Raw genomic sequence first — 58,095 nt, forward strand, 5'->3', positions numbered from 1 at the left:
CTATGCTTTCTAATGAAATGTGCTTGTCAAATAGGTTACGGCATTAGGGTATCACAAGAAGTGACAAAAGGGCACATGTTTTTGAAAGTTTGGTGACTCACGGTTTTATATATATTAATGGAGAAGGCAAAGCTAAAGATAAAGAAAACGATGAAATTAGTATTTGGTCAATTTCTAGGGGGTAGGGTGTCTAGGGGGACTCACATGGTGACTCGGTGAGTTTAATTGCGGTTCAAGAGTTTGAGAAAAAAAAAATTAATCAGAAACTAGATATCAATTGAAAAGATGATAAATTTGATGTACAAATAATGAATTTTTCCAGTGTGAAAATGTTCTAATATTTTGTACATTTAATTTGTTTTGGTAAATAAATTGACATAAATAATCCTTTTTATTCAATACTTGGCTAATAAAATTTTAAATTTTAATAGTATAAAAATAAGATGATAATATCCAAAATGGTGGGTATTTAATTATTTATTGATTGCCCAATTTACTAGAAGATCTTCTTGCCAGGTGTTTTTCTTTGGACATGTTTCGGTGCTTGAAACGTATGTGTGGTGGTCATTTTCAATTTCAATTTCCAAGCATTGTCAGTTTGTCACTCGTGACTTGTGCATCAGTGGTGCATATCTATGTTTTTTATTCTTTCTGGTATCTTCTACTTGTGTTTAATTTTACACAAATGCTTCCTTAAATATATAAAGTAGAGAAAGCGATTTTCCTTTCTTGATTTATTGATTTATATAGTTAAACATTGATATATAATTAACAAAATGAGGTTAACACATTCACTAGTAATCTTAAACCATTTTATTATCATTCAATTAATTGTATGTAGTAGTATATGAAACTTTTAATACTGTAATAGGTGTCATCATTAATCTCTTATATTTATATTTGTAATGTGAAAAATGTAATAAAATATGAAATTTCTTATAGTCTAATTGAAACAAATGTACAATAGCGAAAACTAAACCTTGTTAACATAGACTTGTGATGGAAATTCTGCTTAATTACTTCTGATTTTAATGGTTTGGAAAAATATAGGTTAATATGTGTAGGGATATATAACGAAAAAAAAAGGATAGGAAAATTATATGAAAACTTAATTTATTGGATTTAAATTCAAACTTTTTTAAGTTTTATATAATATCATTATGATATTGCTTCATAAATGCCAACCTTTTTTTAAAGAAAATAAAATGTAATACCATTACTTTCATTCATGTTCAATATATTGATCTAGCATGCATTTTGGCTAGATTCATATGGTTGGTCTAGATGCATTGCATCAAAAGTCAAAACATTATCAAGGCCGAAAAAAAATCAATAAATAAAAAAAAATTATGACAGAAAGAAAGGGTATGTAGAGTGCCATATCTCATACATATATAGACACATTGATAATGAACAATATTTCTTTGTTTTTTTTTTTAACTCCAATTTTGCTTCTTGGTAGATAGAGAAACTTGTTAGCAAATAAAGAATGATATAGAGTCCACAAATGATGTAGTTTTTCCATTAATGGACATATATGAATATCATAAATCTCTTGTGATTTAAATGTCTTTTTCTTCTTTGCTTTACGTAATTACGTCCATGATATATACATGTATATGTGGACAACTATATTGAAAAAGGACCCTTAGCTTTAATTTTAATCCGTTTTTTTGGAGTGTAATTCACTGCTTGCTCTCTGTTTGTGGTGTGCATAATGTATGCCACACGGAAATTAAAGTGGAAAAAAAATAAATAAAAATCCTAATTCATGCAATTAAATTTAACAACCTACCTACATACCTACATATCAACACATAACCTATTATTAATTTATAAAAAGATTAGAGGATCAACAATTTTAGTTTATATTATTAGTTAATATTTTTAGTCAACAATTTAATAATTTTAGTATAATAAATCAATATTATATTTTTTATCTAATATTTTAAATATTATTAATTAATTATTAATTAAAAATAATAAATTAGGTTAATTCTATAGTATTCTTCTTCATTTATTATACGAGCGCAACTAATATAATAGATAAGATTTTGCTAGATAGACAATAGTTTTTATGAATAATGTGAACAATAAATTCTAAAATTTGCCTAATAAAATAAAAAGATACTAAATTTTTAAATTATTTACCTAAATCTTAATATTAAAATAACTATCTACACATCTACTAAATTAAACATCTAATATATTTATTATTCACATTATTTAATATTTTTATTCTTTACCCATACTTTTCCTAATAGATATCTAACCTTTATTTATTGGGGAGGGGGGAGATAAGGAATAAACCCTACTTTAATTATTTGTAGTGTGAGAATTACTTATTAATCAATGAAATCGTATCATAAAAGTTGTTGGATACAATTGGTTAAGGTTGACTATGATGCTGAATAGTAATAATGTTACATCAAACTAAAGAATATACTTATACACATGAGAAGAGTTTTATATTATTATTTAATAAATTTAATTTCTATATTAATAAAAATAATTAATTTTTAAATTATTACCTAAAAACTATTAAAATATATAAATCTAATTAGATAATCATATAATATTTTTTATATTATCAATATATTAAAATTAAACTAATTTTTAATAATACAGAATAAACATATCTATTATATATGTTTATCCTATATGTTTTATCCTAACATCGTTAATACATAGAAACAGTATAAAGAATTAATTTTAAGTTAGTCAATATTAAATAATTTTAGTGTTTAGAATTATAGTTTAAAATTAAAAGTGAAAGTTTTTAATGACCTAAGAAAAGAAAAGATTGAATTTACAACATCTTTTTAAAATTTAAAATTTGATCACCAATAGAGATATGAAATAGTGATTCTATAATATCTGTAATAGTGATTATGCAGAGGATAAAATAATTTTATCTCTTAATGAACAGATTAAAACAGAGCAAAGAGAAAAAGTTTATCCTATCATGTATGTTAGTTCGATATTCTTGAATAATGAAATCTCCTATATTTAATTTTTACTATAATAATAATAGAATTTTTACTATATTTTTTAAAAATTACAAATATTAATTTTTTAGAATTTTTTCTAATTCTATCAAATAACTCACAAATTTTAAATTAAGTTTATTTCGACTAAATTCTCCGATCTAAACTTTTAACATTAAGTACTAACCCAACTTAATAAAAAAAAATTCTTAAGAGCATGATACAAAACAAAAAATATATTAAAAGGTATTAACTGTTGTAAAATAAAAAATATATATAAAATAAAGATGTATAAATAGAATATTCTAGTATTAAAATAATTAGCTCAATAATAATTTATATATATATAATATTATATGTTGTAATGTGTATATATATACAAAGATAGAAAAAAGTATTAAAAATAAAGAGAGAGAGAATCGCATATGTTTATTGTTACTATCTCAATATAATAAAGATGATTAATATTGCTATTAATATAATATGTAAAGAGTAATAGAAAAGAGAATTTAGAATACTAATAAAATAAAAGAAGAGAAAGAATTGTAGAAGAAATATAAAGATAAGAGTATTTGATTGCAACATAAAGAGAGAGTATTTGTTTATTATTGTGTGTGTTAACAACGGAGGTTAACCTCCTATTTATAAGCATATGGGAGGAATGTTTTCAACCCATATTAATTTCATTCTCTATTGGTAACATAAAAACTGAGTCACTTGCATGGGCATCCATATCTTTTGTGTTTATCATAACACTCCCCCTTGGATGACCATTCAGGATTATTGCCTCGTTAAAACCTTACTAAAGAAAAACCCAATGGGAAAAAATTTGAGTGAAGGAAAAAGAGTACAATATCCTTTGTAACGGAGACCGCCTCATTAAAAACCTTGTCAAGAAAAATCCAATGGAAAAAAAAACCTGACCAAGGGAAAAAGAGTACAGTCTCCCCCTCATGCCGACATCATTTAATGTCTCGAAATCGGCGCATCCCAATCTCATGTACCAATATTTCAAAGGAGGATTTTGGGAGCGACTTTGTAAATAAATCTGCCAGATTATCACTTGAGCAGATCTGTTGGATATCAATTGTCCCTTGATTTTGAAGATCATGAGTGAAGAAGAATTTGGGAGAAATATGCTTTGTTCTATCACCTTTGATGTAGCCGCCTTTAAGTTGAGCAATGCATGCTGTATTATCTTCAAACAGGACAGTTGGAGCTATCTTATGATCAATCAGTCCACATGATGACAGAATATATTGAATCAGACTCCTCAGCCAAAAACACTCGCGACTAGCTTCATGAATCGCCAGTATTTCAGCATGATTAGAAGAGGTTGCTGCTATCGTCTATTTCGTGGACCTCCATGATATAGCTGTACCACCATATGTGAACAGGTATCCTGTTTGAGATCTCCCTTTATGTGGATCAGACAGGTATCCGGCATCTGCATAGCCAACCAGTTGTGACTTGGATCCATAGGGATAAAACAATCCCATATCAACCGTTCCATGAAGATATCGATAAATTTGTTTGATTCCACTCCAATGTCTTCTGATTGGAGAGGAACTATACCTTGCTAGTAAATTCACTGCGAATGATATGTCAGGTCGCGTATTATTAGCAAGATACATTAGCGCTCCAATGGCACTAAGATATGGTACTTCAGGACCAATGATATCTTTATTTTCTTCTTTAGGACGGAATTGATCCTTTTTCACATCCAAAGATCTTACGATCATTGGTGTACTTAATGGATGTAACTTGTCCATATAAAATCTTTTCAAGATCCTTTCTGTGTATGTTGTTTGATGAATAAAGATCCCACCTTTTATATGCTCGATCTGCAGGCCGAGACAAAACTTAGTCTTTTCAAGATCTTTCATCTCAAACTCTTCTTTTAGAGTTTTTATAATTGTTGGAATCTCTTCAGGAGTCCCAATGATATTTAAATCATCAACGTACACAGCAATTATAATGAACCCAGATGTAGTTTTCTTTATGAAAACACATGGGCAGATATCATCATTCTTGAATTCGTTTTTGGTCAGATACTCAGTAAGACGATTATACCACATTCGTCCAGATTGCTTTAGACCATATAAAGATCTTTGCAATTTGATTGAGTATAACCCTTGCGAATATTCATTGGATGGTTTAGATATTTTTAGTCCTTCAGGGACTTTCATATAGATATCACGATCTAATGAGCCGTATAAATAGGCTGTTACCACATCCATTAAATGCATATGCAGATAAACTGATCAAATAACGCAATGTTATCGCATCCACTACAGGGGAATACGTTTCTTCATAATCTATACCGGGCCTTTGTGAAAAACCTTGTGCCACAAGTCGGGCTTTATAGCGCACAACTTCATTTTTCTCATTTCGTTTTCTCACAAATACCCACTTATATCCAACAGGTTTTACATCTTCTGGTGTACGGACTACAGGTCCAAAGACTTCACGTTTTGCAAGTGAGTCTAATTCAGCCTTCATGGCTGCTTCCTATTTTGGCCAATCATTTCTTTGTTGACATTCTTCAACTGATCTTGGCTCAAGATCCTTACTTTCATGCATGATATCTAATGCCACATTATATGCAAATATTTCATTGACAATTGTCTTATTTCGGTCCCATTTCTCTCCTATAAAGACATAATTTATCGAGATCTCGTCATTTTCACAATTTTCAGGTACCTGAACGTCTTCTGGCGTTATATCAGAATTTTAGACAACTGCAGGTGTCTCTACTATGTCTTTTTCAACAGGAATATTATTTACCTCTTTTCTCTTTCGAGGATTTTTATCTTTGGAACCGACAGGCCTGCCACGCTTCTGGCGTGTATTTGCTTCCGTGGCAATTTGTCCTACTGGGACATCAATTCGAATTGGGGCATTTTCCGCCCTGCCACGCTTCTGGCGTGAATTTGCTTCAGTGGCTATTTGTCCTACTGGGACATCAATTCGAATTGAGGCATTTTCCGCTGGTATATAAGATTTGGTTATCCTCTTTGTATCGGAAAATGCATCAGGCAATTCATTTGCTATTCTTTGCAAATGTATAATCTTTTAAACTTCCAGTTCACATTGCCCTGATCGAGGATCTAAATGCATCAACGATGATGCATTCCAGTTAAGTTCCTTTTCAGGAAGCTTATTCTCTCCCCCTAATGTTGGAAATTTTGATTCATCAAAATGACAATCCGCAAACCGGGCTTTAAATACATCTCCAGTTTGTATCTCAAGATACCTCACTATAGAGGGAGAATCATATCCAACATATATTCCCAATTTTCTTTGGGACCCCATTTTGGTGCGATTAGGTGGTGCAATGGGAACATATATCGCACACCCAAATATTCTTAAATGGGAGACATTTGGCTGCTGGCCAAAAGCTAATTGCATAGGAGAGAACCGATGGTAACTCGTTGGCCTCAAACGAATAAGTGTTGCGGCATGTAAAATAGCATGCCCCCAAACCGAGGTTGGGAGATTTGTTCTCATAAGCAAAGGTCTAACAATCAATTGGAGGCGTTTAATAAGTGATTCTGCTAACCCATTTTGTGTGTGAACATAAGCCACTGGATGTTCAACACTTATTCTATTAGCCGTACAATAAGCATCAAAAGTTTGGGAAGTAAATTCACCAGCATTATCAAGACGAATTGCTTTAATTGGATTTTCTGAAAATTGTGATTTTAATCGAATAATTTGAGCCAGTAATCTCGCAAACGCCAGGTTGGGAGAAGATAATAAGCACACATGTGACCATCTCGAAGATGCGTCTATCAGGACCATAAAATATCTAAAAGATCCACATGGTGGATGAATAGGTCCACATATATCACCTTGAATCATTTCTAGGAATTCAGGAGACTCAAATCCAATCTTTACTGGTGATGGCTTTAAAATTAACTTCCCTTGAGAACATGCAGCACAACAAAATTCACTAGTTTTAAGAATCTTCTGGTTCTTTAGTGAATGTCCATGAGAGTTTTCAATAATTCTTCTCATCATGGTTGTTCCCGGATGACCCAAACGGTCGTGCCAAGTTATGAATTCATTTGGGCTAGTAGACTTCTGATTTACAATGGCATGTGATTCAATTGCACTAATCTTGGTATAATACAACCCAGATGAAAGTGAGGGTAATTTTTCTAATATAACTTTCTTATTTGAATCATGAGTTGTGATACATAAATACTCATGATTTCCCTCATTCATAGTCTCAATATGATATCCATTTCGGCGAATATCTTTAAAGCTCAACAAGTTTCTTCGAGACTTGGTAGATAACAGTGCATTATTTATTATAAATTTTGTTCCTCCAGGAAACAAAATTATAGCTCTTCTGGAGCCCTCAATCACATTGCCTGAGCCAATAATAGTATTAACATATTCTTCTTTTGGCACAAGATGTGTAAAATATATATCACTTTTGAGAATAGTGTGCAAACTTGCACTATCCGCAAGGCATACATCTTTATTACATATCCTTGCCATTCTCTTCAAAAACAAATAATAATAAAATGAGTAGTATGCACAGTTAAATTGAATACTTGATCAAAATTTATTTACCTAAGAAACACTGTACATCAAATAATGTCATATACTGAAATTTTATTTTAAAATTTGACACATTTAATAATTTCAAAATTCATTAATATTTCATTATTTATGTACATCACATTTGAAACTTAAATACATAGAAAATAAAGCTTAACAATAAGTTCTTTACATTATTTATTTACATATATACATCACAATCTTACATATTAAACTATTCCATCATTGATCAAATGACCAATATTTTCTTCAGGATCCTCAAAGAAATCAGATACATCATAATGAGTGGTGGAGTTCTCAGCATCATTTGAAACAAAATTTGTTTCCTTTCCTTTGTCGTTCTTTTTCAAAGATGCATGGTAAAGATCAACTAGGTGCCTTGGGGTACGACAGGTACGTGACCAATGGCCCTTTCCACCACAGCGGAAACACTTCTCCTCGGTTGATTTATTCTGCCCGATATTCCTTTCTTTATCCCACTTCTGATGAGATCCTCTCTTTTGAACATAATTCTTTTTCCTTCCATAATTTTTATTATTATTAAAACCTTGCCATTTACCTCTTCTGGGGTAATTTGCCACATTTACTTCAGGAAATGGGGCAGCGCCAGCTGGGCGCGCTTCATGATTTTTTAATAACAACTCATTGTTGCGTTCAGCAACAAGAAGGCAAGAAATTAACTCAGAATATTTTTAAACCCTTTCTCTCGATACTGCTGCTGCAGGAGCACATTCGAGGCATGGAAGGTTGAGAAAGTTTTCTCCAACATATCATGATCAGTTATTTTTCCCCCACACAATTTCATTCGTGAGGTGATTCGAAACATTGCAGAATTATATTCATTTATAGATTTAAAATCTTGTAAACGCAAATGCGTCCATTCATATCGGGCTTGAGAAAGTATCACCGTTTTCTGATGATTATACCTTTCTTCAAGGTCTTTCCAAAGATCTGCAGAATCTTTTAATGTAAGATATTCATTTTTCAATCCTTCGTCAAGATGACGACGAAGGAAAATCATGGCTTTAGCTTTATCCTTCTGGGATGCATTATTTTCAGCCTTAATTGTATCTCCAAGATCCATTGAATCAATATGGATTTCAGCATCTAGTATCCATGATAAATAATTGTTTCCAGATATATCAAGAGCATTGAATTCAAGATGAGAGAGTTTCGACATAATAAAAATTTGTTACCTGAGTCTTTCTAGGAATTTGATCAGAGTCTCGTGCTGATAACGTGTTGTAAAATAAAAGATATATATAAAATAAAGATGTATAAATAGAAGACTCTAGTATTAAAATAATTATCTCAATAATAATTTATATATATATAATAATATTATATGTTGTAATGTGTATATATATACAAAGATAGAAAGAAGTATTAAAAATAAAGAGAGAGAGAATCGCATATGTTTATTGTTACTATCTCAATATAATAAAGATGATTAATATTGCTATTAATATAACATGTAAAGAGTAATAGAAAAGAGAATTTAGAATACTAATAAAATAAAAGAAGAGAAAGAATTGTAGAAGAAATATAAAAATAAGAGTATTTGATTGCAACATAAAGAGAGAGTATTTGTTTATTATTGTGTGTGTTAATAACGGAGGTTAACCTCCTATTTATAAGCACATGGGAGGAATGTTTTCAACCCATATTAATTTCATTCTCTATTGGTAACATAAAAACTGAGTCACTTGTATGGGCATCCATATCCTTTGTGTTTATCACAATATTAACATATTTAATGACGACTTTTTTTCCAAATTCAACTCTATTTGTCTTTTCTTTCATATGACATTTTTAAATACCTCACTTAATACCTTGTACCATGACAAATAAAGAAAGATACAATAAAAAAAAATTCAATGTAACAACATTAAGAAGAAGATGAAGGTAACTTGAAAACTATGAAAAATTATGAATTCTAATTCTCATTCCTTAGCTTCAACTTTTGGCCAATTATTCTCTTTTGTATAAGGATAATGGTTCCAAAATTTGAAATGGTCCTTGGGACAAGATTTGAGTATAAAAACAACATTGAGTTTATCTTCTTCTCCTAAAATCAGATAAAAAAAGTCGAAATAATAGAGGCACGAGCATTTAGATAGACAATGTTGCAGCAATAAGATCATGGTTGCTTGAGTTGTTCTTGCTGGTCTTGCTAATGATTTTTTGCAATTGATGATGTCTTCTAAGTACTTGTAAGATTAGTACTCTTGATCTTAAATTTTGACTCCAAATTTCTTTCTTTATCATTTATTTTCATTTGAAAAAAGAGATTTTTTTTTTATTGTTTTTCAAATTGTTGCAGCAGCTCAAAGTAGTTTCAGAGAGCTATTTGTTTTTACATTTTGGTCATTATAATTACAACAGTTTTCTTCTAAACCAAATTAACATTTTGATTTTGTCTTTTGACTTTATTATTTAATTTTTTTCTCTAATACTCATTTGATAAAAAATTTTAGTACCAACAAAAAATGAACCACTTTTTCTTTGATTTGCTTTACCTGAATTTGTAAAGCTTCATTAACAGCAGCAAAGATTCTCAAAGCTTTGTCCACATGCTAAACCAAGACTTAGTTGTTGAGACTTGTTTGTATTAATAGCTATGAAGTACGGATATTTTATTGAGTTGCCGTGTTTACGTGTCAGACATATTTTATACATGACATTTATCGACATTTGTCCGACATGAGTATTTGCTGTGTCCAAACTGTGTTTCAATAAAAAATAAATTTTTTTTCTCAGAATACACTTGAACACACCTAAATATCATCACGTGTCAGCGTGTCCAGTTTTATTCTTAATATGTATTTTTAAAATAAATTTAGATATTGTATATATTATTATTTATTAAAACAAAAAATATTTTAAATACTTGATATAATTAAAATAAGACATTAAAAATAATTTAAAAAAATAATTTATATTTTAATATCAATAAAATAATAAAATATCATTACGGTTTATCTAAAAAATACTTTATATTTTATATGTATGTGTGTCCCCATGTCATGTAAGATTTTAAAATTCGCGTGTTGGCGTATCCTGTGTCGTATCGTATCCCGTATTGCATTATAGATTAATAGTCTATGTATCGGTCTTAATTCTTTTTTTGTCTAATTTCAAAAGCATAGGCAAGATATTTTTCTCATTGGATTGCTCAACCAAAAATTAATTTGGGCCTGCACTTTGAACACATAAATCAAACAATTCTTTGGATTTTCAAACCCAATTAAATGATATTTGTCATCATACAAAATAAAATTTTAAAAAAAATTATTATTTTCTAAATTCGATAAAAGTTTATAATTTAGAATTTAAAATTAATATAAATAAAATAATTTAAAAAATTGGCTAATTTTGATAAAAAAAATTATATATATAGATAGTTTTTTGTTGAGGGAATAATGTTATCTCAAATTTGATAATGCACTCTAATTTAATAAAATTTTGTTATAGAGCAAATAAAATAGCCTTTCCCTTGTCCGATTACACATCAAATGAGCAAATACTACTTTATATAACATCATTGCTTCATTAATTTACCATCTAACTTAGAAAACTGAGTGTAGAACAATCTATATGTTCATGAAGCTCCTAACAAAGCAATCCACTATCACTAATAAGTAATAACCAAGAATACTTCTATCAAATGCATTCATACTTTCGGTGTTTATATATGGCCATGATAAATACTGGCAATCACGAGTTTGAAGCTTTTAGAATCATATGAAATCTTGAGCAAGCGTTGTGGATACCCTAACTCCTTCACCGATTGGTCTAGCAACTCCACAATCCTTGGATGGTGGATCAATTTGATGGGCACCAAAATCTTCTCAAATGCTCCATCTTTTCCCACTAACACTGGCACACAATCCCTGCAAAGTTTTCCTCCCATTATTTTCATTTAATCTATATGCAATTCATTTTCACAAACCTAAAGATTTGTGCATATATACACATATATATATACAAGTGATAATTTGTTAAGTGTTTTTCATGTTAGTCGAATGGTATATATGTAAAGCAAGAAACAAAAACAAGTCGTTTTAAATTTGAAGCATATGCAGATAATGTATATATGCTGTTATGGAATTAGATTCATGAGGGCACGCCACTACAAAGACAGCATAAACGCAATTAAATTCATTTCGTACTCATGAAGATGGAATGGAAATCCATATCAAGCAAACTCTTGACTTTATTAGGAATGCCAGATCATATAATGGAAAATGACATATTGATATATTGATCATTACATTGTGGTCTCTATATACTCTCATGTTCATGGTCCTTCTACTTTATCATCACAAAAGAATTCGTTCAAGTTAATTGTGAGAAACTTATCGTGTTTTGTAATACATGGTTGGAGAAATTGTTATTGGGTTATAGCAAGAGTCCCACATCGAGGAGGTGAAATGAGGGAGTATGGAAGGTGGAGTTATAAAAGAGAAGTGTGTGGAATTGAGAAACATACTTACCTGGACGGGGTCGATGGGTGATCATGAAGGCCCATGGCCTAGGCAGGTGACTTCCATTGCACCTGGGAAGGGTGTCAGCCTAAGGTCTACCCAAGTGGTGGAGCCTACGTCATAATTTGTGGTAGTGGGGGCCTGCGTTCGCGCGGCCCCTATCCAATTCTAGTTCAAAATTAATTCTTAGCCCATCTTTGATGGGCTTTACAAAGGATGTGTAACACTGCTAGTTAGTACGCCATAATACCGATTGAGGTTTTAAGGTTTTAATGATAATTATGGTATTTATCATGAATCTGAACAGGGTCAAAAATTGCATTAATGAATAAAGGGGAGTTAAAAATGATCCATTTGTAATATTTGGATAATGGTGACATTTCAGTCCTAAACTTATTGGTTTTATAAGGTGGTAGAGGGTTTAAAGTTTATATACATCAATTGTTACAGGTGTCGTGGTTTATACTTTATATATTGAATTGTGATTAAACCACTAGAGGCTAAAAGGATTTAAATGAAAAAGCATAAAACATGGAAGGGAGTTGCGGTTTATTCACATCCATTATTTCATTCCATGTAACTTTGGAAACTGAACTATAAACATAGATGATGATTATTTCCAACAACATAAGTACATAACACTACAGAGTAATAGAAATAATAATAAGCTTATTTTCTTTCTTCAATTTCTCATGATAATAGTGAACCTCCTTTTTTAGTACAATCTTTATATAGATGGCCATATGAATATTTAGATGACTTTATATATTTTTGTTGGATTTATATTTTGAAAATATAGGAAATAAATATAATCTAATTACGAAAACAAAATAAAGTCAACCAATAAACTTTAATTTGATAAAAAGAGATATAAAATAAAGTAGGATGTATCATGATCTTATAACAACTTTTCTTTATCCATTAAATTTTTTGTTACGAGATCAAATTTATTAAATTAAACTCAGTTTACATTGGCGGTGTTTTTGATTCAGTTTAATTTGATTTTGAATAAAAAATCAACTATATATATATTGACGATATTAAGTTTTCATCACAGAAGAGTTAGTTCAAGTTAATTGTGAGAAAATGTGTTTTGTAATACATGGTAGAATAGAGTACTTAATTGCTATTGGGTTACAGCAAGAGTCCCACATCGAAGAGGGAAATGAGGGAGTATGGAAGGTGGAGTTATAAAAGAAAAGTGTGTGGAAATGAGCAACATACTTACCTGGATGGGGTCAATGGGCGATCAAGAAGGTCCATGGCCTAGGCTGGTGACTTTCATTGCACTTGGAAAGGGTGCCAGCTTAAGGTCTACCCAAGTGGTGGAGCCTACATCATAATTTGTGGCAGTGGGGGCCTGCGTTCGCGCGGCCCCTATCCAATTCTAGTTCAAAACTATTTATTAGACCATCTTTGTTGGGCCTTACAATGAGCGTTTTGGTTTTGTACTTTGAACTTCTATTAATGATCCCATTGCATTATTGGTAGATGTAACACTACTAGTGGGCCTTCAACGTTTGAGTAGCTAAAGTAGATGTAACACTAATAGTGGGCCTTCAACGTTTGAGTAACTTTTTTTGAGCAATGTTAGGGGGCTAACAATTTTCCCTAACATTTTCAAAAATTGTTAGCCATTAACTAGCCAAAAGCTTATCTAATGACTCACTTTACATAGTGGCCAAAATTCAATAAAACTGCTGATCTTTTAGACTTTTTCATTTTTTTTTGTTTTTATTTAGGTTGGATTTACTCTCTGGTCCTCTAGACTTTTTCATTTTTTTTTGTTTTTATCTAGGTTGGGTTTACTCTCTCTATTTAACTTTCGCAACCTTTCTCTATTTAACTTTCGCAACCTTACTTCTCAGAAAAGTCCAATCAAGTTATGTAATTAGTTTCATTTATATTTAGTTCCATCAGAAAAATGTTACCTATTAATCAGAGTCCAATCTAGTCCAAGCCTTACAATTGTACGTTAAATAAGTGTTAGCTTTAATAATAATTATAAATTTATAATGGATTTGAATATGAATAAGGTATTGCAAAAACCTGAAATATAAAATACACAACGTATATAAATATACGGTGATAAATTATTGTATGTGTGGGCGACTTATCACGGTAAATTTTTAGAAGGTTAGATTTAACAGTGTTTGTATAGTTTTCTGGAGTATTTGAGAATACTCTAGATGGTTCCGAAACATTCTAGAATGTTCTAGAAGGTCCCGGAATACCCTAGAAGGTTCTAGAAGACTTTAGAAGATCATGGAATATTCTAGAAGAGTGTGGATTGATATAAAAGTATGAAGAGTTGTATGGAACAATCTAGAAGTATTTAGAAAGTAGTAGCAGGATAGATATTTATAAAGAAGGTTCTAGATGATTAATCTAGACCATTGATTAGATTTAATCCTAACCATCCATTGAGGAGGTGGATGGCTATAAATAGGAGGTAAGAGTTAGTGTGGGTGTGTGTGAATCATTTGTAACCACACTTGAGCAATAAAGTGTTCTTCCACCAAAGCTTCCTTTCTCTTGTGTTCTCTTGTATTCTTAGCTTTCTTGCTAAGTATTGAGGGTTAAGCTGACTTGGTCTTAGCTCAAGAGGTTGAGTAAGTCCGAGTGCCGGCACGGTAGCGTTGGAGTGTCTCCAAGGCCGTGACAACTTGGTATCCGAGCAAGGTTCGAGAGGGAGCACAAGTGGTTTGTGGGTATGGCTTCAAATATCACCATGGAGCATGTTGAGTCACAAAGGAGAAGGGATACTATTCCTTCTCAATGGGGAGGCAAGAAGGTACGTTCTTCAAGTGAGCCTAGAGGTAAGGACTCTAACTTCTTAGAAGAAAGAGTTTCTATGTTGGAAAATGTTCTATCCTCTATGGATGAGCGTTTCCAAAGGATAGAACATGATAAGGAGACCCTCGAGGCTCACGTGTTAGGAGAACTAGATGCTTTCAAAGAAAGCATGCTCCAAATTGAAGAGAAGCTTGAGAATTCCTTAAAGCTATTTGAGGAAGTTCGAATTTGGTTCGAGGAGGCGAAATCTCGACCAACCATTATAAGGGAGACAACAAAGATTGATCTCCCCAAGCCAAAGGAGTTCAAGGGCGTAAGGGACGCTCGCGAGGTGGAGAACTTCCTATGGCAAATGGAGAGGTACTTCGAATGCCAAGGGGTGGTCGAAGAAGCAATAAAGGTACACACTGCAGCTCTCTACCTTTCTGATAATGCTACTTTGTGGTGGAGGAGAAAGTGCGTAGATATGGAAAAGGGTACTTGCAACATAGCTACATGGGAAGATTTCAAAAGGGAATTGAAAAGACAATTCTTCCCTGAAAATGTGGTTTATGAAGCAAGGAAGAAGTTGAGGGAGTTGAAGCACAAGAGTACAATTAGTGACTATGTAAAGGAGTTCACTACTCTCACGCTTCAAATCCCCAACTTAGCATCAGAGGATGAATTGTTCTTCTTCATTGATGGACTCCAACCTTGGGCAAAGCAAGAACTACAAAGAAGGAATGTTAAGGATGTCGATGAGGCCATCGTGGTGGCCGAATCACTCACTGAGTATCATAGGGGAGACTCTAAACCCAAGTTTTCCTCCAAGCCTAGTTCTGCTAAAGGTGGGGGAGACAATGGGAAGAGTTTCTCAATCAAGAAGGAAGGAAAATACTCTTAAAAGAAAGAGTACGAGGAAAAGAAGAAGGCTTTCGTGCCCAAAGGAGGATGCTTCGTGTGCAAGGGGCCACACCAAATGAAGGACTGTCCCAAGTTAGGGACTCTGGCATCTATCGCAGAGGAACGAGAGGCCCAAACTCAAATAATTGAGTGTGTTGGATCTATCCAACACATAAATTCTGTGAAGGCCAAAGAGGCAAGCACTGCAGAAAAGAAAGGCTTGATGTATGTCAAAGCCTTTATCAATGAAAAACCCGTCATGGCTATGATCGACACTGGTGCTACACACAACTTCATCACGCCTGATGAAGCAAAGAGGCTTGGGTTGAAGATCACCGAAAAGAATGGCTGGTTCAAACCCGTGAATACCAAGGGTGAACCCCTTAAGGGAGTAGCAAAAGGGGTTGAGATGACTCTTGGTTCTTGGAAGGGCCTTGTGGATTTCTCAGTAGCACCCATGGATGATTTTAAAATAGTCATCGGGCTCGATTTGCAAAGGAAGGCAAATATAATACCTATGCCATACTACAATATAGTATGCGTCATGGAGAAAGGGTCTCCATGCATGGTCCCTACAATCTCAAAGGCGGGAGGAATCCCGATGCTCTCGACCATGCAACTCAAGAAAGGTTTCAAGAAGGAGGAGATGATGTCTTTGGCTTTACTACAAGAGGAGTCAACAGCCAAAGGAGAAGATGTTCCCTATAAAATCAAGGAAGTCCTTGAAGAAAATAAGGATGTGATACCTCTCGAGTTGTCAAAGCAGTTACCACCTAGAAGAAAGATGGATGACAACATTGAATTGGAGTTAGGAGCAAAACCGCCTATCTCAAAACCATACAGGATGGGGGTCATTTCTATGGTTGAATGAGATATTGTGCATACCATCAAGGAAGGGTTGCATCACGATCCATTAGCCAAGAAGTTGGTGGAGTTGGCTAGAGAAGGTAAGACCAAAAGATTTTGGTTAGAAAACGACCTTCTCTACACAAAAGGGAGAAGACTATACGTTCCTAAATGGGAAAATCTAAGAAGGAAGTTGGTAAGAGAATGCCACGACACCAAGTGGGCTGGTCACCAAGGTCAGCGAAGGACCTTAGCACTCATTGAATCTTCTTATTATTGACCTCAAATGAGAGATGAAGTGGAGAGCTATGTGAAGACTTGTCTTGTGTGCCAACAAGATAAGATTGAAAACAAGACACCAAGCGGATTGTTGGAACCTCTGCCTCCATCAGAGCGACCGTAGGAAAGTGTCTCTCTAGATTTCATCTCTGCCTTACCGAAGTCCGAGGGGTTTGGATCTATTCTCGTGGTAGTGGATCGATTTTCGAAGTATGCTACCTTTATACCTACCCCTACTGACTGCACTGCAGAGGAAGCAGCACGACTATTCTTCAAGAATGTGGTGAAGTACTGGGGATTGCCTAAGAGCATCATTAGTGATCGAGATCCACGCTTCACAGGACGACTATGGACAGAGTTGTTCAAACTCCTTGGGTCGGAGCTTCATTTCTCAACAAGCTTCCATCCTCAAACCGATGGGCAGACTGAAAGAGTGAATGCCTTACTTGAGTGTTACTTGAGGCATTTTGTAAGCGCTAATCAGAAGGATTGGACAAAACTCCTAGACATTGCTCAATTCTCATACAATCTGCAAAGGAGTGAGTCTACAGGGAAGAGCCCATTCGAGATTGTGACTGGACAACAGCCGCTTACACCTCACTCTCTTTCTTCCTCTTACTCAGGGAAGAGCCCTGGAGCTTATCATATGATTAAGTCATGGGAAGAACAAGCAGATGTCACTCGTTCTTACCTCGACAAAGCTGCCAAGAGGATGAAGAAATGGGCAGATAAGAAGAGGAGGCATGCAAGCTATCAAGTGGGAGACAAGGTAATGATCAAACTTCTTCCACAACAATTCAAAGCCTTTCGCAAGGTTCATAAGGGCTTAATCCGCAAATACAAAGGGCCATTTGAGATCATTGGACGTGTTGGGAAGGTTGCTTACAAAGTACAACTCCCTCCCTCTATGAAGATCCACCCGGTCTTCCATGTGAGTATGCTTAAACCATATCATGAAGACCAAGATGAACCGAGTAGAGGTGACTCGAGTCGTGCTCCGCCTGTGGTGATTAGATCCTTCGATAAAGAAATCGAAGAGATCTTAGCTAATCGCGTTGTGAGACGAAGAGGGGTACCACCAAGTATTCAATATTTGATCAAGTGGAAAGGGCTCCCGATAACTGAAGCTAGTTGGGAAGCTCGTGAAGATCTGTGGCAATTCCAAGAACACCTAGAGCGCTATCATGAACAGAACGCGACGAGAACGTCTGCGCATTAGGTGGGGGAGAATGTCACGGTAAATTTTTAGAAGGTTAGATTTAACAGTGTTTGTATAGTTTTCTGGAGTATTTGAGAATACTCTAGATGGTTCCGAAACATTCTAGAATGTTCTAGAAGGTCCCGGAATACCCTAGAAGGTTCTAGAAGACTTTAGAAGATCATGGAATATTCTAGAAGAGTGTGGATTGATATAAAAGTACGAAGAGTTGTATGGAACAATCTAGAAGTATTTAGAAAGTAGTAGTAGGATAGATATTTATAAAGAAGGTTCTAGATGATTAATCTAGACCATTGATTAGATTTAATCCTAACCATCCATTGAGGAGGTGGATGGCTATAAATAGGAGGTAAGAGTTAGTGTGGGTATGTGTGAATCATTTGTAACCACACTTGAGCAATAAAGTGTTCTTCCACCAAAGCTTTCTTTCTCTTGTGTTCTCTTGTATTCTTAGTTTTCTTGCTAAGTATTGAGGGTTAGGCTGACTTGGTCTTAGCTTAAGAGGTTGAGTAAGTCCGAGTGCTGGCACGGTAGCGTTGGAGTGTGTCCAAGGCCGTGACAGACTGGGCGTAATATCTAGTCTTCCCAATTTGCACCTGTGAACATAATAAGGATTATCTTTGAGCAATTAGTTTTTAAAATTCATTAAAATATATATGTAAATTATTTTCAACAATTCCGTTGTCGTCCAGCGGTTAGGATATCTGGCTTTCACCTAGGAGACTCGGGTTCGATTCCCGGCAACGGAATATATTTTTTCCTTTTTAATTTTAACGCGGTTATAAAATCTTACGCACACACAAACACATTTAGCAAACACTATTTAAGTATTTATTTTCTTTTCCAATACTTTATGAAGCACAACTTTTTTCTGTTGTTCACTTGACAAATGGACAAATCATTCATGCAGATGGCAAGGTGACAGCATGTATATGCATCGCATGGCAAATACTTTAGTAATACAAAACAGTAACATTACCAATCTTTGATATTTCTGTTTTATAGTAACATGCAAGGGAATCCTAGCTCTTTGCACTAATTTGGCATCACCAAAACCTCGTGGGATGTGGCTCATAATTATTGCTATTGAAATATCCTCTGCTTTTTGGTGGGTAAATATTAACAAGGTTTTATTAAATATCAAGCACTGCTAACTGCTAAGTAAAACAGGTTGCTGCTGTAAAGTTGAGTGTTGAAACCCAATGCTACCCTATGTCATCATCAAATTCCCATTTTATCATCTCACTTTTCAACAATTGAAAGCTAAAAGATATTAACATTCAAGCAAGTTAAGATTTTAACATCACTTGTAAGGGCAATAGTCCTGAAGAGAATATACTTTGACAATTTTAGTACCAAAGATTATTTGTATCATTCATGCATAACCTTATGGTAAATAATACAAGAAGAAAGGAACATTGCCCAAGTGACTGTGTAGTAATTGTGTTGCTTTATCTATGAGCTTTTGATTATTGGATATAAATAACATAGCTTATTCAGTCACTGGTAGTTCTCATTTTTCAGGGAAATTGCAAGGGACAGAATCCCATTATGCAGTTCTTCTACTTTCCAAAGTCTTCTCATATTCTTCAATGGATTTAAAAAGCTCAGAGAAGTTGCCTTTTCCAAAACCCCCACATCCACCCTTTTGGTACACCTTTCCTTCTTCATCCTTGAGCATGCATCCAATTCTCTGAATTATCTCTATAAAAATGGTTGGCCTGCAAATTTAACACAAATGAGAACAATATTTCAAAATGATTATAGTTGGTCAACTACTATATAGTCCTAGATTCAAATAATTATTTTTATTTGAAGTTGATAGTGGAAAACTTTGAGATCATTTGACTTGACTAAATTATAGACTATGAACTTCAGGCGAAGACTGCAACTAAAATGCGCCGCCGCAATTGCATTTATGATTCAATGAAATTCACTGACCTATCACCAATTGCAATTATGATTCAATGAAATTGACTGACCTATCACCAACAGGTTTGGTGAAAATCTGAAGCAGAGTGCCCTGATCGTCCCTGTCAACAAGAATTCCAAGCTCCTCACACTCCTTAATCTGTTCATCACTCAGCACATCACCGGCACGCTTCTTCAAGTTCCGGTAATACGTTGGCGGCGGAGACGGCATGAACTGAAAACCACCGACGGTGCTTCTCTTCCTCATCTCCCTCAGAGTTCTGAATATGTCTTCGGAGACCAACGCCAAGTGCTGTAACCCTGCACCTTCGTTGTGCTCAAGATACGTCTCAATTTGGCTCTTCCTCTTTGTTCCGTACACCGGTTCGTTCAACGGAAGAAGAACCATCTCATCGTTGCTCGCAAGAACCACCGAGTTCAGCCCTGACTCACTCGTTCCAACGTCCTCCGCCGTGAACTCTGCGAACTCGTGGAATCCGGTGAATTTCTTCAAGTAATTCACTGCCGGCGCCAGCTCCGGCACGTTCCCGACGGCGTGGTCGAGTCGCCGAATACCGTAATCTAGCTCCGGGAACGACGAATCAGCCTCCACGGCTTCGAATCCAGGGAGGAACCGTAAGCTAGGATTCAGGTCAGATTCTCGGGTCGGGGCGGAGTAGCTGATGTAGCGGAGAACGACGTCGCCGTAGAGATGAACCTCGGCGAATCCGACGCTGTTGTCGAGGAGAACCGCCGGAGATACAGGTTTCGCGCCGTTGGCGACGCTGGCGGAGAAGGCGGCGGAGGCGTCTTCCACCTCGATGGCGACGGCGCGGACGGCGAGGCCGTGTTTAGCTGCGAAGGAGTGGCAATCAGAGGCAGAGAAGGAGGGAACGGAAGCGGAGGCACCATCGCCGGCGATTGAGGCGGAATAAGGAGCGGAGAAGAGGAAATTGAGGTCGCCGGAGCGGAGGAGGTAGGAGGCATGAACTGCGTTTCCGGTGGAGAGGTCGGACTTCGCTACGATCGGCATTCCGAGGCCCCAAGAGAAGCGGCTGGCGGTGTTGGTTGCATCGGTGCACCAGAACTCCACATGGTGGAACCGGATTACCTTGAAGCGGTCCGATTTCGGGTTGGTTCGGACGAAGTTTTTGAATCCAACCAGCTTAAAAGCCGGTTCGGGGGAAGACGAGGGAGCGTTCTGTTGCGTTTGGGTAACCATGACTGTGTGGAGGGAATGTGATGGAAAGTGCTTCAAGTTGAAGGTGGTAATGGTGCTAATAAAGTGTGGGAATGAGGAGGGAAGGGTGACACGTGGAGGGTGTTGGTTGGTTGAGAGGGTGGGAATTATGGGCGGGTTGTGTTGCGAGTTGCAATATGTTACGGCATGTGCATAGGATGACAGGTCAGAGATTTGAGATTATGAGGACGGGGAAGAGAGTATGGAAGGACAGTGACTTGGAGTTGAGTTTGAAACTCTAGATGGATAAGATAATCATAATCATAATTCATATCATCAAATATATTCAAATGTGGTTTTATTAGCTTGGCTAATTAGGCATCAGCTGCTCTTTTGGGTCCACTCAACTCAAGCCCCAGTCTATTATGGCTAAACTTGACAAGACTTGACTAGCTTACGCTTATGTCTAAGATTCGAGTAACATTATTAATTTTAGTCGGTAATCCTTTATCAAGTAAAGGTTATTTAATAAAAATAATTTAAATTCAAATTTTTTAATAATTATTCATTTATGTAAAATAATAGACAAAATTATTTACAGAAATACTAAAATCTACAAATAATTCGAATTTTTAGTATGTAGTTAGTACATAAAAAAGTTTGTAGAAGAGATTAAAATGAATATGTTTGATGGAAACAGTGGGAAGAAAATTGAAACGGTTATCTCTCACGTTATCCACGTGGAAGATAACAATTTTAATTCTCTTTTCACTATCCCATCAATTTTTTTAAATGGTTATTTTTATTTTTTAAATTTAAATCAATCCAATTGAATTATAATTTAATTTAAAATTTTTTAAAATAGATATGTTTGATTAATTAGTACTAAAAAAATAAATAAAAAATTTTAGTTTAAATTATGATGCAATTTGATTGATTTAAATTTAAAAAATAAAAATAACCGTTTGCCAATTGTTAGGAGAGATTGATGGAGATAGTGAGAATAAAATTGAAACGGTTATCTCTCATTATCCCATCAACATTTTTGAGTATTAATTGATCAAATCTATCCATTTTAATCTCTTATTAACCTTTTTATTTACTAATTGTATGTTAAAAATTTAGATTATTGATATTAATATTTTTTATTATTTTTATTTTTTTTAAAATACATGTATCTCGTTTACAGTAGATATTTATCTCGTTTACCTATTTTATCTCGTTTACATTGTAAACAAAAACGAGATATATACAAAATTATTTCGTTTACAGTATAAATGAAATAAAAAAATATTTATTTTAATAAATATTTTTTAAATTATTTATTTGAGTAATTATAATTAATTTATTTATTAAAATAAAAAATTCCTTTGGAGACAGATGGTAACTCACGGGGTGAAGAGAAAGAAAAAGAGAACCACGTTGGAAAAGAAAATATGATTAGAAAATAGAAAGTGGCTCATCAATGTTTGAATGAAATTTGCTTAATTACATGATTTATTAGATACTTTTAAACGTGATCGGCCACCTATTTGATGATAAAGAAGAAAAAAAAAAAAAGAAAATTGTGCTACACCTATTAACCAACTATTGTCAATGTAGCAACATCGTCAAATACGCAACGTGGACACGAACCTGACGTAGGCTAATAGCATTCTTTTTTTGTAATTATTTTAGACCACATGATGAGTTTTTTTTCTTTTTCCGAAAAAATATTATTTTCTAAGGTATATTTTTATGAAAACAAAAAACATCATTCAATGAAATTATTAAGATGTACAATTATGTCAATGTCTTTTTTTGGCGTCATCCAACCGAGGGCAAGTACAAGTTGGCCCCCTCGTGAGCTTCAAAATTTGCAACGTATGAGCAAAAGATAACGATTTGTTGCAAGCACATGTGATCACCGAAGAGTATGACCCCATCCCCCTCCCGATTCCCCACACCTCGATCCCACAAAAACAAAAAATATGAGCCACTTAAATAACAATAGAAAGCTGAGTATACAAATACCAGTGTTTAAATAAATTTTAATAGTTAACTTTAATTATATATAATATATATAATTAAAAGTAACGGTTAAAAATCACTAAAATAACCATATATCGATACACTGGAAATTTTCCATTAATAATAATAATAATGACAATAAAAGATCCACCAATAAATGATGAAATCAAAATCAGTTAATATTCTTCATTAAGATAGTTGCCAATTGTATGATTTCAGTAACACTCCATCCAATTTTTTCTGCTAAAAGGTGACAAATATATGTATGTAGGACCTACCACATATTTTTGCCATTTATCAATCAGACCTATGGATTACTTTAACGTAGTTTTCCTAAGATATATAGAAAAAATTGAATAAGCAACCAAGTTCATTTCAAACACAACACGGCAGTTCTATATAATAATCATTACCATGTGATTTACCGAACCCACAAACCTCAATGCCATTCTACATCATGCCTACTTTCACCATCTCTCATCAGAATACCTCAACTGCAAACAAAATGACTAAACAACAACTGAATGATTGATAATTACAGAAGACAGAGACTATCAAGTTCAGCATTGTATACAATTTAGTAGGCTATATAACTATATACATCTTCATAATACACCTACAAGAGGATCATCCTCATTTTTATTATTTTGGAGAGCCAAGATATGTTTCTGGAATGAAGCTGCAGCCTCTTCCCTTTTCTCTAATTGTCCAAGTTTGTCGTATACCATGGCCATCAAATAGAAAGCTTCAGCTGCCAGTTCATGAAACTGTGGACCACACATGACGAAATGTAAGTATATAATGATAATATTGCCAGTACAATGCTAATACACAAGATTACATAAGTTTGCTTACCTCCAAAAGTTGGAGTTCATCAGATGCCTGTCTTAATGAATCTATCACAATCTCGTAATTCTCAAAGACTGAGAGAATATAAATCAGCTTTTGGTATTGGAATGGTTACAAAAATCAAATATATTTAAGCTTATATGTAGAGTTACGAGCAAAGGCAAACTTGCATAGCATAGTCTATAAAAGGTTTTACAATCACATACCACTGAAGTTTGTATCGGATAGATAGCACTTTGCTTCAACAATATAAGCCCGTGAGCGGAGCTCCAAACCACCGTGACCAAGAATCATTGGGAAGGCTCCATGGACAAGGTTCAAAGCCCTTGTTGCATGGCTTGATCCAAGAGAGAGCCACAACTCAGCTAGAGTAAGAGTAGCAGAGGCTTTTAGAAGATCCAAATTAAATGACTGGCAGAATGAAAGGCTTGCTAATGCATATGGAAGGCCTAGAACTGCGTTTCCGGATTTCTGATAAGGAAAAAAAATTGAAGGCTTTAAAGTAGAGAACAGACAGCAATAGGAATGCTGGCACAATAAACTGTCAATCATTTAGGTTGTTTCAATATCTCACATAAAAAGTATACACAATAAAAAAATATCATAAGCTAGTATACATTGAAGAATATAAAAGATATGCATCAATAATCACGACCCATGACAAATATTTACCTTAAATGAAACCATGGTGCTGTTTAATGCCTATATACAAACACAGACATCGTCTATGGATCTACCCAAGCATTTCCTTACTTGACTTTTCTTTTCTCCCCGATTCTACTGGCTTAGAATATTTTGCTCCATACATTTTTTGTTTTCTAAAAACTTAGAGAATACACAAACCAAAAGTGTGTCAAATAATATGACCACATTACCTTGTGAATTTCAGCAAGTAAAAGAAGAACTGAAGCATTCTCAACTTGCAGATTGTACTTGTAGCACATGCAGAAGAGGGAGTGTGCCACAGCAGCGGCCTGGAAGAATAATATGCCAAATATAAAAAGTGAAACGCAAAGTTAGGAGGAGAACAGTTCCCTTTAAACAGTGAGTTCTCTTTTAACACTGACTAACACTAGCAGCAATCAGTACCTTTTTCTCCTTCCTGGATAAGAAGCTAAGGTCTAATTCAGCCAAATTAAAATATTTTGCTTAATTATTATTAGGAAATATGAGCTGTAAAATAGCTGGGAAAAAAACCTCTCGGAATTGATTGGCTGCAAGTAATGTTCGAGCATGCCGAAGGCTTGCTTCTGTCTTCAGGTTCATATCTACACCGGTTACTGGTGATGCCAAAACACCCAGTTCATCACATAGTTTCTGGGCTAACTTCAAGTGTCCACTGCATGATGCTCATGCCCAATTAAGTTATTAACAATTCATAAATGACAGCTGCTAACAGAATTTAAGGTTCTGAATGCACACTTACCGATGTAAAGCATGATCATGAAGTAGCTGCAACTTGAGCAGTAAGATTTGTGATTTTGAGACAGAGAGAAACTTCTCCTCTGCGATTTTAAGGGCGGAAAAGGCCTCTAAAAAGACAGAAAAATGAGAAGATGGATCAGTACAACAACAGTAAGGAGGGGAAAACAAAAAGCTAACTTAAGGTCATAAGTTCAAGCCGAAAAATAATATGTTTATCAGGTTATGTTGCCTACACTACAAATAGACTCTGGCTGATGATATAGAAACTATTAGGGGGGAAAATATAATGAAGCATGGAAGCATACAAATATAAAACAAAAGGTGGAAATATTTTCAAATTTAATGCAACCATTCCAACCTTTGTATCCTTTGAAGACTGCTAAATGTTGAATGAGCTTTACATATGCTAACGCTGTATCTGAGGAACTGGGAACCAATACGAAGTCAACACAAGGAGGAAAAAAATTATTGGTAGGTAAACAGTCATCATTTTACTTAATAAACAACGGGGATACATTCAGCTTAGAAGCTACCTTGATGCATCAGCAAAGCAAGTTGCATGTACCAGTGCATTTATGCGAGCCAGCGGAGTGCTGATGAGAAATAGAAAAAATAAAATATGAAATGCAAGCCAGTAGGCTTTCAAGTTATTACAAAATATGGAAATGATTAACTTTAATGCTCATGAAACTAGAATTATACTTTCCTGAAAAAGCACACAATAATAAACCATGAACTTAGCTCACATATACCTAGAAGACAGATATGAACTTACCTTCCGTATAACTCCCATGCAGTTGCCCGAAGTAGATAAGATGAACCCAATACTTGCATAACAGATCCTGGAATTGAGGTTGGTTGTGCACAGAATTGGGAAACATTAGAACTGCTGCCAGATCCATTTTCTGGGCATAGTAGTAAAGAACCTGTTGGCTTTGGTAAATTCCTAAGCCAAGCTGTACTGAAAGCACCATCAATTGTCATTGCAGAACTCTCATTGCAAAAATCACTGATGAGATGAGAGCTCAATCTGAGCTCCTGTCAGTCATAGAACAAGAAAATGCATTATGTGAAGATCTAATTCCTTTTATTCAGTAATTTTCATCCACTTATAATAATTACAAAGATTTCTACTACCTTGCAAACATTAACAGGGCACGTACTGAGCTTCATGGAAGCTTTTGGACCAAAAGATAGCAAGGGCCTCTGGACATGCTGCAAAAATATACTACCATGATGTAAATAAATGAGATCATATATAATTTCATGTTTCAGTAACCACTATCATCAAGATGTTAAGACTTCAGAACAAGTTAACTTTGTGGATCTTGAAGAAATGTAAATAGGAAAAAGTACTGGATGCAGAAAGAGAATGTTTAATGTAGTAAGAAAATCTCATTACCGTTAAATCAAACTTGGCCATTGCCAGATGGTTGGAAGCCACCAACCGTTTTAATTTCAGACTTTCTGCTCTCTTCAAAGAACCTCTCAAGAGAACAAACAATTGTTGTTGAACAGAGAGTGAAATACCTATGCTCGTAAAAAGTGAGTATGATGATCCTATCAACCTAGCTGTACTTGAGATTCCGTTCTCAAAAAGCAAGTTTGAGATAGCTGCTAAAGTGTATGCAAGACAGGTATCATTGCTTTGCTGCATAGATTAAAATTGTCAATCAACAAAGCATAACACATAAGATACATTTTGGGTTAAATTACAACATCTGCTAATAACATTTATTTTGACATGAACCTATAGTAGCATGTAGTCAATAAGGCAAATTTGGCTGTCAACTTAAATTTTGTGCCAATTGTTAAATGCTACTATTTGGCAACATTGTTGAATAAGCAAAACTAAAGTTTAGATCTCTCACCTGCTGAGAAACACGAACTGCTTCTGTCAAAACCTAAACATGGTCAAGCAAAATAAGTACTGCAGTACCACACAAGTAGTAGAATAATTATATTGGCTTAATAATGAGCTGAAGACTAGAAAGGTAGGAATCAAAAACAATTGGTGAAATGTTCATAAAGCACACCTCTAAAGCCAACTTTGGATGCCCAAAGTGGAAATGCATCATCCCCAAACATAACAAAGCAACTTCATATCTTCCAAAGCTATTACTACCAGCTGGAGGGACAAAATCAAGTCCTTCGGTCCCTGCACTTTTGTCCACCAAGTAACTGATAAGTGAGGTTGTGAAAGGATATGCTCTACAATTTTATTTGGCTATTAATTCACTCAAGACTTGGTAACACAAGAGGACGGGTGGAGAGAAACTGAGGTTATAGAAAAGTCAAATGCAAGCAAGTTGAAGATACTCTTCAGTAATAAGCAACAACTTGAAAGGGATTACAATCAGTTTAGATGATTGAAGTTGCACTAGAAATCTATTAAGGATGAGATGGCGCATAGCAATTTCTTAGGTAAAGTGTACATATTATAATTGAATAATTGTCATGAAAATTGCTACATAATTCCTGTACAAGGTAAAGTCAACCTTTTGAGGAAGTATTACACAAACAAATAATGGTTTGACGATAAGTTACAACAACCGAGACAAGTGATACTTCGCAACATAGTGCCACAAGGACTCGTTTGTACCCAACATACTGAACATAGAATGATCTAAAGCTCTCATCCAACATGGACACCAGGCACAGTGATTATGCCTTTTTACCTCTATCACTTGCTTTAAAATAACTAGTCACCAAATGAGGAATTAACAATTCATTGTCCAATTTCAATATCAGTAGAGAGACTAGAAAAGAACTAACAGTTCAACTACCTGTAATCGAAGTAGCAATGAAGATTCTCCAAAGCAGCAATATAATCATCATGAGAAAGACTATTCAAGTAGCTCAGAAAGTGAACCTAGATCGATGTAAAAATCAATATCAGCAAACTTAAAGAATAACAAAAAAAAAAAATGAAGCCCATAAATATTACAAAAAATAACCTCCTAAGCTTACTCGATGTAGTTCAGGTGCCAACTTCCGTAGCTGTCGTAGAACAATTTCAAACCCATTCAAAGAGACAGCACCTCCATTCCTACAACAAGAATAAAAAATGAAATTTACTATAGATGAAAGGCACTTCCACAATTCCATATTCAAATATATCAAGAGAAGTTCAAGGCCTACAAGATGCATACTTTTCAATTATATCCGCTTGCTCTTGTAAGTACCCTTGCACCTGCCAGTTTGTGCGCAGGAATACTGCACCACTAGGATCATCATCTCTTAGCATGTTACTTGAAGGATCTCCATAAGGACTAGCTACTCTAACTTTCTCACTCTGTTTAGATGCTGCTGAATCAACCGGAACATCAATATCTGTGTTTGTAAATTTTGACCAAGCACAGTTAGATCACTATGTCAATAAACAGGTCCAAAAAAAGCATAAATTATAAAAAGTCCTTGTCTATAATATTCAGACGCCTTCGTGAACCAGGATGAGTTTATTTAATGTTCTGATTTTCTATCTTTAATTAAAGGATGAACTATACAAAATAGCAAACAGAGAACAGCCCAATCACAACCATACCATCAACTAAACTCAGAAGCGTATTTGGTACATGAAGATGGAATGGAATTCTTTCATTAGCCTCCTTTCTTGCTTCAATTTCTTCTGAAACCTTTTCATATACAAAATTCTCCAGGTCCATGTTCTCATATTCTGAATACGTCTCCAAATTACTACTAGAATCATCTAAACTAGGTGCTTCGTAAGGAGGACAATTTGAGAATTCTTCTTTACAGTATATCCCTATGTTTGTCAAGAGGTGGCACACACCCTGAACATTCAAATAAAGTTTCAAGGAGGATAAGATTTCATCTTAAAGAAAAACATTAAATATGCACTCATGAACTAAGCATATGTGTGATTGGGGGGGAATAGGGGTGAGTGAGTGAGAGAAAGCAAGAAGTTTATGTGGAAAAATATACTGAGAAGTAATAGTTTAAAGAAACACAGTTATTGCTAAAGACTCAAAATTGCATGTTAAGTTCCCAATAGCAACTTTTTTCATGAAAAAAAGAAAATCAGGGCTGTCATGCTGATTTCACCACAAACTTCATTACATCACTGCATACTCATTCAAAGGTAAAGCACGTCTATGACGCCATGATGGTAGCGGCTAGTACTAGAAATAATGAATACAATGGAACATCAGAGAAAACAACTATCTGGCCATACTCTTCTTCCACCTTTTATTGTCATATGCCATACCTCAAATGATAACAAATTGAAAGCAAGCACACAACGCCGAAGAAATATGCCCAGGTTACTGTTAAGGTCCAAAATAATTTGGTCATCTTCAATGGCACCCGAATCAGGACCCCCAAGTATTCCTGCACAATGTCATTTTTAGTATTAACAAATCTCGTTCAATCTAACAAATAACCGCCAACCAGCTGTGTAAATAAGATGAGGTCAACTAACATCAATACTGTTCAACCCACCTCGTATATCAATAAAAAAATTAAACAAATCATCAGGTGACGACAGCGACGACAGCCTAGTCATCAACTGATCAATAATCCAAGTCGACATCCAGTTTTGGCTCATCATTCTCAATTGATGGATGAGTTCATCCAATTTTGGTTCCAATATATCATCACACGACTGCATAGTCACCAACATTTTCAAACAATTAAAAAACCAATCACACAAGTCAAACTTTTCCATAGACAAATATGACATAAAAATTCAAGTTATCCTTGATAAGAAATGAAGAAGAAGCTAGGAATGGAAGTTAAATTCGAAAGGGAACCTTGGTGAGGGAGAGCAAGAACAATCCGAGGCGGTTGTGGTGGGCGACGGAGGAGAAAGGGAAAGGGAGGGAGATTTGAGCAGGGGGAGCGTAGATCTTGAGGAGAATGCAGACTGAAACCTTGTGGGGAGTGATGGCGAATGCACCTGGTTGTTTGAATATGCCACTCATTATGCCTGCTTTGTGTTTGTGAAAATGCTTAGCTCAAATTGAGTGTGTAAAAGAGAGTGTGTGGTGTGCAACAAAGCGAAGGAGAGTAAGATTGAAGCTCCGATGGCTGAGGGATGAAGAATGAGGATTTTGAATAGGGTTTGGTTCTGCCTTTTCTCTGTGCTTGGTTGCTGGTACTAGTTCCCACTCTCTCACCAGTTTTTTCAATTGCAAAATTCATAAGGGAAAAACCGCCAACACTGAAATTTACTCTCGGTCTCTCCCTTCCATTTCAATTCGAAGGATTTATAGAGAAGGTTCTGAGAACCGGACCCGTCATCAAACCGCTTTAGTCACTGGTTCACTGGTCCAACCGTGGTACAACTGAAGAAAACTGTTTTAGAATAAAATTTTAAATAAAATATAGATCAGCTCTCATCAACACAATAAAAAACAATCAATAAATCATCAACACAAAAAATTATAGAACATGTTTATTGCTATAATATAAAATTACAGAACATGTTTGTTTAATAGTTAATACATTGATAGTATTAAACATTTTCCAAGCATTCAATCAAATGTATTTTCAGATGATGGTGAAAATTCATAAATTGAGTCGTGTAAACCATCATTAGAAAGATGGCACAGAGAAATTAAATCTTATAATATTAATTAATATCAAACAAAAAAATGCAGTACATATAATCACTGATAATCAGCACGACTTTGAAACATGCCATGCATTCACCTTTTTTCTTCATAGATATAAGTAACAATTACATGGGATGGAAAACAAATAAACTGACCATGTCAGCAACATTGGCCCTAAAATTTGAAGCAAAGGCCTCTGGAATACATTGAGGAAGAATTACAATATACACAATTCCTACCATAAGCTTCCACAAGAGGAAAGTATTTGTATAAATTCAAAAAACAGCCGCTCTCATCAACACAATCAAAAACACCAGCAGCACAACAAACAAAAATTCGAAAACAGCAGAGCCAGAAATTCAAAAACAGCACCATAGCAAAGCATTTCTTATCAATAATTTCAACAAAAACAAAACCCCTGTAATCTTATCCATGATTTCACTTTCAGAAATCAGAACAGAGAATAAAAAGAAAAACGTATTGTTCTGAGCACTGCCACTAACCTTTGATAGGGGTTGAGCGCGACGGAGAGCAGGACGACGGCGAGCAGCGTGAAGGCGGCGAGACAACGGCGAGATTGGTTAAACAGTTAACTAGTGTCAAGAAGTTCAAGATTGGTTACACAAAGTTACTTAGTTATTAGGTAGATATTTTTGGTTAGCTTACTAAGAAGTTCAAGATTGGTTAAACAAAGTTCTCTTTTTCAGTTTTTAAGCTCTGTCCATATTTTCTTCTTCTATCAATCACAGTCTAAACACAATTTCTTCTACATCAGCCTGAAATGTATTAAGAAATTATGATTTACGACACAAACAATATGTCTAATTACCTTAACTTAATCTTCCTTTTCCCATGGAATAAAGAATTCATGAAAATTAATCAGACTGTTATGAATCAACACAACAACAACAGCAACAGCAAAATATATATTTAAAAGAATTCATCAAGACAATCACAATCTAAGCACAATTAAATCACAAAATAGGAAAACACAACACAGCAAAACCAGCAGCACATCACTAATCATAATCAATAATCAAAAGACATTCAATAATCAATTATCACAAGACCTTCCATAATCAATAATCAGCAAAATAATCATTCAATAAAAAATAAAGAACACACAAAACAGCAAAACCAGAGCTCATTCAATAAAAAAATCACACAACACAAAAACAGCAATACAGCAGAACCAGAGCTCATCAGTAATCAAATAATCATTCAACAAAATTAAAACACAAAACATTCAAATAATCAGTAATCAAATAATCATTGAACAGGGCATAAATAAAAAAGCGCAGAAGAAGTGAGCAGTGAGCTAACCTTCGAAATTTGGGGTTCTCGGCAGAGTGCGTTGCTGCGACGGACGACGGCGAGCAGATGAAGACGACGGATGGGCCGAGCTCGCGGAAGGAGAGAGCAGGGGTTGGAGACTTCGAGAACAGGACGAAGAGAGAAGGGATGCGGGCGACGGACGGGCGGCTGCAGTGGCGCGAAGAGGGGCTAGGGTTGGAGAAGGGGAGTGATTCAAATTTCAGAGTTCTGCTTTGAGTGAGAGGGAGTGAGAAGTGAAGTGAAGTGAAGTGAAGTGAGAGTGAGAGGCATGGCTTCATTCAAAGAAAGGTTCACATTCAGTAAGCAAAAGTGCAAAACAACCCCGTTTCCTTCAAACTGGCCGGTTCCCAGTCAGGGCCGGTTCATCGGTTTTTTACCGGTTTTTCAATACACGGTTTCCGGATTTCGTATGCCCAACCGGGCCGTTATTATTATCGGTTGAATCGGTCCGACCATTCAATCCGGTTTTTAGAACATACTTTAGCTGAAAAAAATTTTTCTATGGACTATTATTGTATGAAAAATAAACTTCCGGTATGAATAGAGAAATAGTTAAATTATATAGAGAAATAAAAATAATATTTTATGATTTTTTTTTGAAAAACACAATTGTATGTACTAATTAATTTCAACTTAAACTATCGTGTAACGTATAACTCGTACTTCATATTTTATATGAAATTCTATAATCTATTGATGAATATCAATGATTTTCATTCAAAAGATGAATGTGTTATTCACTTATTCTTATATTATACGTTGATTATAGTATTAATTTTAAAACACAATTAATATAATTATTTACACTGTTCTAACCAATGATAATTATATATTTTTATCAAGTTTTGTATTCTGTAATCCTGACCAAGTTGATTAGCACTATTTTACATCTTTGATACGGCTCTTGCCTCTAGAGATAATTATTTAAGTAAAATAATTTTGATAATTTAAAAACACATATTAGTCATTTAAAATTATTTGTCACAAAAAAAAATCATTTAAAATTATTTGTGTATAATACACGTTTAAATTTAACCATACTTCAATTCTAATTAATAATTAGTATTATATGTATTTTCTATTTATGCTCTTGTTATTGACAATTAATTCGACTTTATACTCTTACAATTTATTCATATCATTTTCAAGTCGTCTTACATGAAACCAATCATACTAATAAAAGTAAAAGGAAGTTTTTCACCAAAGAGAATAGCGGGAGGCATGAGACAAAACTTATTAAGGTCGATGATGCCTACTTAATGACCAAAAATAATAAATTCTCATAATCCTCTAACATTCTTTTATAATAATACGCAACAATGGGAAGAGACCATTCAATAAAATTAAAATCACTTTGATTTATCTTACTGTAGTGTAATCTGTAAATGAGCATGAGAGGCAAAGCATCTACCATGAATGAGTAGCCCCATTCATCTTTAGAGGTAGTGAGCAACATCAATCAACTTAATGCCTTAGAAAATTAAACACTAGTAAAAAAATCTATATGGACCTCATCGTTTAAACTTCTACAGTCTATGCTCCATTAACCACAAACCTTGATGAGGAAAGCATTATCCAAACAAGCTCATCATGAATTGCTATCAAGAAACGAATAAAATCTAACAAAGATACATCGGATGATGAATGGTCAAGTAGTCCTTTAATGATAAAGGAAGAGAGGAGCCATTATTGGTGAGAACTGAAAAGGATTGTTGACCACACCGCCGTGGGGTGAAGCTTCGTTTGCACAGAATTTGCCAATGCATTTGTTGTCAACTGCAACAAGCTCGGGATGAAGAGATAGTCGGCAGCCTACAAAATATTTGAAACTCTTAAGAGCATGTAGACTAGTCTTTTAGCAAATATGCACATCTTTTCCAAAGCTGAGCTGACATGTAGCATTCAATAATTAATGTCAAGAACAAGAACTGAGTATGTATATGAGATAGCGTTAATAAATTCACCTCTTTCAAATTGGAAAGAATATTTCTGTTACGCTCCAAGAAGAAAGTGGCCCATCTCTTAAGAAAAATGGCTCACCAGTACCCCAGAAAAATCCCATTTCTTCTTACAGAAGACGATGACTTGTGAAAGAATGTATCTATCAACGGGCACCTCGACTTCATGCAAATCAGGATTAGAATCAATGCGGTCTTGCAAAAACAGGGATTCAGCAGTAGCAACACTCTTGTCCATCTTCAACTCAGGTCCATCACAGCTTCTTAAGCAAATCCCAAGAAGAAATCCACGGCAATAGCCACCACTAATATAGCGATCGCACTTATCATGCTTCATGAACGAAGCCATAGAATTCTGCAACCAAACATAAGTTCTGTGCTTCTAGCTCCAGTCACTCCATGAAGAATAAAAGAATGTCTCCTTTAAGAGGGAGGCATTCTTTTTATTCAATAAAATCACTATGGAAAAAAAAGGTCTTTTGCTTTAACTATCTATTTCATTTTCTGTATTCTATTTGCTTTATATTTGAACAAATACTAATTAATTCCCTTTTTTTTCTAATACTAAACTGATTGACCTCCTATGCTCTAGCAGTCACCTTTGCTAATACAATCACCATACTCCTCACAAATATTGATGTCACTTTGAATGATTATGAAAGGGAAAGCACCTACCATTCACATCTTTAAAGGGAGTAGACACTAGACACCTATCAAATTCAAACCAGGTGAGCAACAACATTTTATTTTTGAAAGAAAGCATTATAGTCAGAAAAGAAATAACCAATACAAAAATCAACTAAGTTCAATCAAAATAATATACTTATATACATAATCGTTTACAGAGTAAGGCTACATTTACAACAACAAAATCTTATCCTACTAGATGGGATCGATAGTGCAATATCCAAATGGATGGATTCATCATCAATTGCTACTACAAACCTTCAATTAGAAAACAAACTGAAGTTCGCCAAGAAAGCAAACATAAAAATGGGGAACGAGCAAATCAAGTAGTCCTTTGATTAACAACGGCAAACCAATTTCCTACTTGATGGCCAACCCTACTATGTGAATTTAAAGAAAAGGGATGAGAGCATTCGCGAAAATGATACTTTCCCAGACAACACTGATGCCTTATCAAGGGGCCTCGTCACAAGATCTGTCACATCCTCAGTTGTAAGCAGCATCAGGCTTGGGATTTCAAGAAAGTCAGCAGCCTAAACAACCACAGTGACAGCATTGAGTTAATTTGCAAATTAACATGGAGGAGATCAAAAGATTAGAAAACTTTTGGAGCATGTACACTAACTAGTAAAGGAAATTTGCTCCTCTCAAAGACAAGTATGAAGCAGATGCTCAATCTAACAATGAGAACCACATATATCATGATACACACGTCATAATGGATAAAATTCAGAAACTTTCCTAAACCGAGCCCAAAATCTAGGGTGATTCAGATTAACTAGTTAAGTGACATATCATAAAACAAGCACTAGAGTCATGGATCATTCAAAAGCATACTAAATAAAATCTGTGCTATGTTGCATATAATATGAAGAACAAGAAACAGATGGTACATGACAAGATCAAAGAAACCAACCTCGTACAATTCGGAGAGCATGTCTATGTTATTCTTGAGGAATTCTGTGACCCATCCCCGGAAATGATCCACAACCACAAGGCCCTCCTTGATCCGGCGGGAACCATATATCTTATGGAAATCCCATACCTTATAACAGAAGTCAATGACCGATGAAAGTACAGGGCTACGAATGCTCACAGGGATCTCAGTCCACCAACCACTACACCTAACACAGCGTCTTAAAAACACAGATTCATCAACGGCAACACTCTTATCGATCTTCAAGACCTTTCCGTCTTGGCTTCTTAGGGAGACCTGGGCAAACTGCAGACGTTCGTCGCCCCAATAAAGAGAAAGGCAGACTTGACTGAAGTGAGGGGACTTCATGAGAGTCTTGAATTCATTGTGATGGTCCCTACCCAAATCCCCAATCTGAGTGAACCATATTCCGAACTTTTCACAAGCAACCTTATCCAAGCCTCTAAATAACTTGATGTTATTCAATTCCTCCAGGATGGCTCTGCTGCGTTTGTTGGTGCCGGCCATACCACAGAAATAGTGGAACATTTCGCTCGACAAATTGTCATTGAGGTGGCCACCTTCCTTGCGCTTTTGCACCTTACCTATCGATTCCAGCAAGCTTGGGATCTGAAGATCTTGTGCAGCCTAGAGGATCCAAAGTAATAATGAAAAAGGGAAATCAAATGTATTAAGATTTAAGGGGAAACGATTTCTCATTGAAGGAATAAGCTAACAGCTGACCTGATGCAACTCGGGGAGAATGAGACTGTTCCGGTTGAAAAAGGCGGTGGACCAGGCCTCGTAGTGGGCGGCAGCTTTGTCGTGGGTCTCCTGGAAATGTTGTTTCTTCTCCAAGAAGAGGATGACCTGAGAGAGGACATAGCTGGAGACATTAGGCACGGGGATCACTCCATCGCCGTCAACCACCAAACCTTCTTCAATAGCATCAGCGTGGCCCTTCAAAACCCCGGATTCAGCAACAAGGCTCTTATCGATCCCCAGAAGTTTTAGATCCGCCGTGCATCTTTTTTTACCGCTTTTGTACCAATCGTGGAGAGAGCAGCAGATACCATTGAATCCGTCATCCTTCGTAAGATCGTAAAAATGAGCTCTCGCAAGCTCATATTCATCGCAGAGCCGATGATACTTGTCCGGGATAAAACAGCGCGCCAAAAGACCTGGTTTACTGTGTAGACGAGAGAAAATGAACCAATCGCTAAAGGCTTGACAAGCATTCTCGCTGTAGAATCTCGATTGCTTCAGTAGCAAAAATTCGATAATTAGTTCTTCCCGTAATCCAGTTCCGCTGTCGCTTACATAACAGAAAAAGTCGAACAACTCGGTCTTCAACAAGGAAAACGAATCATAATCCTCCATGAATAAGATAAAGTGCAGAAGGAAGAGGAAAAGGCGGAACTGAACCCCTCACTGCCTCTTCACACAGAAACAAACTGGGTCTCTTTGGTTTCTCACGGGCTGGTTTACGGGCTTTCTTAATATATACATGACCAGCGAAAATCACGCCAGTCCGCCGCCTCTGCTGTACTGAAATTCGACTTCTATAAAAGTCACTATAAATAACATTATTATATTTAAACATAATTAATAAATATAAAAACATTTAAATTAGATATTTAAATATAAAATTATTTTTATTTTTTATAAAAATTTTTAAAAAAATATATAACTCAAAAAAATTTTCATTTTTAAAAATTTATTCAAATAAATTATAAACACTCTTCTAAAAAAATTAATAAAATAAAAAATAACATTTAAATGGTCTACAAATTAAAATAATCACGCATAATAAAAAGAGTTAAATACGATTTTAGTTTTTAAGATATAGGTTAATCAATTTTTTTGGCATACAAAATCTCTCTAAGGTTTAACTTGATTTTAAAATCATCTTAAAGGCTAAAATTGTGTAAAGGTAGACAACTTCTTTTTTTTTTTTCTCTCTTTCTCCTCCTTCTTCTTTCTTTTTACTTTGTAGAAGGAGAAACATTCTATTTCTCTTTCTTTTTTTTTTTTTACTATATAACTTTTTGTGTTATGGATAATTTAATCCAAAATTTTAATATTTAACTAAAAAGAACAATTTTAAAACTTAATTTTAAACTTTAGAAACGATTTTGTATGAAAAAAAAAGTAATAAGATTATTTTAAACCTTAAAAAAATAATTTAATTATTAAGCTTTTTAAAAAATATTTTAATAAAAATATAAGTTAATCAATAAAAAAATAATTTATTAAATGATATTTTAGTAAGCAAAATTTAATAAAAAGAGTAAAATTTTTGCTAAAGCATATTTTTGCAAAAAAATCTTTTTTTTTTTGAAAAAATGGATAAAATTAACCTTAGTTAACAGAAAATTTAAAATAAATTTAAATTTTTTTAAAAAATTATAAAAAAATGTATATTTTATAAATAAAAAAAAAATATTATTTTAACAAGGGACAATTTTTCTACTTCCCCTTTAAAATTACATTATATAATTTACTATATCTTTTTGTTTTATGTATATTTAATAAAGTTTTATTTGATGTACTTTTAGTATAAAATAATATAAAATATTTTACACAGTCATATTTTTATGATTATTCACACAGTTAATGTAAAAGATAATTATTTTTATTATCGATAGACATTACGTAATTAGATACACATATAAAATTATTTTATATTGTACTTAATATTGTAAAAATACTTTTTGAAACATAATTATAATTTATTCAAATAATATTTTATATTATTTTAAATTAAAAATGTATGTACAGAATATTTTTCTATTTAAAGAAAATATTTCTTTCAACTTACACGTATTCATTTTGTCTTATCATTCTCTGCATTATTATTTTTATATCTTTTAGTAAATATTCTTTTAACAATGAATATTAATAATTTAAAATTATTTTTTGTACTAATTAATTTTATTTAAACAGTGAATATTAATAATCCAAAACCGCAGTTTATATAAAAAAACAGGACACCGCTATAATTTGATTCAATTTAGAAGATATTTAACTTTTTATTTAAGTAAAAAATTCATTAAAAATAGTCTAAAATGTCACTTTCCAACTTAGAATTTTCGAAATCTGAAATTAAGTGGCAAATAAGATCTAAAGAATTTCCTAGACATTTATTATCTGTTGGAATAAGCGTGTTGTAGAGATAAGTCTCAATGTAGTTATTAAAGTTGCATTCGAGTCTCATAGTAGTTCCTGAATTTAAAAATTCTTCAGAGTCATCTCCGAACTTGCACTCTGGGACTCAAAGTGGTCCTTCTGACAATTTCAGCACACGTGGCGCAACCAGAAAGCTTAGCTGGCAGCGTTGGTGACATGTGGGACTCACAACGGCTAGTTGATATGACAGAGTAAACTCTTCCGACTCAATTTGGTCCCTCAGGTGAAGTTAAAACCCTAATCCCTTTTTTGAAGGCCACATTGTTCATTCTGCTGTCTCTTCGTCGGTGTTGTGTTCTTCTGTTCTCCCTCTTTGAAGCCCGATGCTAGGAGCTCAAACAACCCACGATCGTTTGGAATCATCATGAGGAGAATGAATAGAAACAGAGAAGCTCGTTTGCCAAAAATGAAAAAAAAATCATGGGAAGCCTGGTTTCTCTGAAAGAGGTAAGCCAAAAATGAAAAAAAATGTGGTTCCTCTGTTTTTTGATATTGTTGTTAATCTAATATTCACAAAAGTTCAGGCCCTTTTTTTCGATTGTAATTGGTGGGTATGAACGCCTCTGTTCTGTTCTCTGTGCTAGGATTTGACCACTACTGGCTTTCGTAGTGGTTTGGCTAAGAAAAATGTAGAGTAGGAGTGTTTCTTGTGTTTTGATGATATGAAAAACGTGTTCTTTATGTGTTAGAGTTTACTGCTCTTAGTGGAGGAGTTTCCAAACTGTTAATGTGTTTCAGGACAATGACTCTGATCAATGAATTTGTTAAACAGAGTTTGCATGATCATAGTAGAAGTAAAGATCTTTTGGGAGTTGAAATTTTTTATAACTCTGATAATGGATTCTGAATTTGACTGATTTACCTAATTGCCTTTTTTTGTATTGGGTTGGTTTAGTTAAACTGAATGTAATATGTAATGCTGTTTAGTTAAACTGAGTGTGTGATCATAAAGAATTCTTGCATACATAAGTTATAGTAATATAAAGTAAGTTTTGCAATAGCTAATGAAGTTAACTTAGCTATTGAAATAGTCAAATTGTTTGATGAATTTGGTCTAAACTAGTGGATTAGTTGTGGGAAAGTGTATATAAATTTGAATGGTTTGATCCACCAAGATTGAAGTTAGTATCTAGAGAACTGCTATCCTTAATTATACCAAAATAATGTTCTTGATTTCATACTTTCTTATATTCACATGACACAAATCATTAGCAACATGATCAAAATAAAGGTGAAATATCATATAATTTAACAGTTAACAACTAACAAAGTTAGGCACTCTATTCAATACCCCGGTCCACAATAACCTTTTCTAATAAAAATTTTGAAAAAGAAAACCACAAAATAATAGAAGACTTAACTTATATTGTTAATTTGAATATAGTGATAATATATCACAGTGAAATATTAGAGGGAGAAGGAGAAGTAGAAAAGCAAGGGAGTGGTGCTTTTGTTGCCAACTGTCAAGTAATGAAAAGGAGAGAGTGAGAGTGATGATGAAAATGGTAGAAGAAAATTAGGACTGAATCAATGCTATGATATGAAGAAGATAACAGATGCCATTTAATGAGCTTTCATTAACTACTATTTACCATTACTATTTCTAGATGGTTTTTCTTGTTTCATCTCCACCTTCAGTGTTGTATATTATTTTATTGATTTTTAACCTCTCTAGTTAGTGATTACTTTAGCTCCAAATTTGGCAGATTTTTTTTTATTTCTGTGTGCCTTTTTTGTTTGTAGTAAGTTGTAGTTGTATATATATATTTCCTTCAATTGCAAAAGAAAAAAAGGGGTCTTGGTCTTGGGTTTTGTGAGGAACTACACGGAGAGTGAAGTTTGGTGCCTGTCCTTGTGATTTATTTGCCAGTTTGATTTAAGGCACATATTGCTGATTATATATACTGAATTAATCCTGGACTGATTATATGACGTTAATATACTGGGCTGCTGTCTATATATGCAGAATTAATCATGAACTGATTATATGCTGCATAATGTTCAGTCAATCTATTGTTACTCATTTATCCTGTTCTGCATAATGTTCTGTAACAGTGCTGTGTAGGTACTAATTTGATGTCACTTACATAAGTTTAGGGATTAGTTTGATGTCACTTGAACAAGTCTAGGGACTATTTTGATGTCACTTATATAACTGTAGGGACAGTTTTGCTGCTCGAAAACAACTATCTGACCCCTTCTTTGGTATCTGAAACAGGGCCTTATAAATGCAGTTAAGGAGGTTTTTTCAGATGTCCATCACAGATTCTGTGTTTGGCATCTGTGGAAGAACTTCAATAAGCAATGGAAGGATCTCCAGCTTAGAGGGCTACTTTGGGATTGTGCAAGGTGTACTAGCCAAGATGGCTTCCTTGATATCATCAAAAAGATTGAAAGGGTTAATAAGGAAGCTTGGGAGTATTTGAACAAGTGGCCCTATGCAAGGTGCAACACAGGGAACTGCTACAAGGCTTGCAAATTTCATGAAATTTGTGCCCAACCCTGGATTCAAGGCACCCAGACACAAAAAATGGAGATTAAGATGATTATATTTAGGAAAAGCATGATGTTGTTTTTTTGTATCTATTTTACTAATATTGTTTACAATGCCTAAAACATTGTCCCAGTGTTGGAGATTTTAATATTTAAATTTTATCAGGTCAATATGTCAACAACTTTGATATACTTGGTGTTTTGGCTCTATATAGTGTCTTTTTTGAATCAAACATTACCAATATGAATTATGAATTATGACTTTATTGAATTGAGTTTTCTCAGCCTTTTGTTTATATCTTATCCTCTGTTACAAACTTAAGAGTAGTTCAAATCCTGTCCATTTCTATTTCATTGAAAAGAAGTACAGGAACAAAAGTATGCATATAATCAAACACTTTAATTTCCATTCTTTCAAACAAAAGGATAGGAACAAGTAAATGAACAAGGAATGCATATAACATGCATGTCATTTATTTTTTGCTAGATACACTTGACCCTGCTGTCTATCCAACTTTAATACAAGAACACCAATTACAATCAGCAGCATGAACACAAACATTAAAATTCTCTCCATTTTTAGAACCCTAATTTCAGCTTCTAATTTATCAAATTTTCAAGCCATCTTCATCTTCCATTCTTCATCATCAACTGAATGTCTTGTTCTATCATCACATGGCATGGCATCTTCCAAAACTTTATCAATCCACATAAACAATCCACACCATTTCTTACCCACAGTCTGCACATCAAAGAAAATTCAATTAGCAAAATTTATATCCATAAATACAACAATAAACAATAATAATACTTACATTGTAGTTCGGACAACCCAGGAACGGTCTTCCTGGATTAGAATCCGTCCCTGACCACCGCAGCACCGGTCTCGACCTGTAGGCACACCATTCTAGCAAACGAGCTTCTCTGTTTCTGTTCATTCTCCTCATGATGCTTCCAAATGATAGTGGGTTGTTCGAGCTCCTAGCTGCATTGCTCGTGCTAGCCATAACCTTCGGGCTTCAGAGAGGGAGAACAGAAGAATACAGCACTGACGAGGAGACAGCAGAGTGAACAATGTGGCCTTCAAAAAAGGGGATTAGGGTTTTAACTTCACCTGAGGGACCAAATTGAGTCGGAAGAGTTTACTCTGCCACATCACCTAGCCGTTGTGAGTCCCACGTGTCACCAACGCTGCCAGCTAAGCTTTTCGGTTGCGCCACGTGTGCTAAAATTGTCGGAGGGACCACTTTGAGTCCTGGAGTGCAAGTTCGGGGATGACTCTGAGGAATTTTTAAGTTCAGGGACTACTATGAGGCTCGAGTGCAACTTCAGGGACTACATTGAGACTTATCTCGTGTGTTGCATCATAGGTGAAGAGCTGTTATTCACTTATTTAACAATTTATGTTTGTAAAATCAAGTAAGGAAAACTAGGCAAAGGATTTGATGATCCCAAAATATTTGTATCATTAAATGGTCTTATAACAAAATATATTTTTAAGTTTTTTAATAACTGCTACATAGTTTTTTAACTAATTTTAATTATAAATTAACTCCATATATTTTATTTAATTATAAAAATTATTTTTTATTTTATAAATTATTATTTTATCAATCATCTATTATGTTTATTAACAATAAAAAACAAAAACAATAACGAATTAGATATTCCATTGATCCTAATAAAGCTTTTGACCATTCCAATGGATTAAAAGTTTCGTCCAGGGCCGCGAAATCGTGTTTTCTTGAAAACCAATCGATTGGATTATCAAAACAATCGATTGAATTATTTATTACTCAATCAAGTGGATTATAGTGTATCAAAAACAATCGATTGAAAATTGTAAGGTAGCATGGTTTTCGCATAAATCAATCGATTGGTCATATGACCCAATCGATTGAACGATGAATAAAAAGTAGATTTTTGTAATTCAATCGATTGCTTCTACTACCCAATCGATTGAATGCTTGAAAACGACCTGAGGTCTCACAATTCAATCGATTGGTTGTGTTATCCATCATTAAATATACAGATAAAAAATGAAGAAAAATTGGAAATTAAGTAGATGGATATCCGAAAGAAAAATAATGAAATTTTTTATAATCAAAGAAACTGATACACAATTCCAATGGTGGGATTGAATAATTGATGATAGATTATTCATCAATTTATAATGTTAATATTAAGGAAAAGATAATATTAGAGTATCTAAATCAAAATAAAACCTTATGAAGAGAGAATTTTAAAGATAAGATAGATGAATAATAAGATAATAATTTTGTTTTAACGATAAGAAAATTTAAAATGGCGTAGTACACACAATTCAATCGATTGGGTAGCACAACCAATTGATTGATTTTAGAAAATCCATATTGTTTTGGTGAGTTCAATCGATTGGATAACACAACCAATCGATTGAATTGTGAGACATCAGGTCGTTTTCAAACATTCAATCGATTGGGTAGTAGAAGCAATCAATTGAATTATAAAAATTCACTTTTTATTCATTTCAATCGATTGGGTCATATGACCAATCGATTGATTTATGCAAAAACCATGCTACCTTACAATTTTCAATCGATTGTTTTCTGATACACTGTAATTAGGAGTGGCAAATGGGCCTAAATCCGTCGGGTCGGCCCGCGTAACCGCCAAAAAAGGCGGGTTGGGCTAGAAAATTAGGACCGCCAAATAGCAAAAGTCCGCTTAACCCGCACTGCTTAAACCGAGGGCTTTGGCGGGGCGGGGCGGGCTTCCCCGCCGGGCTTAGTATTTTTTTAGTAAGGGGTATTTTTACAATTTTTTTTTGCCAAAACTCAACTTTTCCAAACACAACTTACAAGAGAATGAAGATGAAAATTGAGTGTGTTGGATTATATTTATTTTGTTTTAGAAACAATATTTATAATTATGTTTTGGATTAAGTTTATTTTGCTTTGGAAACAATATTTATAATTATGTATTGCCATCCGTCGGGTCGGCCCGCGTAACCGCCAAAAAAGGCGGGTTGGGCTAGAAAATTAGGACCGCCAAATAGCAAAAGTCCGCCTAACCCGCACTGCTTAAACCGAAGGCTTTGGCGGGGCGGGGCGGGCTTCCCCGCCGGGCTTAGTATTTTTTTAGTAAGGGGTATTTTTACAATTTTTTTTTGCCAAAACTCAACTTTCCCAAACACAACTTACAAGAGAATGAAGATGAAAATTAGTGTGTTGGATTATATTTATTTTGTTTTAGAAACAATATTTATAATTATGTTTTGGATTAAGTTTATTTTGCTTTGGAAACAATATTTATAATTATGTTTTAGATAAAAGCTTGGTTTATAATTATATTTATTGACATTTATAATTATAAAGACTTTAATGTTTGTGAATATAAAAATTATAATTTGTTTATATTTTTAGAAATTATAATTTTTAGAAATTATAATAGTTAAAAGTAAAAAATATGCATATTTTTTATACCTTTATATATATTATTTAATAGTTAAAAATAAAAAAATATTTGGCAGGCTTAGCCCGCCGGCCCGCCAGCCCGCCGTTAGGCGGGGTGGGCTAGGATTTTGGGACCGCCTCACTAGGCGGGGCAGGACGGACCAGCCCGCCAAAGGGCGGGCTTTTGGCGGGGCGGGACGGGGCGGGCTTTCCCGCTTGACACCCCTAACTGTAATCCACTCGATTGAGTAATAATTCAATCGATTGGTTTTCAAGGAAACACGATTTCGCGGTCCTGGACGAACGTCATGGATCAAACATAAACTTTTAATCCATTGGAATGGCCAAAAGTTTTATTAGAATCAATGGAAGATCTAATTCATTATTTTTTTGTTATGATTATTAATAAACATAATAGATAATTGATAAAATAATAATTTATAAAATAAAAAATAGTTTTTATAATTAAATAAAATATATGTGGTTAACTTGTAATTAAAATTAGTTAAAGGACTATGTAGCAGTTGTTAAAAACACTTAAAAAAATATGTTTTATTATGGGACCATTTAATGGTTCAAACGTTCTGGGACCATCAAATCCAGTGCCGGAAAAGTATATGGAACCAAGAGATTATCAGACAAAAATTAAACAAAACCACATTAATTTATATTAATAATTAATTTTAAGATTTTTAAATTCAAAATTTAAAAAATTTAAAATTAATTAAGTAAACCTAATTAAAACCTATAAAAGCATTCTTCTTCTCTCTCACATTAACCTACCCACCTCCAACAATCATACAGAGATCTCTCTCTCACCAATGTTGCTTCATAGTGATGGGTGGGTTTAATTCTTATGCTTCTGTTAACAATGCCATGCTCACGAGTTATAGCAAGGAGGGATTCTTGTGTGAGGCGAAAAGGCTGTTTCATGAGATGGGGCTTGGTGGGAGGGATGAGGTTTCTTGAAACTCGATGATTGTGGTGTGCGGGCAACACCACGAGGGATCGGAAGCGCTGACACTGTTCTGTGAGATGGTTAGGATGGAATTGGAGGTTGACATGTTCACTATGGCTAGTGTTTTGACTGCCTTTACTTCCCTCAAGGATTTGGCAGGGGGGATGCAGCTTCATACTAAGATGATTAAGAGTGGGTTCTATAGGAATTCTCATGTAGGAAGTGGTTTGATTAACTTGTACTCGAAGTGTGCAGGGGGCATGTTAGAGTGTAAGATGGTGGATGATGGAGTTTCTATTTTGTATTCAACACACATGTTTGTAATTAGGGGTTTGTTGCAGATTTTGCTCTCTGCATTTTGGGATATTAGGTGCCATTTTGATGATTAAAAAGATTGTAAATTAGACAATTACAGAATTATAAAAAAAACATTCATTTAATATGAAAAAAACATCCTAATACTTAACAAAAGAAACATCCAATTATATTTTAACAAAAGTAATTAAATATCTATAAAATTTTATAAAAATATGAAATTCTTAAAAAAATAGAGACATTCACATTTGCAATAAAAAATTCAAAAAATATATAAAAGAACATCTATTTAGTATGAAAAATAAACATTCTGATACTTAGCAGAAAAAATAACCATATATATTAATTCGTAGAAATTTTGGATTCATCTAAAAAAATTTGACTGATTTTTGGCTGATACGCTTTTGGTTTCTAGTATTGCTCATTAAGTAATAATATTATTAATAAAAAGCTATGGCCCAACCTTCTGGGCAGCAAACGTGTCACTAGTAATAGCCAAATAAAAAATCTATACTCTACACAACTTTGTCCTGGATCATATTGGGTCCGTATTTGTTATTTCATTTCATTTCATTTATTTATTTATTTCTAGAGAACGAAACGGGAAGTTTCCTACGTTGTGTCCGGTGTGAAATCAAGTGCAAACTCTTTTCGTTTTGATTGGATGCTTTACCAGATTTTCTTACTCTTCTGCAATCAGATTTTTTATGTTTTCTTATGAGTTAAGCTTTAGAGTGGTCCCTGAAATTACATTCGTGTTTTATAGTAGTCCCTAAATTTTATAATTATCCAAATTAGTACCTGAAGTTAAATGCCGGGGCTTAGTGTTGTCCTTCCGGCACATTTCCTCCAGCTGGCATGATCGAAAAGCTGATCTGGCTAAGTTGGTGACGCGCAGGCAACACTAAAACGACGTAGTGTTGTTGGTAGCGCGTAAATGTCCTAAAACGACGTCGTTTCAGTCTAAAGTTGGTTTTCAAGACTCCCCCATCAAACGTTAACATAACGCATTGTCTTCCCTCCCTTAAAATACAACACAAACCCCTCCTCCCCTATACTCATCAATGGCGGTGGTTGGATTGCTGTAACTGTTGCGATTTCTGTGGAGCACGACTGCTATATAGGATCGAATATCGTCATCTGTCTCAAACGAAGACTGTATCGAAGGTTGGTTTCTCTGAAAAAGGTAAGGAAAAAAGAAAAAAATAATGTGATATAAAGGAATGCTCTGTTTTTTTTGATAAGGTTGTTAGTTTAATGTCTTCAGTAGTTAGAAACAATTTTTTGGAGTGTAATCTGTTGGTATGCATGTTTGTGTTTCGCAATATTTAGCTAGGGTTTTATCGCAACTAATTTTTTGAGTGGTTAGGCTAATGAAAGTGTTGACTGGATAAAGGTTGTGCTGTCATGGTGAAAAGCTGTTTCTTATCTGTTATGGTTTGCTGTATTTACAGTTAATGTGGTTTTCAATTTGTTAATATGGTTGAAGATGACAAAGTTGATCATGAAATTTTGTTTTTAAATTGCAGATGGGAGATCCTTGGAATACCATCATATTTTACCATGGAGGGGTATTCGTCACAGAGCGTGATGGAAGTGTGAATTACAGTGGTGGACAGATTTTTGAGTTGCCGAGACTTGACGTAGACACAATGGATGTATTTTTTTCCGAGACTACTATAAGACACTTGGGTATGACATTGTGACTCACTGTTGGTGGCTGGTGCCTAATAGGCCATTGCAAATTGGTCTTAGTGATTTGACACATGACAAAGAGCTCATGGAGATGTGTTATATTGTTCAGACCAACAAGGGAATTGTCCATGTGTATTATGAACATGGGGTCTTGAACCTGTATTTGATGAGAAAACAGAACTAGCATCATCCAAAGGCAAAGAGTTAATAGTGCTACCAGATCCTATTCCACATGCATACCCCAGCATCAATGTCACAGCCAATACAATTTCCACCACATCACCACCAATTCCAACCTCAGAACCAATAAACATCAGAATTCTTACTCCAACAACAATCCCCCAACTATGCCTACTGGTAAAGGTATTTTAGGACCAAAGCATAAGAGTCACATTACTGCAACTTCTGTTAGTTATTCCAAATCACCACCCAAAAAAATGGCAGCACCCACTGCTGCTACTCCCACTGTGAAGCCCATCCCACCACCAAAAAAAATGGCCAAACCCACAGTTGCTACTAGTTCTAAGTAGGGATGGCAATACCACCCGAACCCGCGGGTACCCACCCCGTCCCTACCCGCTCGGGGCGGGTGCGGGGCGGGTTCTTAGAAGGGGCGGGGCGGGGTCGGATTTAGGTAATACATGCCCCGCTATATATATAATATATATAATTTTAATATATAATATGTATATGTGTAAAATAATTAGTAAATGATTAATAATATTGTATCATATTGAAAATTTTACTTTAATTTATGTTATGTATGTGATAATAGTTATATAAATTTTGAAATTTAATTTTATTTATTAGATTTTAATAATTATAGGGACGGGTAGGGGCGGAGCGGGTACCCACAGGGGCGGGTTAGGGTTCAACGTTTTACTACCCGCGGGTAGAAGCGGTGCAGATTCTACGCAGATTGTTGTACGGCGGGACGGGGTCGGGTAGAGCAAAAACCCGCCCCTACCCTCCCCGTTGCCACCCCTAGTTCTAAGCCCAACCCACCACCCAAAAGAATGGGCCAGTCCACTGCTGCTCCTACTGCCAAGCCCAACCCACTACCAAAGTCAACGGCTCAACCCACTTCAAAACCTCTAACAAGATCAGCATCACAAAAATCAAGGAGGTCTGGTATACCAAAGAAAGGCCTTCAAAAAGTAAAAAATGCAGCATTACATGCTAGGAGGCCTTTAACAAGATCAGCTGCAATTGAAATTTTTGGAAGAGCATCTGTTAAGGGAAAGGATCCTAAAAATGTGTTTGTTAGCTTGTCTAGTGAGGAAGAATCTTCAGACAGCCATGACAATTATGACAGTGTAGAGAATGAACCGTATAGGCCTGCTGGTGATGATGTCTCTAGTGAAGAAGAATAAGTGGTTGTGAAAAGATCAATTAGAAAGAAGAGTGATGTTAAAAAGAGGACTACAACAGATAATAAAGAAGTTAATGAAAAGAGTTCAGTTATGCTTGAGGATGATGGTCTTGTGTGTGAAGACTCAGGGTCTGAAGATGATGAATTTTTCTTTGGCCCGATTCCTAAGGTTGGTGAAATGGGAGCATATTATGATGCTCAAGATGGAGCTTATGATGAATTTGATGGTGGAGAATCTTGGCACTCTGAGAAAATGAAGACTCTACCAAACTCTGAGGATGAGTTAGAGGAGGTTGAGTCAGATGAGGTATTTCCGGTATTTAGGGAATGAGGAAGGTTTGGTGAGCTGAAACTAGAGGTTAAGATGAAATTTAATTCGAAGATGGAATTCAAAGAAGCTGCTCATGAGTACTGTATCCAGGAGGGAAGGCGGATCTGGTGGAAGAAGAATGACAATTTAAGGACGAGGGCTGTGTATAAGGGAGAGAACTGTGGCTGGGTAGTATATGCTTCTAGGGCCAGTGAGGGTAACTGCTGGTAGATCAAGACATTTATAGACGATCACACTTGTCCTAGAGAGACTAAGAACAGGCTAGCTAATAGGAAGTGGCTGGGTTGCAAACTGGTTAGGAAATTAAGAAAATATCCGAACCTTAAACATTGTGAAGCTGCACAGTACTTTAAGAGCAAGTGCGACTTGGACCTCAACAAGTCTTCACTGACAAGGGCTCTAGGGGATGCTAGGACCATAGTTTATGGAGATGCTGCTGCCCAGTATGATATGGTTAGGGATTACAGGTTAACATTACTGAAAACTAATCCTGGCTCCACTGTTAGTATTGGTGTTAGACCTTATCCCAATCCTAATGAAGATCCAACTTTTGATAGGATGTACATTTGCCTTGATGGGTGTAAAAGAGGGTTTAAGGTTGGCTGTAGACCACTTATAGGGTTGGATGGAGCATTTCTAAAAGCACAACATGGTGGTCAAATCCTCTCTGCGATTGGTCAAGACGCAAACAATAACATTTATGTGATTGCTTATGCAATAGTGTCCATCGAAAACACAGAGAATTGGCGATGGTTTCTGAAATTGCTGCACCAAGACTTGGGTGATTACAAACAACATGGTTGGTGTTTTATTTCAAACATGCAAAAGATATTGTTGTTGTTTATTACTGGATATCTTACCTAATAGTAGTGATTCTTAGATATACCTGCTGAGTAGTAAATAATAGTAATATAAATTCAATATTTGTTGTGTAAATTGAATAATTGTTGTATTAAATACCTGCTGGTTTATACACATAAATCTGTTTACTACTATTTAGATCAATTGAATAATAGTAGTGTAAATTGAATAATTGTTGTATGCTGCATAGTTGATGGTTGCATTATAGGAGGGTGTATCTGTTTACTCTGCTAAAGGACCAAGTTGATGTCACTTACACAACTTTAGGGACCACTATGAGTTCATTAAAATAACATTATGGACCATTTTGAGGTTCGGATTGAAACTTTGTTACTGGCTTGTTAGGTTTGCAGGGTCTTATTCATGCAGTTCAGGATGTGTTCCCAAATGTCCATCACAGATTTTGTGTATGGCATGTATGGAGGAACTTCAACAAACAGTGGAAGGATAATCAGTTTAGAGGTTTGCTTTTGGAAGTTCTACAACTCAAGAGGGATTCGTCGAAGGGATGAAAAAATTAGAAAAGCTAAATAAGGATGCTTGGACTTATCTATGCAAATGGCCAAAGAATTCATGGAGCAGGACATTCTTCAGCAGTGCACCTAAAATGGACAACATCTGCAATAATGCATGTGAGATTTTTAACTCACAGATCAAGGAATCTAGAGCCAAGCCTATTATCACACTTTTGGAGGAGGTCAGGATGTATGCCATGAGATCTATAGTCAGAAACAAGGTGAATTTGAGGAACAATGACGAGATTCTACCTCCAATACAGAGAAGTAGGTTGGAAAAGATAAGAAAAGAATAAAAAAATTGGGTTCTCATGTGGTCTGGTGGTGCAGATTATGAAATATTTGAAGTTCATGGGTGGCCTACAAATATGGTTGTGGACTTAGGCAAGAGATCATGCACCTGTGATTTTTGGCAACTAAGTAGTATGGTTTTTTTATGCATATTTTTTAATTTTTTTATTTTTCATTTGCAGTTAGAATTTTATTTATGTATGGCTGTGATGTTCTCTGTAGGGATGCCATGTGTGCATACATGTGCCGCTTTGGCCAGGGCTGGTAGAAGGTCAAATAAATTTTGTCATAACTGGTTGACCATGAAAGCATACAACAGCACCTATGCCTTCCATATAAATCCAATTCCCGGCCAAGCACTGTGGGAGAAATCACCACATAATAGACCTCAAGCACCAAAGTTCAAGAAGAAGCCATGGCCAATTAAGAAGAAAAGAAGAAAGGATGCTGATGAGGAGCCAAGTAGAGGCAAGAAGCAGAAGACCTCCATTAAAAGAGTTTATAAGAAATGACATTGTCGCTATTGTGGAGAATCAGGTCACACAAAGAGGAACTGTCATAAGAGGGCCGTTGACGAAGAATCAGCTGCTATGGTGGTTACTGCTGCCGCTAATTCTGATGCTAATGGAGGTGAGGTCAACAATTTTGCTCCAACTGCTGCTGTAAATGGCGGTGATGCCCCAGCTGTGTCATAGGATCAGGTCGAGATTCAGCTTGATCTTAGTCAGCCTATCTTGTCAGAAACTGATGACTCGCAACAGGTTGGTAATATTACTTACCCTATACATACATGTATATTCCACTTTTAATTTTTCTTAGTCACATTAAATTTTTGCTGTTTCATACATAGGTGCAACCACCTCCTGTTCGGCCATCCAAACTGCCTCCTAAGAAAAAGTTGTCCACACCCAAGAAGAACAGTCTATCAACAAGCATACCTACTGCTACCACCCAACCAACCAGCACCCCATTTGCAAGTACTCTATCTGCTCCATCTGCAAGTATTCCATCTACTCCAACTGCAAGTACTCCATCTGCAAGTAGTCAGCCTGCAAGCATTGAAACAGCAAGAAATCTACCAGCAACTACAATGAGATTTGTGCCTAATCCTGGATTCAAACCACCCAAAATCAAGAATTACTGACTTAGTTTATTATATTTAGGGACAATTTGTTGTCTTTATTTATCTGTTTGGCTTAAGTAATCTACTGTGTATGGTTTCTTACTTACAATTTCAGTTTTGGAGATTGAAAACTTATGACACTTATGTTTTGAAAACTCTGATATAGTTGGTGATTGTTGTTCTGGCTTTATAATGCCTTATTTTGGATGTAATTACTACAATATAAAATATGAATTATGACTTTCTTGAAGAGATCTGTGTCAGATTTTTGATTTTATTTCGTACTCTTATATGCAATTAAGATGCATTCTAAACACTGTCAATTCCCATTTTATTGACAACAATTATATTTTGGATGAATAAATTAGTAGTTCACTTTGTTTCTCTAATTTCCAAAATATGTAAGCACACTAGTCTCAATCACTTTAATTTTCATTTCTTTCAAACCAACTGACAGGTACAACTAAAGCAGGAACATGAATAAGTCATTTATTTTTTTCCAGATACAATTGGCCAAACTGCTTATCTAACTTTAAGATAAGAACAACTACTATAACCAGCAGCATAAGCACAAACACCAAAACTCCACCCACTTTTAGAACCCTAACTTTAGACTCTAATCTTTTAAGTTTTCAAGCAAACTTCATCTTCCATTCTTCATTGTCAATTGAAGGGCTTGCTCTACCATCACATGTGATCACATCTTCTTCAAGAATTTTGTCAATCCACAGAAACAAACCACACCACTTCTTACCTACAGTCTGCACCAAGGTAAAAGAATCAACCAAATTTATATCCAAAATTACAGCAAACAACAATAACAATAACCACTTACATTGTAGTTTGGGCAACCCACGAATGGTCTCCCTGGATTAGAATCCGTCGTTGACCATCGCATCACTGGTCTCAAACCGCATCTACACCATTATGGCAAACGCGAATTCCTGTTCCTGTTCATTCTTCTCATGATGCTTCCAAACGATCGTGGGTTGTTCGAGCTCCCAGCAGCGTTGCTCGCGCTAGCCATTGCCGTCCGGGTATCAAGATGCAGAAGAGAAACCAATGGAAGAGAACAGAAGAGAAGAAAAGAGACTGGATATTGATCTTCACATTTGGGAATTAGGGATTTTAAACTTCGAATTAGGGACCAAATTGAGTCAATAAAATTCGTTCATCCACCTCAGCTAGCCGTTAGCGTTGCCAGCTGGAGGAAATGTGCCGGAAGAACAACACTGGTCCCGGCGTTTAACTTCAAGTACCAATTTGGGTAATTATAAAGTTCAGGGACTACTATAAAACACGAGTGTAATTTCAGGAACCACTTTGAGGCTTAGCTCGTTTTCTTATTCTTTCATTTTCAACATGTTATTTTTACGAGGTAATTTTTAAAATGATTTTTAAAATTAGTAAAAATTTATGGTGTGAAGTTAATAGTCATTTTTAACTACTTTTAACTATTAATTTTACACAAAAACATATAAATTTGTATCTTTAAATTTGTTACCATATTTCCATTCGGTCTTTTAAGTTTTTAAAATGGGTAAATAAATTATCCACACTTGAGTATCTTTTCTTCATTGTTATTTTTAAAAAAAATTAATTTTAATACATTATTTTTTTTTTTAACCAAAGATAAAAGACTCGAACCTACGACCTTTTAATTGAGTATGGAAAAACTATGTTATTTGAGTTATAACTTATTTGCTAATACACTATACTTTAGACATTATTTTTTGTTTTTAAAGTGGTTTTTTATGCTGTTCGCAGTTTCGCACAAAGAACGAAACAGCAAGTTTCCTATGCTGTGTCCGGTGTGAAATCAATCTATTGATTGGCTGGTTTACTGGGTTTTCCTACTCGGGTGGAAGACAACACGGAAAGGGACCACCTGCGAAAATCACGCCATGGCGTGGCTTAAGTCAAATTCCACATGTTACTTTTACTGTGAAGGTGTACCACACATTTTACTTAACTACGTGTATAACATTTGGGGGGTGGATGCACTAGATTCTGGAACCTACATAGTCAAATTGACCAAGTCACCAACACCAACTTCAACAATTGGAGGACCATGTTAGAGCAATCATAATAATCTAATAGAATTTCTAGAAGCAGAACAAAAAAGGACAAAAGAGATGAGGACATGAAGTTGTTGTAGTTGACTTGGTTTCGTAGGGGATTGAGCGGGTTGGTAGGGTGGGTCAGGATATCGAGAAGGCATTTGTTAGCAAAAATCATTAAAATAAACATAAACAAATTATTCCAAATAAAATGTGTTTGTAATTCTTAATACATTTTTTTTTTCAAAATGAAGGGATTATTTTATAATAGCATTGAAACACCAATTCTTTTTTGCCCATGAATAATTGTAGAATAAACACCATTCACTAAGTATATTCTTAAAACTCGCATGTGCAATTTTGAAGAGTAAAAATTATGCATCATCAGTTATTGACATCATTTTTCGATGAGTTATTCAAGGTCATGAACATTACCAACATTTTACATTTTGAAAAAAAAAAAGAAGAGAATAACAACTTCATGGGACGAAGCATGGAACCCCTGCAGAAAACTTTGTGATTGATGGTCAATCAAAATTGATAGAAAGAGAAAGCCAGAAAGGTGATATGTTCCAATGGTGACAATATTTAAAATTGAATAACAAGGGCAGCGACATTAATAAAAATAAAGAATAATTAAAAAATCACATAAAAGAGGAGTGACATATTATGAATTTTAAAAATGAACAAATAATTTTCCAGCACGAATATTTTAAAAACTTACTTTAACAAGATACACAATAGCTCAAAATTTAAATAAGGATAATTCGGTGCGCAAATATTTTATATTAATGCAGAGTTTGAAAAAGAACCGTACTTAATTAGCACTTGGTTAAGGGAAGAGTTTTTTTTTTTGCTTAACCACCACCGAATTACTCAATTCGATAAAAAATTATTGAGTTGGATTTCGGAACCATCAATTCATGAGCAAAATATAAGGGAATCATTTCTAACGGTGGACCCATTTTTTTTTTCTGGGGTAAAAAATGCTGGATTTCATTGTAGGGCAAAGGTGATATACAAGGAGAGAAAAAGAATTAGACCCGACAATACAACAATGTATTACAGAAAAAACAATATAAACCAATACACAGATTATACCAACTAAGCCCACTATAATTCCCGAACCCTAGATATCACAAACAACTCCAACAAACTACGAACATCTCCTCTGGACTCTCCCACTTTGGACTCCAATGTGACGTTTAAAGCATCATAGCCCAACTGTAAAAAGTAAAAACAACAAGGCCCATATCTCAATGACAGACTTAAGAATAAGGTTTTAATTTCTTGTCCAGAATAACTTGTTTTGCATGTTTAATTGTTTGGTCTGGTGAAACACAGATTTTTGATGGACACAGAAATACAGATAGACACGGAGATACTAAATTAGTATACCTCCAATTTAATTAGACACTGAAACACAACTTGTGAGACACTATTTTTTTATTCTTTTATCCTTATTCAATTTTTAAATTTTCAAAATTTATCCTCTTATCTCCTCAAATATTTCTTTTTTTTACTTCCTCTTTTAAATTCTACCACCAAATTTATTTTTCTGTTTTCTTAAAAAAATTATACATTTAATTTTTTATTTATTTGAATTTTAATTAATCTTTGATAAATTTTGGACTTTGATTTTCTATTTTTTTTTCCAAAAAAATTATATATTTAATATTTAAATGATAATTTGAGATGATATTAGAAGAAAAAAATATGGGAAGAAATAAAAATTTAATGGTTATGACATGTAGCCTTTGAGGTGATGGGTGTGTAGCGGTGTTGGTAAAATTTGTGGTTGAATGAAGGGCAATTCAGACTTTTTCAAATATTTGTGTCTTGTTCATTATTTTTACTAAACATAATACATAGACACAAATATTTTATGTCTATATCTTTAGTGTCTATGTCTTTGTGTCTATGTCTCATCTTATACATCAACCAAACGGAGCTTAATATGGAATACAGATAAAACTAGTGTTAAACCCGTGCGATGCACGGGCTTATATTTAAATTTGATAAATTAAATTAAAAATAATATTTTATAATCATATATTTTTTAAATTTAGTATAACACTATCATCATCGTTATATAATAAACGTGTTAAATATGTTATTTTATCTTTATTCAAAGTAAAATATGAATAGAAGAGTTCGAAGTTTATAATATTCTTGAACCATAAGGAGGGAGATAAAAAAAAAGAACATATATAACTATAATAATAGCATGTTAATTTTACCCTAAATTTTATATCAAAAAGCTAATAAAAATTTATCAACAACCTAATATCTTACTAACTTCATTAGAAAATCATTGGATGTTGTGCTCCTTGTTACACATTTCATTTCAAATTTGAAAAAAGAGTTATAGATAAATTAGTTATATCTATAGTAAAGATTTGTACAAAAGTGTAAATCATAACATGCTATTAAAATGAAAATAATATTATTCTTACCTAAATATTATTAAAAACCTCTTTGAACACAACATTTGTTGTTGATGACTTTGGATTGCCGTCTTCGTTTAGAATTAAAACCCTGAGACCACTGCGATTCTTAACTCTTGACAAAGCAACATAAAGTTGTCCATAGATGAACATTGATTTTGGCAAATAAAGCCGTACATGTGATAATGATTGATCCTGACTCATGTTAATGGTCATTGCAAAGCATACTGTTAATGAAAATTGTCTCCGTTGGAACTTAAATGGCAATCTTGAATCTGAAGGGATCAAGTTCATTCTTGGAATGTACACTTTATCTCCAATATTTCTACCGGTCACTACCGTCGCTCCAATTACGTTGCTGCCAAGTTTGTTAACTATTAATCTTGTCCCGTTGCATAAACCTGAAGTCTGCTCTATGTTTCGCAGTAGCATTACAGCCACTCCTGGCTTCAAAGTCAACTTGTGATTGAGTAGTCCCGAACATTTGATGTCATTTAGAAACTCTGGTGTGAACCACTCTTGTTACATCTTCATTCTCATCAGCTTGACATGTTGTATCAGAGCTCAAATACTCCTTTTCCATCCCTGGAAAGATTGTCAAGACAAAATCGTTTACCTTCTCGACACTCTTAAGTGTGGGTGCAAGAATTGCTCTACTCTGAAAATATATGTAATCTGACATGTTTTGCAACAAATTTGGATATGCAAAGTCTACCAAATGAGAGAGAGGATCATCAGTAGTTGTAATCAATAGATCATCTGAAATTTTAACTTCTGATTCATCACCAACAACAGAGATAATATTTCCATTTCCAACATCAAGTATCTAATTAGCAAATATCTTCATTTCACCTTCATCTTGATCCAAAGAAGACAGTAGAAGCCTCATATTCGTATGCAGTTTCAGAACCTTACAAAATGACCAAAACTGGGATGAGTTAATAGCGGATGCTAATATATCGTGTCTACTTCCTTTCGGAATCACCGGAAGTATCTGTCTGAAATCACTTCCTAGAACAACAATCTTACCACCAAATGGTTTATGTGTCTTATGTTGATCGGTAACTGACATAAGATTCCTGAGCGTCCGATCAAG

At 34.7% G+C, this 58,095-nt stretch overlaps 3 protein-coding genes, 1 long non-coding RNA gene and 3 other non-coding genes across 11 annotated transcripts; 4 read left to right on the forward strand and 3 right to left on the reverse strand.

Moving 5' to 3' along the window:
• The first annotated feature begins 12,047 nt into the window (after positions 1–12,047).
• LOC112704362 (U1 spliceosomal RNA) lies at positions 12,048–12,208 on the forward strand. Its single transcript, XR_003154990.1, has one exon. It is a non-coding gene; the product is annotated as a U1 spliceosomal RNA (small nuclear RNA).
• Positions 12,209–13,266: 1,058 nt separating this feature from the next.
• On the forward strand, positions 13,267–13,427 carry LOC112704408 (U1 spliceosomal RNA). Its single transcript, XR_003155034.1, has one exon. It is a non-coding gene; the product is annotated as a U1 spliceosomal RNA (small nuclear RNA).
• Positions 13,428–18,745: 5,318 nt separating this feature from the next.
• TRNAE-UUC (transfer RNA glutamic acid (anticodon UUC)) lies at positions 18,746–18,817 on the forward strand. Its single transcript has one exon. It is a non-coding gene; the product is annotated as a tRNA-Glu (tRNA).
• Positions 18,818–19,415: 598 nt separating this feature from the next.
• LOC112702058 (4-hydroxyphenylpyruvate dioxygenase) lies at positions 19,416–21,696 on the reverse strand. The gene is made up of 2 exons (XM_025752930.3): positions 20,051–21,696; positions 19,416–19,789 (listed from the first exon to the last, which is right to left on the reverse strand). Exons 1-2 carry the CDS (start codon positions 21,199–21,201, stop codon positions 19,618–19,620), a joined length of 1,323 nt encoding a protein of 440 aa, XP_025608715.1. The 5' UTR covers positions 21,202–21,696; the 3' UTR covers positions 19,416–19,617.
• A 1,846-nt stretch (positions 21,697–23,542) lies between these two features.
• LOC112702059 (anaphase-promoting complex subunit 5) lies at positions 23,543–32,634 on the reverse strand. Of its 5 annotated transcripts, none has more exons than XR_011863593.1 (22): positions 32,343–32,633; positions 31,523–31,795; positions 30,216–30,759; positions 29,905–30,067; positions 29,672–29,793; positions 28,988–29,237; positions 28,596–28,776; positions 28,414–28,492; positions 28,230–28,315; positions 27,480–27,606; positions 27,315–27,347; positions 26,846–27,094; positions 26,581–26,658; positions 26,219–26,481; positions 25,977–26,036; positions 25,802–25,869; positions 25,445–25,550; positions 25,216–25,357; positions 24,691–24,992; positions 24,225–24,489; positions 24,025–24,092; positions 23,543–23,936 (listed from the first exon to the last, which is right to left on the reverse strand). XR_011863593.1 is itself a non-coding variant. In XM_072198995.1 (22 exons), exons 3-22 carry the CDS (start codon positions 30,384–30,386, stop codon positions 23,775–23,777), a joined length of 2,772 nt encoding a protein of 923 aa, XP_072055096.1. In that variant the 5' UTR covers positions 30,387–30,759; positions 31,523–31,795; positions 32,343–32,634; the 3' UTR covers positions 23,543–23,774. The 5 variants fall into 5 exon arrangements, 4 of the variants coding, with proteins under 4 accessions (XP_072055096.1, XP_025608716.1, XP_025608717.1 ...); XM_072198995.1 differs by having other exon boundaries at positions 24,894–24,992; positions 32,343–32,634; XM_025752931.3 differs by having other exon boundaries at positions 24,894–24,992; positions 31,523–31,612; positions 32,343–32,630.
• LOC140174438 (uncharacterized) lies at positions 24,875–26,121 on the forward strand. Its single transcript, XR_011863594.1, has 2 exons — positions 24,875–25,062; positions 25,182–26,121. It is a non-coding gene; the product is annotated as an uncharacterized lncRNA (long non-coding RNA).
• A 2,478-nt stretch (positions 32,635–35,112) lies between the features above and the next one.
• On the reverse strand, positions 35,113–37,497 carry LOC112702060 (uncharacterized). Its single transcript, XM_025752935.3, has 3 exons — positions 36,660–37,497; positions 35,916–36,563; positions 35,113–35,532 (listed from the first exon to the last, which is right to left on the reverse strand). Exons 1-3 carry the CDS (start codon positions 37,293–37,295, stop codon positions 35,380–35,382), a joined length of 1,437 nt encoding a protein of 478 aa, XP_025608720.1. The 5' UTR covers positions 37,296–37,497; the 3' UTR covers positions 35,113–35,379.
• Positions 37,498–58,095: the final 20,598 nt, after the last annotated feature.

This window comes from Arachis hypogaea, chromosome 7 (assembly GCF_003086295.3).
Source record: "Arachis hypogaea cultivar Tifrunner chromosome 7, arahy.Tifrunner.gnm2.J5K5, whole genome shotgun sequence".
NCBI lineage: Eukaryota > Viridiplantae > Streptophyta > Magnoliopsida > Fabales > Fabaceae > Arachis > Arachis hypogaea.

What these genes read in the sequence shown, in the direction of transcription:
- LOC112702059 (XM_072198995.1), bottom strand. Translation starts at nt 30,386, where the DNA reads ATGAGTGGCATATTCAAACAACCAGGTGCATTCGCCATCACTCCCCAC. An exon ending in TCTTGCTCTCCCTCACCAAG is followed by an intron (nt 30,068 to 30,215) that starts GTTCCCTTTCGA and finishes GTGACTATGCAG; the next exon opens with TCGTGTGATGATATATTGGA. An exon ending in TGGCACCTGAACTACATCGA is followed by an intron (nt 28,316 to 28,413) that starts GTAAGCTTAGGA and finishes ACATCGATCTAG; the next exon opens with GTTCACTTTCTGAGCTACTT.
- LOC112702060 (XM_025752935.3), bottom strand. Translation starts at nt 37,295, where the DNA reads ATGGAGGATTATGATTCGTTTTCCTTGTTGAAGACCGAGTTGTTCGAC. An exon ending in TTCTCCCCGAGTTGCATCAG is followed by an intron (nt 36,564 to 36,659) that starts GTCAGCTGTTAG and finishes TGGATCCTCTAG; the next exon opens with GCTGCACAAGATCTTCAGAT. An exon ending in TGCTCTCCGAATTGTACGAG is followed by an intron (nt 35,533 to 35,915) that starts GTTGGTTTCTTT and finishes GTGGTTGTTTAG; the next exon opens with GCTGCTGACTTTCTTGAAAT.
- LOC112702058 (XM_025752930.3), bottom strand. Translation starts at nt 21,201, where the DNA reads ATGGTTACCCAAACGCAACAGAACGCTCCCTCGTCTTCCCCCGAACCG. An exon ending in ACCAAACCTGTTGGTGATAG is followed by an intron (nt 19,790 to 20,050) that starts GTCAGTCAATTT and finishes TTAAATTTGCAG; the next exon opens with GCCAACCATTTTTATAGAGA.